This window comes from Dromaius novaehollandiae, chromosome 2, assembly GCF_036370855.1.
Source record: "Dromaius novaehollandiae isolate bDroNov1 chromosome 2, bDroNov1.hap1, whole genome shotgun sequence".
Classification (NCBI taxonomy): Eukaryota; Metazoa; Chordata; class Aves; order Casuariiformes; family Dromaiidae; genus Dromaius; species Dromaius novaehollandiae.
In genome coordinates this window covers 101,248,507-101,320,595 of record NC_088099.1, presented here as the reverse complement: position 1 = coordinate 101,320,595, position 72,089 = coordinate 101,248,507, and the positions used below count along the sequence as shown (strand labels likewise).

Genomic DNA, 72,089 nt, shown 5'->3' with positions numbered 1-72,089 from the left:
TCTAACGTTAAGGTTACTTGTTTCAAGAAATCCTGTTCGTTTATGCTGGATTAGTTACACATTAGTTAGCACACCAAGCACAGCTTGAAATGGAAACGCGTCCTACCAGCAATGGGTTCCTTCCTGCTAGAAATTCATTCCTTCAGCTACAAATTGACAGAGTGAATACAACACATGATGGGAAGGAAGAAACTGGCCAAGAGAGATGAACAGGAGCTCTCTGGGCTTGGGGCTTTTAAGTAAGCAGCTATTTCCATGCAGCTTAAAAGCCAAGTCAGGTGAGGTGAGTAGTGAGGAGACAAATCGGTGTGCCAAGGAGGGCATCCAAGACATGACTCCAAGCGAGCCATTATACTCTTTTTTCTGCTTCTCTGCAGAGTCCACCAGCTCTTGGAATCACTCCACTCTTCCTGCGAGTGCCTTCAAGCCCCCATTCATCCTTTGCCTTGCAAACCTTATTCTGAGACTATTGCTTCACCCACCTGGACAGAACAATTGCATGGTATCTCACCACTGAGCAGAAGATGAGTTGGCTGTGCCCATCCTGTCCAGCAGCTGTGCTTTCTTCAGTTCAAGTCTGCAGAGCCCAGAAGACCAAGAGAGCCCATGTTCATCCTGCATGCAGCAGCAGAGGTCCAGTTTGAAGCTGTCTCTCCAGCAATGTCTGAGCCTTCCTGCCTGGCCGAAGGCAGGAATTTTGCTCACTCCTGACAGGAGGTAGTGTGAAAACCAGTATGTAGCCAGTATGGGCACCCAGAGACTTTGGACTCAAGACTTAGCCCAAATTACAAGTCAGTATGACAACATGAATGGCCCGCAGCTTCCAGAATCATGATCACTGTAGCTGTTCACCAATGGTCTTGTACCTGCCAAGTATGCCTGTATTTCACAGAAGAAACTCAGAACAAGCACATGCAGCCACACGATTATGCCTGCCATAAAGACTGAGAAGCAACACATTCGTCTATTTATATTTTCCCATTCCACTAACATTATTGAAGAAACATTCCATTTTCAGCTGTGTTTGCAGAAAGCTAACAAGGGGCTCATGAATACCATCAAAGCAAAGTCAGATTATTCATTTACACAAATGTTTCTGATTACTTTTCATTTGACCACTCAGACAACGCTTTATTAAAAAGCTGGAAGAAAAACTGAGTGTTTTTCAGGACCACCTCTCAAAATCCAAGGTCCTGATCCAACCCTGCATATGCAGAACATCCACGGGAGGTGAAATGAAGCACAGGTACCAGCTCTCTGGAAACCTGGGGCCTGCCAGAAAAACCTTCTTTCAACTGAGGGAGCCATCTCCAGCAAATATAACTCAGCTATGAAAGCAACGGGAAGCACACTGCTCTACATGCAGTCTGTTGAAAGTCTGTTCCCTTAAGGGTTTCACACAAACTACACCTTTGGTTGACTTCTGAATGGAGTCCCCAGGTGGTTGAAGTGCTGATACTGCATTATTTATTGTGATTGAAATATATCTAAGTAGTGCTTAGCAATAGAATTTACACAAAGTCACTTGATGGAAAAAATAGAGGGTGGGGGGAAGAGGCTGTTTACAAAACAAGTTACAGTAATAAAGCTGCTAGGCTGAGCCAAGAGACCTCTTAGTAAATCATTTATTCCACAGTTTGACAATATTTACAAAGGTTTTTACATGAATTATTTACTCAAGCTTTTATAACTTGTAACATACTGTACACAAAATGGCAAAAACACATTAGAGTTACAAACCTGGGAACATACAGTTATGCAATGACAGATGGTGGAAAGGGCTCTGACAAAGGGAAGTTTACAACTAACACAAGCAACAGCTTTTTCTATCTGTCATCAATAAAGGGATGAGGACTAGCAGGAAAATGTGATTCAAGCAAACAAGACAATTTTTCAAAAGCTACATTCTTTGTGATTGCTGGATTTGGTTATTTAAAAATGACTCCTTTGTTTTGGGTGTCTAATTCTAAGAGTTGTCATTTCAGTGAGCTACCACCCACTAATGAAAGGCTGTATGGCACAAAAGCCAGAATTTACATGAAGGCAATCCCAAAACTCTGCTGCTTACTATATTAGCTTTAGGTCAACTCCACTGCTATTGTATATTTGTCTTATAGGCCTGCCCAGAGATGCCATGTGCATTAGTGGCCTATGCCAGGAAGTTTTGCACACAATGCTTAGAAAGAGAGATTCATTGCTCAGAATATTTCTAAGTGAAATACCAGTACAAGTAAAAGAGGAAAAAATAAATCTTTTCTATCCCCTTAATACAGATGGAGAACAGAGACAAGCACAAAACTTGGGGAACAGTGAAGACTGTTAAGTGCAGGTTCACAGAGCTTTGTGCATAAGATTGGCTCTTTCATCCCCAGCCTCCACAGACTGTCAACATCAGTCACTTTTCACACCATGGAAAGGTATTCCACAGGACTTCAGCCTGCTCTCTTCCTGTCAAAAATAACAAGTGGGAGAACCCCACAATAAGCAAGGTGCAGGGTTTTCTTGTGCCATCACAGCACATTTCAGTCATTCTTCCACAACATTCAATCCCACCAGCTTCACACTACCCCAAAGATGGAAGAGAGAGGGTATCTCATACTTGGTGTTATATCATGGGAAGACATGGAGCTATAACAGAGAATTGGCCCTAGAGATAATTTTGCAGTTTGTAGGGACAGCGCGTCATCGCATACTCCTTTACTTTCTGTCATTCAGACTAAGATGTGGCATACAAGAGATCTTTTCCTCCTTTCCAAAATCTAGTAGGTGTTTAAGAAGACAGGCCATGAGGATGAGTTGCGTACAGCCAATATTGCTGAGCCACTGGAATGAAGCCTAAAAGCTGGGGCTTGGCCAAGACACAAATGATGCCTTTAATCCATGCAGATGGGATAGCCGAAGCTGTAACTAAGTTGTAACTCAGAACAACTTTTAAGATCCTTTTCTCTCCCTTTGGAGAAAGGGGAAAAAACTGTTGAATTCAATTCATGTTTAGCAAAGTCTCTTCCCAAACCAACAGCAGTTTCGGGTTTTTTGCAGGAGGACTAGATTATTCCCTTAAAATTCTTGTTCTGAACTACTGAGCTGAGGTTTCAAAGAATAAAACACAATTTACCAAGTCCATCCAACCTCAAGGAGAGCCGATGGATCAAGGTGAAGATTTAAGATGACAGAAAACATCAAACCAAAGTTAAAACCGTAATGGAGATGCGAAAGTCTCTTTGTGTGGTAGAACTACAAAGCCTGCCTGAACACAGCATAGGTGAGTCGCCAAGCTATAGGTCACATTTTAGAGGTTACGATTAGGCAGGAATAGTCTCATTCTGCTGACACTGACTACATCTAACCAGCCCTTGATGGATAGCTAGGAGACCAAATTATCAAAACAGCTATAGTAAAATCAGAAAAAGGGCAGAAAAAGGCAAAGACAGTCAAAGATATTGAACAGTTTCTGTCTAAGAAACAATTAAGTAGTCCAGAATTTCTTGCCTGAAAAAAAGATCCATAGGGGCATATGACAGAGATCTATAGAACAGCAAACAACATGGAGAAAACTCAATTGTTCACCATTTCTTCTAATACAAGAACTATGGGGCATCAAATGAAATTAACAGGTAATAAGTTTAGAGAGAAAAAAAAAAGGAGAGTACGTCCTGCCCATCACATAGTTAAGTGCTCTCTGTCACAAGATATTATGAATGATATAAATATGCATGGATTCAAAAATGGGCAAAATATTTCCTGGAAGACATGCCCACCATAGCCTTTGACCACAAAGGTATCGCCACTTGCTCAGAGTCCCTAAAATTGGGAGAATACACTGAGGAAGTGTATTTAGAAGATTATCTTTATAGTCTTTCTTAGATATCCTCTATTGACAGCTGTTGGAGATAGATAGGTACATGGCTAGATGTATTTCATCTGATGCAGGACATCTGTCTTTATAGATTTTCTTCCCTTCTTTACACACAGCTTCCTTACAAATAGCCTGTTAGGGCCTACTAAGAAAGTGGTCAGTCCCATGCGGTACCACAGACACAGGGAGATCCCTCCAGCCGTGCTGGGATGTCCTGTGAAGGTCAGCAACTGTGGCTGTCCAAACACAGCTACAGTACAAAGCCCCTGCTCTTGCCAGTGGGTACACTGACTTGAAAGATGGTCAGAGTGAACTACCACCAATGCTCATGTCTGTATAAAATTGACTGTCTTGCTCTACAGTCCATAAGCAGCACAACATACCGCTCTGGCTGTCTGCAGCAGAGCTGGGTTTAGGACCATCATGCAGGGTTGTTTTCTTCAATCTAATTTCACAAAGGCTTCAGATGGCCGTAATTGCAACTCCATAATCTATACTTACCACAAACATGACTGCATCTTGCAAGATGTTCTCATCCTGGAAATTTTTCAGAAACCCATCACTCTTAGAACTTTTGCAACATGCAAAAGCAATGAAAAGGGTCGAACAAGCAGCTAATTTGACCTTGAATGTTCACTTCAGTCTTTAACACTTTTTTTTTTTTTTTGGAAGGTGGAATGAGTAGGAGGAGCAGGATGGTCCAAACAAGTCCAGAACAAAAAAGAGGAGAGAGTGCACTTACAAAAGTTGGCTACTTAAATAAGGAGGCTTAAGAGGGTTTCTAGAAACATGACTGGGTTTGGAGAGAGTCAAAGCAACTCAAATACACTGTAACTACAGCAAATAAGAAAAAGAATGAGGAAGCTAGAAACTGCATAAGAAAGTGTCTATTAGTCCCATTTTTATTACAAGACAAGCTGCATGTGAGAGACTGTCAGGTAAATGACAGAAAGCTCTAGTCACTAACTAAAGTTCATAAGCTTTAGTTAGCTTTCCTTCAGGTCTTAGCATGCTGCAGGTCTAATTGCAACGGATTTTTTTTTCTTTTTTTCTTTTTTTCTTTTTCTTTTTTTTTTTTTTTTTTTTTTTTTGACACTTCCAATTAGGTTTTCTTCCTGCTGCTTTCTGAAGATCATTCCTTGGAGGCAGATGCGTGTCCTTGCCCTTGTTAACCGCTTTTGAAATATTGCTACTATTGTCAGGAGCTATGCTACTGACTGAACTGCTCAGGAGTCCATTCAAGATATCTGGTGGACGTGCCCCTTACAGAAGTTACTATTCCTGGGTCCTGCTCATCTACATGAAGGAGAGAGATATTACTGTGATTTGTAGCTAGTCAAAGTGTGCAAAGCATCCACTTTGTGAGACAGCAGAAATACCAGTGACTTCAGTGGAAGCTGCAGATGTTCTTCACTGATTTCTCCTGAGTCTTGCTCCTAGAGTGAGCCATTCACATATATTCACGTATCACATAGGAACAGGTTACACAACATGATAGCTCTTTGAATGGTCACTTAACTTGAAGGTTTCAATACAAACTTCAGATCACTCCTTTTTAATTCATAAATGCTTTAGAAAATTGAGCAGATCTGGGGAAAGGGGCTATTTAAGAGTTCAGTTTAAGAAAGTGGGTGTACAGGAAACATAAGACTAACTTAATATACTAAATGATGTCAAAAATCTCTTCTGCAACTGGATTTGCTCCAAATGAAATTCTTACCCAGTGACTGTGACAAAGACTGTAAACACAGCCAGGCACCCAATAAGAAATTCATTTGATTATTTCTGTAAGTAAACATCTATTCCATATATATTTCAGATAATGTCCTGGTAGCATAATCTAACACTCCTACAAGATCAACTGATCTTGTATTATAAGGACATCCTTCATGATTGGGACTATCTCTTACCCTACAAAGGTACAGAGGCAACTTCCCTGATTTTGGCTGAAGTACCAGGAAACTTCTTTTTTCAGATAATTAGTTATCCAAAGAACAGGCCCTAAGACAATGCAGAATCAAATTAAATAATAATAGTTTAAATTATTGGCTATCCTAGATTCGACTAGGGTAAAAGGTTGCTAGGCTGTATTTTTGATCATTGACATTTTAGAGATAATTTATTTAAAGAAAATAGAGTTAAGTGTTATACCTCACATAAAGTCCTTTTTCATCCCAAGTTGGACTGCAAGTGTGTATTAATTTCAGTGCAGTCGGAAGGAAAAGAATTTGCCAAGAGATTTTAATCCTGTAAATAATGGTTTCATTAAGAACCATACAGGACTCCACAGGGAACTCTAAATATTAAGATTGGTAAAAAAATCGTTAGTTGTTCCAAGTTATTCAGCATATCATGGAACCCTAAAAAGTTAGTGACAGTTAGTTAAGAGCCAGCTACAGATGGACCAAACGTTAGACGGTTCATTTAAAATTGGGTTGGAAACAGGACTTCACTGTGGGGAACAATCCTCAACAACAAGGAAATGAGCTTGAATACTTAAAGAGCCTTTTTGATCACTAATTTCTAGTCACAGTCATAAAATCTTTTTGTGAGGTCTAAGAGCTAAGGTTTTGAATGCATAACAATGACTCACAAAAGCCTTACAACAACACTGTAGTTATTAAAAATAAAACAAATGGTTTGGCCTCCGGATTTCAACCTCTCCAGATTTCCTAGAGCTAGAGGTCCAGATAACTTGACAGTTTACAGCAAACAGTTTCCTCCTGGCAAATTTGAGACAAGATTTTACATATATGCGCATGTGTACATAAGTGCGTGCATGTGTGTACATATACATATATGCATGTATACTAAAGGTAAATCAGAACCACCTGGATCCCAGGACTTCAAACTAATATATTGATTGGTATCGGAAGTGTTATCTCAGCACACTTCAAATGCACATGTCTAAATAATCTGCTAAATTCAGCCCTTAACAGCAAACCCGTCACAGCTCTGCCCATCCTTAGAGCTGCGCAGGGTCTGCACGCACCACCTCTTCATCGTACATGTGTAGCTCTTCAGTGCCAGGCCAGGGACGGTTTTTGCTCCCCATTGACCCGTGGCAGCATCTAGCCCTATGCCTGGCTGCATGGTGCCCATGGCGCAGAGCCAGCCGGCCGAGGCCATGCCAGCCATCCCAAGGAGCAAGAGATAATGCTGCTGGGAAGGTCGGGAGGGGAGGATGGTTATCTGGAAGACTTTCCCTTTCTGAAGGCTTCTGCAACAACAACAAAAAAAAAACTACTATTTCTACGAGGGGCCTGAATTGCACCTCACGGACAAGACCACCCTCTTCCACAAAACCATGAGAGAGGCTTTTTCTCATTACTGTGCAGAACAAAGCCATTTCCAGACCCTGACTACTCTAGTGACAGTGACTTATCCTCTTTCCATCGAAGACATACCTCACTGCAATGTTACCACAGCTAACATAAACCACTACTGCAATAGGCCCATTCTATCACATACCATAAGAAACCGACACAGTAGCATCATTTACTCAGCAAAACTGCTATCAGTGTTTTATGCTGCTGGAGTCTTCCATAATTCTGAATACTTCTGATAGTTTAATAAGACAAGTAAATAGCGCACACATTTTCTGCAGCCATTTTGTACTTTTGGTTTTTTTACAGAGAACTTCTTTTGTAGGGGCATACAGGGTGCACCACTGCACAGAAGGGAAGACAGTACTCCTTTAATCCCACAGGAGCTTTCTTCCTCAAATTTTCTGACTTTCCCTCATCAAAATCACAATTTTTCACCCGGTCTTTCCAAGGCAAAATACTGATGTTGAAATACCATTCCTAGTCAAACGAAGAGAAAAAAGTCCCATTGATTTAAAGAAAATACAGATTTTGGACACTTAGATGCTAGCCTTGGACACTAAAATGTTACATTTAACAGAAAAAAGCCCACTGAAAACAGTCCCAACATTGTACAAAAGGTTTATCTCATTTCTGCAAAAATGCATTCATTGAAGAACCCCATTCCAAATACACAGATAACATTAACTTCTACTTTTGCATGCAACCATATATTTATGTATCCATCCTAACAATTAGTCTATAGGAAAAAAAATCTTCCCTCCCCACACTACTGTGTTAACAAGCTTCATAAGTGCAGTGACAGTGCTGCTAAATTAAGTATACTTCAGGCTAATTTTATGTTTTTATCACAATACTGGAGAAGTATTAGGAAGCTATTATTTTGTCAGCTTTCTCATTTAGCAAAGCAGCTTCAATTTATTAACAGTGTAGAGTGTGAATGAATCAATATGTTTCATTGGGCAATGTGTCATTTGTTAATCGGATATTGATGAGATTATTGACGCACAGCTAATTAATCTCAAACCCTGTGCTAGCCTTCATATGTTTCCTTAATTATGTTCTTCATCTTAGTCTTCCAACTTTGGCATGCAGACGCTGGCTTGTAGACAGTGAGTGAAGTAAGCTGTCAGAGGGTCTTTTCACACATTTACAATCCCTTGTAGATTGTAAATGTTGGCAGCAAAATTATTTTCCTACTCATAAATAGGTATCAAACAAATATTTAATAATATTTGCCAGAAGATTGATATTGATTTGGCAGGGAGTCACTCCAAATTAGCTTAGCAAGAGATCTTGCATCAGAAGAGACGTACTTCCAAAGATATGTCTAATCAACATTAAACAATTATGAAACTATAAACCTGTAGTCATTGGTAAGTACTAAAACTGGTTCTCTGTAGTCTTTATTATTGGAGTCCTAGCTAAAGAGACCCAATGCAACACGATTCAGTTTTTCCCTATCACTGCAAAAAGACGAATATTATTTTTGTGCTATTGTTTTGCTTTGTTTTTCATTTAGCCAAGTTTAGTAAAAGAAAAAAAAACCTTTTCAATGAGATACAAAAGACAGGAGTAATTTCATAGCGCATGACACACAAAAAACAGTGGTCTGGTTGTGGAGGAAGAGGGGCGGGTTAATTCATTTTTGAGCACCCTCTTCTGGCTGAGGATACAGCCTGTGGCAAGATGCAAAGACCTGCCAAGAGCAGTTTTGCCTGTTTGAGCTGGAGTCAGCTGAGGACACTGGAATCACAAGCACGACGGACAAAAGGAGTTGGAACAACAGAAACGAGCGGGGCTACACCCGGCTGGAAACCCTTTGTGCTACCTACTGTGGGCACAATAGCTTTAAAGAATGTATGATTTGCATCGAGCATATTACTTTTGCATTTTTTAACCCACAGAAATATAACCAATGGGACCACACAGTAAAGTAAACCCCAGTAAGGCCTCTACTGAGTAAAATTCATCAGGTCTCTCCTATCTGAACAGAAGTCCTTTCTGAAGGGCAGGAACACAGATACTGAATATGCTTTGATTTATGAAAAAAAACATGTGACTCATCTACTTCAACTCTGTACTATCTACCTTACAGCTCTATAACAACGATTTTTTTTTTTAATAAGGAATCTAGAGCACTCTAGAGTAAAACTATCGACTGTCCTACAAACAAATAAAACAGCACAGATAGTTTTTATTCCCCCTCCTCTCTTCCCTGCCTAACTTGACTTCCGGGGAGAAAGAAGAAAAGAGATTTCACAGCTAAAGACGAGGTGGACTGGTGCTCCTAAGTGCTATTAAAAACTCCAAGGTGCCCGGCATGAAAATCCTTCTCATTCATTTGGCAGCAACTGTTGGTGTATTTTTTGTCACTGCCTACAATAATCACGGGAACCTACCCTAAAAAAATCTCCTGCTATTGGTATTGATGAGAAGCTCTCCATTATACCACATATTATTGGCCTTTATAGCTTTCAAAGACTGGCACAGCACAGCACAGTGTGGCGTTTTCTGTCTCAGGACAGCATGAGCACAGGCACTTGGAAAAGATATTTTTTGTTGACTTTCTGGATTAGGCATTTGCTGTCTGCGAATACCAAGGTCTCATTTTGATAACTCAGTGGGCCCTTTTCAGTCCCCCCCTCCAGACAACCCTACCACTTTAGGCTTCCTACAGGCTATTAGCACTACAGCCATGATGAGGTTAATGGAGGGCACATCTGGTGTCCTGGGCCACAAGCCCTCCGGAATGAACAAGCTAGGATTTAGGGGTAGAAAGGGAAGGTCAGACCAGCTAACGTACTGTGGGGTAGATTGCTTTCAAAGCCAATTCAGAACTGGGCCTTTCAGACAGGAAAGGTAAATGGAAATAAATTGTGAGGTGAAAATCATCAGTAAAGAATCATGGACACATTTTGGTCCATCTCCAAAAATTCAGGCAAAGGAACTGTACCAGCTTTTAGAAACAAAATGATTTCAGCAGCATATAGTACAGCTGAGGCAATCTGCTTAACCTACACATGCATTATATGTAAGAACACTAAGACTACCATGTTTCGGCTAGTAATGTTTCAACTTATTTTAAAAAGCAGCCTTTAAAAACGTTATCACAGAACTCATATTTTGTATATATTGAAAGAAAGCCAAGAGTACAAACGCAACAACTGCAAAGCTCTCTCTTCCTTGCAAACTAATCAAATACACTTAAATATTGCTCTTATCTTAAAGTATATGGCTTCCCCCCCCCCCAAAAAAAAGGAAATCAATGCCAATTTTCTTCCATATTTATAGAGGTCCTTCTAAAGGGAATCAATGGACTTCTAAATCCTGGATAACCAGCACTGACTTTGTCGGTAACCTTCAGCATCATACCAGAATGCACAGCGGTTCTGTTTATTTTTACAAGATGTTGACCAACAGGTTTATGCTGTTGTTTATTCCACTGCTGAGAGAAAGAAAGAATGATAAAAATTTCATTTGATATGACACTGCAGCAGTAATCGTCCTAATTGGCCTTTGTTTCTGTTTGTCATCTATAATTATTCTTTGCATAAATTATCACATTTGATTACAGCATTTATGATCAGTGAGGGGTTCCTTAATAAGCCATTACCAAAATCTTAACAGCAGTACACTTACTCAGTAAATTGAAAATCCAACCTGAAAGTAACATGAAGGTATATTTTCTTAAAAGCTTTTTGAATTGATGAAAATAATTTAAAAAACGTTATTCCTAAGAATCATATCTTGGCCAATTATGATCTGTACAAAATCCTACTCACAACAGATTTCACAGCATCCCAAAACAGAATTAACTGGGCCATGCTAAATTTGGTTAGACATTCAGCACCCACCCCGAACAGAAAGCAGGAAAAAGCAAAGTTAAAACAAAGCAAAAAAATTGCCAAGTTTTAAAATTTGTTTTGATTTTTTTCAAAACACAGGTTCTGTTATCGATATCTTCTTTTCAGCTAGCAAATCAAAACTGTAAGATGATTTGCACTGCTCTGTGGGGAAATACCCTTTAGTAACAGAGCTCTAAATGGAGGTGGCATTGGAGGTGGCATGCCTGGCAGACATTCCAGCCCTAGAAATGAGACATGCCACCCAATCATCCTTCCCAACTAACTGAGCTCGCTAAAAGTTAGCGCAACAGTTCCAATGGATTGTCCCCTCAGTCCCATTGGAAGTCTAACACAGGGTTTTATTCAAATTATTATAAGCCTTGAGATATTTCTGCCACCTCTGAATGCTGCTACACTTCCAAAAATTTGCTTGCAATTTTGCACAAATATTCCATAGAGTTTCTGTTTCAGGGGCCTGGTCTCAATTTTCCATATATTTCCCCCCAGAATCCTAGGGCCTGCCTGTGTATTTAACTTTATTCTTAAAACACTACATAAACAGCAATTCTGTATAGTGTCTAAGAGGTCGTGAATCCCCATTAATGGCAAACTTCTTTTGGGGTTGCATCGGGGAGAAAATAGAGGCTTCACATTTGGATGCTGTGGCTTAGCACTGAAGTAGGAAGCCAAGTATACACACTACCTACTAAATCAATACCATTTTACACTTGATCATGGGATTTAAAAAAAATCAGAGAATCAAGAGCCAGCTTGTGTTCTCATTTTTACCCGTGCCCAACGGGTAAAAATTGTTTATTTTGCAACAGAGCTGCTCCAACAGCAGGGTAAGTGACAGAAGAATCATGTCCTATCGGCCCAGTTTTCTACAAACAAAGCTCTTCAATACTCATCCTCTGAATTTTCCGACATGCTGCAGATTCTACCCAGCAAACCCTACATTTTCCAAGCCTGCTTTACATTTTCTTAATTCTAATTAAACAAATCTTAATCTTGACTTTAATGGCTGCAATTATGATACTTCATTATGTTAAATGTTAGTTGCAACATAAGAATAAATTGTATAAACAGTTTAGCTGCAATTGCATGGAGTCTAACTGTACATTACTCATTAACAAGATGTGGGTAGCAGCAATTATAACATTTCCTCCTAATGTCCCTATTTATTGAGTCTCAGCAGCAAGCCCCCTTTTCACAACACACACTGATTGACGATAGCAGCTTTTGCACTTGTGAAGAACAGGCACAGTAACCTGCTGTGTGCCTGTAACTCAGATCGATGGAAGTACACATTAGCTCTTAGCCTCACAGGCCAGAGTTCCTGAAGGTCAAAATAGCCATCAGCATCACTGTAGGGTACAGAAATCATTTCACAAATTGTGAACAAAAACAACACAACTTGGTTTGCAGTTTGATTATTGTTTATAGATACAGCAAGCCAAGAATTAAAGCATAGCCTTGAGGCAGCATAATTATTTACAGCTGAAGACTCATATCATTATTAGCGTGCTCCTAATTGCTTGAAGTTATATCAATGTTAGCTGATTTAACACATTTTTGATAAGAGGCATGGAAATTGTTTTCTCTGCATATGGAATGTTAGATTGTTTCTTTATTTTTAAGGTTTTCCCTCCTCCCCTTCCTTTCAAACTGTCCCTTGTCTGCCATTGGAAAAAGCCCCAGACCCATAAATTCTCCTTTATTCTGGATGACTGTAACTATCACTGCAGTGCTTTGTTGTGTTTCTGTGGAACCATACATTTGAATTTAGCTGGACTAAAATGATGCCAGGTTTTGGCTTTCACTAACAACGGACTTGATAATTTCACATCAATATCAACTAACTAGAGAATAAATCACACTTTGCTTTGGGTGGCATATCCTTATCTTTCATTTTTCCCCACAGTAGCTGAGCTGAAAGCCAGCTGAAGGAAAGCAAGGCAAGTCTCCTCAAGAAAGGCAACACAGAAAATCTCCTGGACCTAAACAACACCTGGATGAGGCTTCGCATATGCCTTTTGGAAGAAGGACAAGAAGGATTATCCAGTCTATCACCACTGTATCCAGTTCCTGATCTGCAGAAAAGAGAAATTAAGATTGCTATTGACAAAGCAGAGCAACAAATGCTTTGGGAACTTCCCCTTTCACCCGACCTGTAAATTGTCACTCAATTTGCTCCTTTCATTCCAACCAGGAGAGTAGTCAAGGATGGACACAGGCAAACTCTTACCCGTTCCCAGCTGAACACCAGGAGAAGTGAGTTTATGCTGGTGAGCAAAGGGAGCAGGGACTCTCTGGGAGGCAGGGTCGAAGCTGCTGATAAAATAACAGCACAAGGCGAATTTAGTTACCGGTGCGACCTTCCCTCACCACCACAGAGCTGCGTGGGTAACTAACTTGGACATTTCTGAAGTTGGGGGCACTTGGCTTTGCTACCTTATAAATGTTACTTTTAAGAGGGCACCTAAAGCAGCAAGGGCTTATTAAGGCAAATCAAACACAAAGATGGTCTTCTTTACCTTATAACAACTTTCCTCACATCCCCAAATTAGGGTCCTGAATTTTCAAGCTCAGCACTAGATATTTCTACCTCTTGAGTCGTCCTGGCTAGCAGCAGAAAAAAAGGCTGTTATTTTATGACAGGAGCAGTGGGTATTGCCCATGAACCTATAAAGGTCTTCACGTTGCTCTACAAAGCGGGGCTGAGATCTTGTCTGAAATACTACCTTTCCGAGGAAGATGGACTCAGCTCACAGAGAAGCAGCAGCAGCAGGGAGCCAGCAGCAGGGAGCCTGCGTTATGCAAGCAGACTTCAAATTTCACGTGTTTACCTCAGCAGAGCCAAGGCTGAGGAGGACAGGGTTGTTGCCAGGGGTGAGCAGAAGGGTAGGAAACAGACCTGCTGTATTTCTACATGTATTACATGTAATTACCCTCTGCTTCTGTGCCCTCCCTCCCAAGCTTGCTGCTCTACCCTCTTAGCACCTTGCTTCCAGCTACCCCTTGCCTCTGAATCAGGCTGCCTGAAGACTCACTACTTTTAAAAAGAACACAAGTTATGTGCATGAAAATACAATATTTAAACTACGGAGAAGCATTAGAACAAGAATACATTATATAAAGCCTATGTAGGATAAAATTAGAACATTTGCGACCGCTAGAGCAGTGCGATTCGGGACCTGCCTCGTAGCAGGAGTGGGGAGAGTAAAAACCACTGTTTACTGAGGACACGACTTTGCCAGCTTACAGAAGCGATCCTACAGGGCACTTGCCAGGAATGCTGGCGATCCCAAGCATGCCTGCATGTCTCACTTAAGCATGTGATTGGTTTTATGCACTGAATTCAAAACATTTAAGCACATGCTTCACTGAATTGTGGCTCAGCTACCTGAAGAATTATTTAATTGGTCTAATTCTTTTATAGGTGTGTAACAAAGACCAGGTCAAACAATTACAGAGTGGGCGATTTTAAAATAATGGTCCAACTGCTGAAAGTTACAGCATCTGGCTACTGACAGGGGTGATGCTAGCTGAACTATATATTACAGTTTCCAGCGAGGAAAATCTTCCATTGTTGTCTGTGAATGGGGAAATAAAAAACTGCAATAGCGTGTGAAACTGTCATAACAGCTTTTCACAGTTCAGACACATTAAATTACCAGCAATCAATATCCTGAGAAAAACTTAAAAGAAATAGATTTGCTAGGAAGGAATAAAGAAGTGCGCCTAGTTTTAACTTTGAGCTTCGGTTTGCCCAGTGCTACAGAACTCCTAAGAGCTGCATAGATTGAAGCTGAAAGAAATAGGAAAAAAAAAAAAAAAAAAAAAAAAAGCCCAAGCATACAGACTTCACAAGGGACTTTGCCTGAGAACAAAAGGCTGGAGCTTTTAGGAATTAACTTTATGCTATGGCATTCATAGGTAGAAAGGAAAACTGAGGGAGAAGCTTATGTAGGCCAAATAAGAGCATGTCTTCAGGCTGCAAAAGACCAACTCTTGCTATTCCTCTCCTGTATGATTAAAAACTAAATGACAGCCTGTTGTTCCTCACTAGGTGCTTTGTAGTCTTGGCATCTTATAAATGGATCTTCTGCAACCCAGCCTGATTTTCTGAGATGACAAGTAATGGATCCTGTGATGACACACGGGTTTTCTGCTGCGCAGCTCATGTGCCTAGTACTTTTAACAGTTTCTGTTTTCTTATTCTAGCTGGAGTTGTATGGCACTGAAAGTCAAAGAAAACTAATACAGTAAATGGAAACTGCTGTCAGTATGAACCAGATTAGTCAATCCTTATAGTACAAGTGAATTTCAGATAGCAGCTCAAGCATGACCACTATGATCACAGCCTAGTGTTTATGTATACACAGAAACAATGAAGTGGCCTGGCAATTACTGGAAATACATTCCTCAAGCTTTCAGGCTATGCCAAGCTTAAAATTGTGGTCAACTCATGTGGGAGAAACTAGATCAACTTCGATTGCATTGCAGCAGTTGTAATTGAATTGTATATTTTGCCTTTCTATAAAACTTCCAGTGCTAAGTGCACAGCAGCTTAAACGACTATGACACATAGTGCTTTCCATGCCTTCGAATCTCACAGGTATACAGCTGTGCCTCCTTCTTTGGTCTCAGTAACACACTACCGACACGGTGAAACAACACGTGTCACCCTGCCTCTCTGGAACCAGGGTGCCAGATCCAAAGCCCACTGCTGTCCCTGGTAAAGTCCCTGGGACTTGCTATGAATAGCAATGGAAAAAATGCAGGTTTGGGGTGGAATCTGGCCTTGCCAAAGTCAACAGGAGCTCTGCCGTTTCCTTCAGTTGGGCTGGGGTTGCACCATGCAAGTCTGTGTAAACATCTAAGAGTTTTGTGCTTACAATATCTCTCACATTGAAGTCTGCAAAATAAAAAAAAAACCATTTTTTTCCCCTCCTTCTAATTAGCCTGGCTACTTTCTCACTCATCTTTTATTTGAACTTCTGGCAAGAAACACCATTACACCACCCCTTCCCTTTATGACAGTATTCCAAACTTAGCCAAATTTTTGAAATACACGTGTGTGTGCATATAAATATCTATTAAATCATTTCCTTGCCCTCTTGCATTACCAACAGCATCACACAAAGCTGAAGAAGAAACACATTTAAATTCCAGCACCTCTTTCACATTTGAGGAAGGCTCAAAAAAAAAAAAAAAGAAAGAAAAAAAAATCAGCCCCTGCGGAGGCCCAGAGACTCAGCTGCGTACAGAGAGCAACGATGGGCAACGTTTCTGGCCTTTAGAGCAATACGTAAGCTGCTGGAGCAACCACAGCTCCCAGCACCGCTCGGGACCATCCTGAGCCAACGCTTCTCAGCCCCCCACCCTGCCCTTGCGGATGGGGCAGCCAGGACCCCAAATGCTGCACCACCTCGCCCCTCCACTTGCTCTCAGCAATCAGCCTCAAGGTACTCTGCTACAGTCAGGCAGATAATTGCCTCATGTCTTCCCACATAATTTTTCAAAATTACTATCAATTTCTGCTGAAAATCACAGCTTTTCACTTAACTAAAATTTCCTAAACTTTTTGCTCATTTGACTTGATGAAAACCTTGTGCAGAAAATAATTTGGCAAAGGTTCAGTTCAAAACCAAGTTTTCTGTCAAAAGCTGTTTTGAAATGAAGTTTTTTACTCAGCACCAGTTTAATCAGTTAAAATACATGTCTGACTCAGCTTCCCCGCCTGTAATACCAACAGAAAAAAAAAAAAAAGGCACCTCCTTATTTCTCATGAACAGAGCAAAGACAAGATAAATGCACCAGTGTTTTTGTGATGCTTACAATACAGGAATGAGCAGCATATACTACCTTTTAAATAGAATTACACAACACTGGACTTATGTTTCTGGACATAGAAAACTCCTACCTCTTCCACTCTTATTTTTCAAAATTTCTATGCTGTAGCATCTTATGTGTTGCAGTTTACCCAATTTGGCCTATCAAAGCCGTCTACCTTGTTTTTCTTATTAGAATTCAGTTTTGCTTCCCAGTATTCATACATCATCATGAGAGTGCAATAGTTAGGCTTGAAAAACTGAAAGAGAAGCTATAATTTAAACAAAAACTGCATTGATTTAAATCTTCTACTGTATAAAACTAGTGTTACACTTAATATTCTACTAGTCTTCCTAAATACTAAAAGTGAAATTGAGAGGAGTAGAACAATATACAAGCGAAATATTCAGCTGACAGTATTTTATAGAGCCAACCTGGAGTATCCAGATTTGTTTATGCAAGAAAACAGGGCAACATTTACCCAGACATTTTAAGACACTCCAGTATGCTTTAACTGGAATAGTTTTTGGTTAAATAGTTCTTTTCTCTGAATAGACATAAATATTTCTAATTACAAGTTATGTCGGGAAGAACATTCATGTTGTTTACCAAAGTTTAGGTGACTTTTACTGGGTGAAGGGAAATGATATTTCAGAAATTGACTTTTCCTGTACTCTATCATTTTCCCCCAAAATCAGAACAAATAAAACATATTTTCACTGAAGCCGCTTCCTCCGGCCACTTTTTCTTGCAGAAATTTGTTCTAAGGCATTTCCTGTCAATGCTTCCCATCGTTCTCCAAAGTTTGCATTTTTTTAATATATATAAATTTTACTGTCCATGGCAATAAATATCACATCTGTCATCCACAGCTATCAATATGTCGCAGAGACTGCTTTTCCATCTCATGTGGTTGTGATGAGCTTTCAAATTTGGCTCTCAGCATTCATCGCTTCTTGGCTCAAGAGCAAAGTAAATCTGCAATAGCCATTAACTGTTACTTTAACCAGATCTGAGGTTCTGAATACTGTACTGTAGCCTCTTAGCTTGCTGTTGCTCAAAGAACTGCAAATGGCAAAATGATGATAACATCAAATAAAAATGATATTTGCTGAAAGGTCCAGGTGTAATTGTCAAAATCCTTTCCATGGCATTGAACATTAATCTCGCAGATAGAAGAACGTGGCTGAAGTTATAGAGTGCAACCCAGAGAGGGAACCGTATCTAATACTATAGGCGATGTCTGAGGGGACGCAGACGCGTTTCCCAGCTCCGTGTTGCAGGAATGCATCCAGCGGCACCAGCGCTCCACAATGGGGGGAGAGTTCGGCAGCCGGGGTCTGTCTGAGGAGGAAACCCGGACAGGCAGGACAGGCTTGGAGACAGAGCACAGTACAGTGGTTTGGGCAGCCAGAGTGGGGGCACATGATTTCTGTGAAACTCTTACCCCTAAAATGTAACAAAAAGACATTACCACACAGACATAGCATAGTTACTCCTTCAAGAGAAAGCTTGAGTTATAAGATTAAGCAAGCATAATTCGGAGGAAAAATACCCTACAGTTTGAACTCTCTCCTCTTGCGTGCACACAGCAATGCTTTATTATCTCTCTCCATATAACATAACGCTCTTATGTTATTCAGCCAATAGTCTGTAATTAAAGATCAAAAAGGTTTCCCACAGCCTGAGATACACACATAATATTCTGTGTGTTGCAGTACCTACAGAGATCAGTTTCTCAGCAGAAAAACAGAGAACATTTGCTAGAAATAGACTCTAATCAGCCCCAAGTTTGTAGCTAGGAAATTAGCTGCTTTTTAGTCTGCCTAGAGTAAAATTAGCTTTTATACCTGTGACACTCCATAATTCCCGTCACACTGAACTCTGGTAGAGAAGCTGGCCAGTCAAATGAATGTGCCCTTGTAGTGATATCTATACAGCCTTTAAGTCAGCCAAATATAACCAGTTTGAAAGAGAATCTCAAAAATCTCCTTTTTCCCCGACCAAAGATTTTTATGATGGGACAATTTTCTTCTTCTTGCTTCCAGAAAGCAACTTCTAGGAGGACACCTTGGCAAAATCAGTCGTCAAAGAGGTAAGTCTGTCAGCTGCCACTGCACAGCCTGCAGCAGCAGCTGCTCTATTTAAGAGCAGATAACTGCATTTTCAGTCATAAATTCTTGCAGCTTTTAAGAACTCTTGCATCAGTTAGTACAGCCATTGAAACTGGTTCCCGGGTAATTTGTAAAATGGCTGAGATATGAATAGGGAAAAGTCTAAGCGACTATACAAAATACGCATCTCAAGCCATGACCTGTCTTTGTGGACATGGATGTGTCTCAAAAAGCGCTCAGCTATATGTCGTTTAAAAAAAAGCACAACTGTGTTTCCGTATTTATCTGCTAGAGTATCACAGGTAATCTCTCCCCCACATAGCTTATTCCAACCAGATGGTCAGATTGAAAGCCTGAGTGTAGGTAGAGACTAATGTCAGCATTGTCTAAGTAATTCCCAGACGTGTTTTTTCCCACTGCAGACGTCTTGCCACTGCAGCACTGTGCCTGTCCCTGACTCTTCAAAGAGGGCCTTAGAAGCCAGCTCGGTGTGGTGTGGTGGAGACAGTATTGTTCTTATTACCACTCACAGAACTCATATTCAACCATTAAATTATACAGCTTTCATCTGTTTTTTAAGGAGACAGTGTGATCATGCTGAGAGTGTGCATACATGTGCCCATCCCTATATTCCCTAATTACTTTTGAGCATCTTGCCTGACTTTGATCAAAGCTGACAGAAGGTCAGAGACCTCAACAACATCAAGTTCCTGCAAGTCTTCATGAAAACAGGCACCTGGTCTGAGGAGAGAGTGACCTAATTACTGTCCCCAAGAAGAGAAAGCACGCAATCTCACTCTTAAATCCAACATGAGTCACAAAACCAGAAGAAACCAGGCTTCACTGGTTCTGCAGCTACTTTACATGTCAGAGCACAGCAACGAGCACCACTGTGCACCGTGGCCTCCCACGAAGCGCTCTGCTCCCCAGAGTCCACAGCTCTGCCTTTGGGGAAGGGCTTACAGCAGCCCTTGGTCACTGCAGCCCTTGGCCTTGTGCAGCTTCATAAAAGAGCAATTATTCCAAGCCAAGAGCAGGCATGGAAACATCTCTCTCCTGCATTCTCTGCAATATAGGAATCCTCTGTCAGCTGTGACATGCAAGCCTAAGTGTTGAGGGTTCACACCATACCATTCATGGCCCACAAGGAAATCCTGATCTCGCTGGAGTCAATAGGACCTTCTGTTTCAACTATGACAGAGCTTCAAGAGGCACATATTTTTAAGGAAGAACTAATACCAAAACTGAGCAAATGATTCATAACAGGCTACCTTCTTGCAGTCATCAATTTAAAAAAAAAAGGGGGGGGGGGAAATCTCATGCTTTGCTTGAAATCAATTGCAATGATAACTTCCAGGAATAACATTGCAGCTCCTCTAGATTCAAACTTCTAAATTCAAACTATGAATAGACTTTTTTTTTCCCCCCCCTCTACTGTTCTCTGAATGGATGATTTGGTGAGCTGAGGGCTCATTCTGTGCGCATGCTATGATCCCACAAACACTGCAGTCCCTTCAAGTCCATTTCCTTTTCCTGGTTTTAGAGTTGTATCCTGATTCTAATATGAATTAAGAGCATTACAATTGGCAGACCAACAGGTGTGAAAGTTGTCTCAGAGTATTTTCTTGTTATTCAGCTTCTAAGGACCTATGCATCAGAATAAATCTCAATGAATAAAATACCAGTCTGGAAATACTTTGTTTATAAACATAAATATACTTACATGTATATGCATATGTAGCATATAAACACTGTACATATACTGTCTAAACACAATAAAGATGGCCAAAAATAAGAGCAGCCATGAACTGTTTTTAGAACTTTGTACACCATGCATATTGGAATTCACAGAATTGCCACAAAAGTACCCTTTTGATCTACAAATTACAGAGGTAAACTTCAGCTATTTTTAATAAAATATAGGGAATGTTGCTTCTGGCAAATGCAGTACAAAAGCTAATGTTTAAACTACAGTGAAACAACAGTAGCAATAAAAGGTATTAGGTCTATGCTGTGGAAAAGATTTACATTAAGATAAAAAAAGCTCCTTTTTCAGAAAAAGCTGTGGTTTATGGCAATCACTCATTCAGTGGCTACCTTCTGTTTGCTGGCCTGCATGGCTACTGCTTGGGCATACGAATCTGAAAATCCTGGCACAGTCAGAAGATTTTAATCCTCCTGGGTTGCCCTAGCTCTTGCTGTGTCTTTTATCATCTGAATAACACATCAGAAAAACAAGTAAAGTATCATGGCACCCTGTGCTTCTATCATTTCATCTATAAGCTCTACTTTATTAGCACTTCGACTCCAAAACTTTCCTGACTAGGCTAAAAGCTAATTTTAAAATCATTAACCCGCACATTTTTGCTTAACTTTATTTATAAAGTATTTTAAATGTTTTAATCTGTTCAATGAAATATTAAAAGTTAAAAAAAAACTTTTAAAAATGATTTAACTCACTCTCTATACAAGACCTCAGAAAACATAATGGTTCAAGAATTGCACAGAAGGACCTTTAAGTCCCAATAAAATCCACCGACACGGTCGCTTGGCAAGCTGGGGCACCCTAGGGAATAATTCCTAGCGAGTTCCCGAATCCAGACACCAGCTGTACTTCCTACTAGAAAACTGCTGGGGTACTAATATTTCCATATGCAACTGTTGAGTCTTTCTATATAAGCTTTAGCAGCTAAAGGCCTAATCCAAAGGACCTTAAACCAACGGTGTTCTTTCCACTGGTTCCAATCAAGGGGCTTTCGAATCTTTGGTGCAAATCAAGGAGTGTATCTCAAATATCACACGTGCACCAAAGGAAATTGCTTTTGAAACTAACGCCATGCTATATCCCAGATACATCAGCAAGGCTTAGTCCTTTAGTATCAACTTATTCCTGAATTACAGTTTAAATGCTGTGCAAAGTGACAGGCTTGGATTTTTTTCTGATTTTTGTTTTTTATCTATATAATTACCCATTCTTAAAAGGCACTCATCAGCAATCACTTTGGGTTGCCTCTGCATAACTTGTATAGGAAATTACTAAAGCTCCTGAACTGCAGGGCAGTAACTAAAACCTGAAAGGTCCTTTCCAAGCACCAGTGCAATGACAGGACAAGAACAGAGATGGACTATGTGATAAGTGCAAGTTAGATACAGATCCATTTCCCCAGCAACACTGTGAGCAGGACACAAGTCTAATAGCCCACCTGGCACAACCCCCATCTCAACATGCACCACACGCTGCCAAATTACCTGTATGCAACACGAACACTGCCTCAGCTCCCAAAACCTAGCCCAGCACCTGCACCTCCTGCTGCGCAGTTTCCCCCCTCTGCATCACCTGGCACAGCAGTGTTTCAGCCTTTCTGCCTCTCCTCCTTCTTCATCTTCATGCAAGGAGGCTGAAGGCTTCCAGGCAGGGGTGGAAAAGACAGCAGCAAGCAAGTGCACGAGGCAAGACAGGACAAGTAGAAAAGGGGGGACGGGAGCAGACACAGGTTTAAATGGAAAGCACAAGGGAGGCAAGAACCATAAGTAAGTACAAGCACCTGCTAAACATCACTTAATTTGCACATATTTTACCACCAGAGCACGACAGAAAATTTAGCAGCTCTGCAGTATTTTGCACGGGCTTGTGTGCTGTCCAGAGACCGCTCTGCTCTTCCTCCTCTGTTTTCCCCTATCTGACTACCAGGTTACCACAGCTGATACAGTGTTCAGATTGCATTCTGCACTACCATTAACAAGAGAGTCGCCATAAAAATGCTGACTTCTTTGGAGATGGTCAAACGAGAGAACATATGGAGGGAAATGAACCATCTGGCATAGAATGAAAAAGAAATATAAAGGTGAAGGATGGAAACTCATTTCATCAAATAAGTTTCAACAGGCATTTTAAGACAGAAATCCATGTGATGTTATACCAGTAAGAGCAGCACATTGTCAGCTGCTTTCTTTGCCCGCTTTATTTGTGGGATGCTAAATAAGAAATAGAAAGTGTCAGTACAAATTCACATGTTCTTATTCATAAATGTGATGTACCATAAACTGAGGAAAACAAAATCTTCGCTTCCTAGGGAAACTGTGGCATGCAAGTTGTAGTCAATACACCTGACCTCACAGGTAAAATTAAATTGATTGAAGGCAGACTAAAACTGCCTTGTCACACTATTATCTCCACCTATTTAAGTTCATATGAAGCCCCATAATTAAGAACAGCTTTCAAATTCCAATAAGAAGCAAAAGGCTTTTAGATTGCCTGGAAGAAGTGAAATAACAAACAAAGAAAGTAATTCTTGGAGGATGTAAAAATTAAAACACTCTCTAAAAAAAAGGGGGCAAGTTTTGCCAAGACAAACCAGCCTGGCTGCTGCTAACATCAGAATACTCCCCACGACACGGGCTGCAGAGCAAGTGAGGCAGATTAAGACAAACATGACAGCTTGGAGAGAGACCAGAATACTTTCATTCATGGAACAGCCTCTTTTAAGAGGTTCAAAGTTAGTAATCTTGTAGCTTAGCTGACTCCTGTGGGAAAGCACATAGAATGGGTACAGCTGCTCTGTATGCCGATGCACTGCAAGATTAGATATAGAGGACTCGATAACGCAAGGTCTCACTCTTCTCTTGTCTCTGAGGACATAAGTCCTTCACATTACAGAGTCCCCACAAAGTCCAATTCATCCCAAATATGGGTGAACAGCAAAGATGATTTTATCTTACAGATTCTATTTTATTGTCATATTCTGTCTCCACACAGATACCATAGAGCTATGCCAACACACGACTTCTATTAAATTAGAAGGTGGTCTCACAGCTATGATAAACACAGTGTAAGATAAAATGCTTTATTCCCCTTCTGATGAAGATTTTCAATTTAACATTAATGGAAGCTCTGGCAGGAAAAAAAAAATGTATCCTTACAACCAGTTGCCATGAAAATTTTCCTCTCTACATTCACTCAGCGTTTCTGAATTAAATAGAACTGTAGCATTTGAGAATGAGCAACAGTCTCCCAAAATAGCGTAATTCAGTCTCATTGCAGGGAAATCATGGGTCTCCAAATTCTGCTGCGGACATGGCCTCCAACTAGGGGAGGGGGCGTTCGAGTCTCCCAGCAAGCTTTAGTCAAAACATCTTCAAATCAAGACAAAAGTAAAGCCATGAATATTCCTTATTGCATGCATTTCTGCTGAATACTTTGGTATTGCCCTATTCCCTGTGACAATGCAGTTAAGGGAATGAAACATGTTGTCTGGAAACAGCAAAAAGCTGTCAGCAGTAACCACTGTCAATACTCATGCTGGGCTAAGCTTGGTACTCCTGCTTGTCATTTATTTATTTACTTATAAAAGAATGTGTTTGATATAAAGCGCTTCTGTACGCAAGCAACAATGCCAAACTAAGAAGCCAGTGATTAATTTTGCTCTTGTCCTAGGTTTGTTTTCTTCTTAGTAATCTACACGAATACATTACAGAAAACATTCATTTGCCTAGACTTTATGTGGTATGAAGCAAACCCAGAAGCATTTTGCAAAGGCAGCTAGTTGTCACAGAAGAACTGGATGGGTGAGCAAAAAAGACAGACATGAAAATATATTTACAGAGCTGCATGCAAGCTGTAGAAAAGCACTAGAGACATTACATAAAGCACAAAAGTTGCTCAGCACTTTTAATGACGCTGCCATTCTGAGAAATGGTCTCGCAGACCTCCGTCACAGTTACCACAGATGGCAAGAAATAGCCAGATGGGGAGAAGTAAAAGAAAATCCAGTAATAATTTTAAAGAGAAGGATAAATACAAAGCTCTTAACAGAAGTCTTCACTGGTCACTGCGTAGACAGTGGTATTTAAGCTTTTTATACATTATTAACTGTATGGCTTTTCTTTAACAGCAAGCGAAAGGCCTAACTCATATAGAGCAATCTGATATTTGTCACAGCTTTTGCTCTTATTTCTGTCCTCGGTGAGGTTTGTCTGGGCTGTAGAAGAGCAGTGCTGGCTGCAGATTCTCTCAGATTGTTTTTGGTGCCACCAACTGCCTTATTCTGAAACAGAGCACAGTGCACACTTCTCCCCACAAGCACTAAGGAAAGCCAGTCACAGAATAGGAAAGACTTGCTTTTTGTCCGTTAATGCTGTACAGTGAGTCATATCATTCCAGATCTCAGGACGTTATACATATTCCTCGTGATAACTGTTTTACAGACTAAAGAGAGAACTCGTTTTGCCAAATTACATCCCCCTCATAAAAGTTGTCCAAATTACAGCAAAGCCTGGGAAACAAAGAAAAACATCACGTTCCATCTTCCTTCAGGGCAGTAGCTGCAGAGGACTCACTCCTGCTTGCTTTGCATGTCCTCAGTTATTGCCAACTCCAGTGGCAAATTAGGTCAAGCAAAGAACACAGAAACAGAAAGAGAAAATGATCATGTTCTCCATACTTGATGGTATGGGATAAACAGCCCCCTAACAAGAATTGGGAGCGATAGCATCGCTTGCGAGAGGCGCAACCCCAATACATTAGAGGGTCATTAAAAAAAAAGAAAAAAAACTATAAAACATTTATATTCTATTACACTTGTGTGCATTCTATTGCACAATAGAAAAAATATTGTGTATTTCATTTCTTGCCACATAGTATTGAAAAACTATTTTAAAAATGCTTAGAAGAACACTCCAAAATGTTGCTGGTATTGTTTTCATAACTCCAACTTAGCAGGCTACAGAGAAGAAAATGTTAATAAATTAGAGAAGCTCCTTAAAAAAAAACAATGCTCTAAAAGTAATTTTTCTGAAAATATAAACAACGCCAGCCCATCCATCCAGATGTTTATATGGCCTCCTTAGCCACATTATTGAAAATGTTCTCATTTAAGAAAACAGAAAGAGCAAGGTATCTTAAATCTTTCCTTCCAGCCTTTAAGAAAAAAAACATGGTTAGTGAGGAGCAAACTCACTGACTGTATTTTATGCTGTGCATGCGAGTTAGTGGAGGAGGTGCTGTTAAGAAAGAGAAAGCTAAATTCAAAGCCATGACCTTCACATTTAATCCTGGATGTGCAGAAAGGCATGGGGATATCTTATCCTTTTAGCAAAATGGTTTAACAGCCCAGGACCCTCTCCTGTCCTAGGAGCCTCTCTTTACTGCTGCAGTTTCTAGTTCCAGTGGAGCATGACTAGTGTTGGTAGGAAATTGTTGCCAAGGTTATCTCTAGTAACCAAACCCAGCCTTTATGTGGTTTTAGCAGACAATTTGAGATGGAGACAGACAGCTCCTTCGAGGAAGAGCCAAGTAGGTGACTTCTCAGGTGATGTAATCCTGAAGGGGTCATGGCAAAGCAAATGCATAATTGCTGCAATTTTTATTGGTTACTCTCCCTCCCCCCCAGGCATGGGAAACACGAATTTAAGCCTTTGGGCCTTATTGCCGAATTTAAGCCTTTTGGCCGACAAGCTCACAGAGACCAAAGCAAAGCCTGGTGTCTCCAGCTACACTGATACTCAAACAGTATGGGGAAAGCTAAGAATCTTCCCAAGTAACATGACATGTCTAGCTCCCACTCTTCACTGATACAGGGATGACTCCTGTTATCCCAATCCTAGTTCATAGTCCTAACGACTAATTTGGACGAGGGAATTCCAGACACAGGCGAGAGGATCTGCCATCTTGATGCCTCCACACACCCACAGTAGAGCACAGAGCACCACGGTACATAAATACAGATGAAGTGGGGTTTCAAGCCAGAATGACAAACCATTTGCCAACATCAACTCTTTCCCTGGGTTTGCGCCAAATGTATTTTGCAGTAATTTGTGTAAATAAATGAATCCAATATGCACAATAGCACTTAAAAGTTCTACAAATTCATGTTGCTCAAATATTTACCAGTTCCCATGAAACTTCCCAGACTCTATAAATAAAATTTAAAATCTTTCCTTGTTTTCTTTCTATTTTAAGTTATGATCTTTGCAGTCTGTACTAAATAATCAATACTCGTTAAAATCTTCAGTTCTCACTAGAGAATAGCGCCCTCCAGGTTTTATAATAAAATATCACGATGTTCACCAGTCTTGTATCTCATATATAAAAAAAAATAAACATCTGAGGGCAGCCATGATTGAATCTCAACTCCACCAAGTCAAGAATTTTCCACGGCTTTTTAAGAAGGCAAACAATCTTTATTCCTTCCTAAAGTTTGGGCCTGGTAAATAAGGTTTATTTTATGCATCCTTCCCTGGATTACACTGCATTGTTTGCTAGCCCTCCATGCTTCCTTATCTCAGTTTGCATGAAATGCAATCATTCAAAATAGCAAACTTAACTTAATTGCCATAGACAAGTGTTAATAGATTTTAATAATGCTTTATTAGAATTTATGCAAATTGGATTGCACTGAAAATCTGAATAAAATCCTAGCTTTAACAGCCATTTTCCCCCTACATTGTCTCCAACCACAGTGGGAAAAGGAAGCTTTAATTATTACTTTCTGATGGAATCTGCTGATGAAAATGCTATTATGAATAAACATAGGTGTCAAAGATTATCTTTAAAACTCTGGGTTTCATAATTTATTAATTAGCACTGAGGGCTTTTCTCAGGGGGTGCTTTAACAGTAATAACACTAGCATAGAGGTTTTTGTTTGTTTACATTAGGATTCCCCCTCCGCACCCCCCCCCCCAATTTATTTTTATCTTGATAAAAAGCAGTACAGTGGCCATTCCTGGTTTCCAGGACAGGATGGATGTGCAAAGAGCCATCCCTGGGCCTTGGCAACAGATGCAAATGTATCTTGATAAAAGTGTGGGTGATGTCACGGAACAGAACAGCATTATGTTGATTCTGCCTTAGAGTATTCGGTTGACCCATGTTTTAGTATATAAACAGATAAAATTACACAGTTAGAGAAAAGGAGGAAAAACAATGCAAGAATGGAGATTTTTGAATGATTGAAACAAAAATAATCTATCCTAGTAAGCAAGTTAGAGTTAAAATGATAAAATAAAAGCAATTGAAGCCTAACTGATGCTTTATGCTTTGTTCGCTTTTGTTGTTGCTTTTCCCTCAGAACAAAATCTCACCTAGTAAGGAAGGTTTCTGTCCACAGGATAACTTGTTGATGTCAATGGGAGATGCACCCAAATCAAAAACTGCAAGTGACCCTTATATATTACTCATAAACCAGTATTTGCTATACCTAGATAATAAAAAGGAGAGCAATGATGGAACTGCTTTTAGCTTTACTGTTATTAAGACCCCATAGCAAATATTTTAGGCCAATTCTTCCTTTTTTGCAGACCCATCTTCACAGTTGCTATAATTTGCATATCCAGGAATATATAAATGCACCAAAGTTAGAGAGAGAATCCTGCCAGGGTAGAGGTCCTTCGGACAAAAATGCCTTTTCACGTTACTGACAAAGCTTTACTAGTTATTTCCCTCTGAAACCATAAGTAACAGAACAAATCTCCACTGTCATAAAGAGCAAAAATAATATAGCATTACTTCAGGTCTTAGAAAGAGCCAACCAAAATATTTTCTGTTGACAAGCCTCACTGAATACCACAGGGGCCAAGCATTACATCACATATGCGAGATAACACGCTTCCTGTTGTACTCCATGGGCTTAGAAAGATCTGCCAGCAGAGCATTAATAGCGTCCCCCTTTAAGGATGAGGAGATCAGGTTACAAAAATCTTAGTGATCTGCTCAAAAGGAGTGAAAGCCTGCCTATATTTAAGTCAGTGGCAAAACTTCAGTAGAAGTAGCATTTTACCCACATTTTTACCTTATTACTCACCATAAAGCAATTACAAGTCATAAAACCAGGCCTTCTCTATTAACACAATGCAAATCAATGAAACTTTTCACATTCACACACAAGATAAAGAAACATCATTTGTGGCAGATATACACTGCTGTGACATGAAGTGGCTGTAATTCAGAATGTAAGGTTTTTCAAAAAATAAAAATAAACAAAACTAGAAACCCTTCCTGGCACATGCACCAAACAAGCTTGATTTTTAAGTTAAAATGGGTTTAGTACAGCTTTAAGAGAACACTAATTTTCATCATTTAAGGGGAGATAATGAAAAAGCACAAAGGAATATTAGCTTTGCAGTTCAAGCTATGTGGATACCTAGCATTTCTCTTTGCTTTTGAAAGTCTCCACCCACATACCTCAACTAAGATTTATGGCCTATTCCTGAGCCACCTGAAGTCAGAGCAAAGACTGTAGTAGTACTGCCACTGTAGCCAGATAGTCTGCAGGGTGCGAGGGAGGCACACAGCTTGGAGGGACAGCTGATCTCTTTTATTAGTGCAAACCGATAGGCTGCCACTGAATTTGAGGCACATTGAGTCCAGGACACTGGGGGTCCGAGACAAACAGAGGCTGCTGTCTTGAAGTCAGTAAGTTGTACCAGGTATACATGTGATTGAGTTGTTTTGAGGGTTCTTTAATTGCATGTAAGCTGACAACACATAGCACTAAAAATAAAAAATATAGGTTTTCCAAATGGAAATAATGACTAACCCTTAATGATAATTAATACCAGACATTCTAAAAGACCTTTTTTCACCTACAAATGAAACTAATTACTAGGATTTCTTGCTCATAGTTTGCTGTGTTGCAGAACAGCAGCAGCTGGGCTGTCTTTTTTATTTACTCTTGAAGGGCTTTTAATAAATCTGTTTCAAATTCTGTTAACCCTACTCAACCTCCTCACCCTCCCCTTTCCACTCCCTTACAACCCCCTCCCAAAAAAGAAAGAGTACTCATTCATGAGTTACAGCTGAGTAGAGTGATTTATAATAGCGCAATGAAGTGCAAAACATGCTCTGGCAAAGGAGCAAATTCCTCCGCCTTTCCTCAGATATGATCAGGTGCAACTGCAAATCCTGCCATACCCTTAGTGCTGAGAGAGGAGATAAGCAAGACAGTGACTTTTCCTCCACTAACTTGCCTGCCGGAGTAGGACGCTATGGAATTACACCCTTCCCCCCCCAATACTAGCCCCGTCATGCCCAGCCATAACGCATCATGGGAGGAGATCAGGTAATCCCTGGGCTGGTTTCAAATCCTCGTGGAAGAACAGGGAGAAAGCCTCTTATCTGAAGTTCAGGTTTCATTTTGCAGCCAGAAGCACTGAGCAGAAAGTGGTCTTCAGGGCTCTCCAATTCTAAGTGTGCACCTGAAACAGAAGTGATGAATCATGGTAGCCTCAAACTGCCTTGCTTAGGTGCTTCTGGTTTATCAAAAGCCTCCCCGCTGGCCCCGATATTATTATGCAGTAATTTCCTGGACTGAAATAAAGTCATTACACAGGACCGCAACACAGCCCTCTGATTTTATTGGACATTTGATATTTCATATTTTTATTTTGTGCCTCAACTCCTGAAGCTAGATGAAATTCTCACATGTCCTCAGAACAAAATAAGCTTTGAATTCAACTAGTTTTGGAGAAAATTTTGTAAACATGAACCACAACCAGCAACTAATTGCTATTAAGCCTCTATCTCACTACTGAAATATACAGCTGTTCCTGCAGTGGACAGCACAGTCTGAATATTTTGGCCACATAGTCTTAAAAGAAATTTTAGATTTTAGAAGGAAATTGTTCAGCCTTTCTGTCTGGGAGTAAGTCAAAGACAATAACAGTATAGCTAGTGTGGTGCTACACAAAAGGGTGGGTTGGGTTAAGACATACTGATTTACTATTGGAAGTAAATTGTTTTTCTTGTTATTGTTTGCCTTTCTATACAGGGCCACAAGTCTTACTTTCTTGTAGGTCTGTGTGGGGTTGTGAAGGGGCCTTTTTGAAAATGAGTCTTAAGCTAAGTGTCAGTCAGGCTTTGGAAATTCTCCTGAAGTAGAAGGCATGGCTTTTTGAAGACTTCACGCTGCACAGATAGGTTGTACAAGAACTGAAGATGTCAACTCTAGCTTTTATCAACATTAATAAGAATGCAGAGTTTGCCTACTATTGGCAATAAGGGAGGAGGCAGAAACTGCTTCCACCAGCACATCTGAACACAAATTGTCATGTTCACTTGAAATGAAGCTGAACACATTTTTCTTTTAACTGGGTGGTCAGTCATTTGTGTATTTTATTTTATTTATCTTTAACTTGTTAAATAAAAGGGAGTCAAGAAAACCTTGCCTTGGTTCTTGATGAGACATTTTGACAACTTACAGCAAAACAGAGGAAAGTTTTGCAGAAGTGGTCAGGAAAAAACTCAGAATACTCAAGTGAAGTGACTGGAAAATGGGAAAGCCTTTTCTAAGTAACACAGAAAATAGAAGGACATTTCTATCTTGCAGACTTCTTTTAAAAAAAAAAAAAAAAAAAAAAAAAACTTTCTGACCAGCTCTTCTAAACATACTTGCTGTTCAAAGAGGTCTCTATTCAATTATCAGGGTATCCCCATGGTAACCTCAATCAAGAACAAGAAAAACAATACACAGTCAGGAAAACCTGGCAAGGCTGGCTGGGCAATCATTTTAAGTTTTCACTTCCACTTTCAGAGCTCCTGCTGTTGAAGTATATTTGCAATAGAGCTAAGCAATGACCCTTCGAGGAGTACAGAGCCCTTTTGAAAATTCTAGCCTTATTGCACTTATTCATCCTCGCAAAGCAAGCTTTAGTCCACGCTTTTTAAAGTTTTCTTACAGCTTCATCAGCTCAGTAAAATATGCCAAGAGAAAAAGTCACTGCAAAGCAGATCTTGCAACATGCTCCTGAAATGCCACCTCATGTTTTCATTGTAAGAATGGGATTTTGTATTTACAGCATGCTTTTCAGCCCAGGGGATGTCCAAGTACCTCACAAACTCAGGCTTTGACCTGGCAAGCTGCTCTGAAGGACCCTGGTTCTGCTTGGAGACAGCAGTCAGGGTCCACACATGCAAGAAATCCTGTGACCACACATGGCATCCTCAGAGCCAGACACCCACACCAAACAACAGTGGCACGACAGGATCACCTCTGCCTCACCTGAACACACAGCAAGGCAGTTCTGCAGCATCTCAGTAAAGCCCAGGTAACACCTTTTCACTGAGTATGAAGGGCAGTTTTTCTCTGAGAAGTAACTTCGTAAAAGAAATGACTACTCAACAGATCTGCTTTGTGCCTCACAGGCTTTAGCTTTTTGCTTCTTAACCTCTGCAGAGCCAACATCACCAAGAAGAAATAAGCTGGAGCGTAACCAGTTGTGCACTGTCAACACAACCTCTTCCCAACTCCCAGCCAGTTTTACCTGTGCAAACACACCGAAGGACAGGGCAACAACAACACTACAAGGGAATAGGAAGACCTTATTAAAAGCAAAGACATAAAAGATGGAGTGAACCTTGCTTGGCACTTGAAACTACACCTGGGCTTATGCAGCAAGGAACAACAGCTTGGCTTTGCCTACTTACATGAGGTTTAAAGCAGCTGTTCTATTAATTTCAATGATGTTCTTCATGATTTGCCCTAGCTTAGATTGGAGAGACTCAGAACCAAAGTCTCTTCATTAAAAAATATGAGCACACATGCGCATGAGTTGCAAATGAGGCATACACAGTAACCAGGAGTGTTTATCCTTCTTACCTTAGGGGTTACTAAAATCTAGGTGAAAAATGCCTGGAAGATACCAGTCACTCTGAGTGAATGGCCAGTCAGAAATAAACCTTCTTTTTCCTTCCTTCACATCTGAGAAAAGTGACACATGACCAACGTGTACTCCTTTAAGACAAATTTTTAAAAGCTCTGTGATCCATAACAACTACTGATGCTCTTGCCCCATCTCCCTTTCTGCAATGTATATCCACACTAGTTAAAACAGTAAGACCCCAGGAAACAAAACAATGTTTCTCAGCTTTGTAAAACAAGCAAGAAAAAAGTTTGCTGCCAGATTGAAAGAGCTGGTTGCAAGCAGCAGCATGAATGGTTTCCCCATTTGTTTACGAAGTAATATTTTACTCACTTGTGATACGGGATTCATTATGAAAAGGAAATTCAAATACTACACCCTGGAATGCAATTTAAGCATTTTATCCTGTCTTTATCTGCAAGCAAAGGAGGAACTGTGCAAGAAAACACTTACTTCCCTTCCAACTACCATGTCTACTTTGTTGTCAAACAGCCCCCAACTGACAACCTCAGGACCAAATATGTTTCCTGTACTAACACTTTGATCTGCAATTGCAACTAACCCAGAAGGGTAATAGTTACATCTGAGGTCACTAGAAGGTCTTGACCTCAGTTATATCACGCTTCTCCAAAAAAACTTCCACTTTAATCATCAACTTCCGGGTAATGTATTAGTAACTAGCATAAATCATATATGAAAATAGACTGAAGAACTGTTACAAGTGCTAGAAAGTGATCTGTTAACCCCCCTTTCTTTTCTGCCCAGATCAAACAGATGCTGGTTTCTAATTAAAAAATAAAAATAAAAACAATCAGAAGATTTAATTAAGGATGATTCTCACACTTTCAAGTCAGCCATAATTCCTGTTAGTCTTCTATCCTATATTTATTCTTCAGGAAAATATGAAGGAGAGAGGAAAGAGGGGAAGGTTAACCAAAGATGGCACTGTCCTGTAATGTTATGAATGCTGTTCAGTGTGGTAAGTCAACGTGTCAAAACACACATTTGCACCCTCTTTTTCCCATGCCTTCTCCCTACCACCATCCCAGAGATGCAGGAGCTGAAGACTGAAATAGTTCAGAAAAAAAAATGGTGAGACTTGGCACATGTAAATTCTGCTGCCTGACTTCACCGTCACTGATTACAGCTGACAGAGAGTTAATAAAAGAGCAAAGCTGGCTGTCAGAGCAGATTAGTGTGTGCAAAGGACAAGACAAAAGAATAATGCCATCATTATTATTTATGGTCATTAACTGGGTTGAATTCACTCCTACAGTACTCTACCTGAGCAGTAAAAATGATCATCTAAACATGAAATACTACATTTAGAGTTAAAACACTATAATTTTGTCTGTGTTGGCTTGATTCCTTTTATATGAGGCATTTGATTCAGGAATTAGCCAGAGTGGGTAACATATTTTGCTAATGCAAGTGAGAAGACCACCATCAGAATTTTGACCTTACATAGAATATTGCTTTTCTGAAAGAATAAAAAAGCTTCTTGTGTAATGATTTATGATTGGCCTGCTTATTCTCATCAATGAAGTTGCAGGCAACCTCTACACCAAGAGAGGAGGCTGTGGGCTGGATGTAGCCCCTCATGGTGTCCTGAGGCCCACAGTCTCACACAGACTTCTTTGCAGAGCTGGAAACCATGTTCCTCACAAATTCTCATGGAGTCAAAAGTGTCATGTGCTTACCTACCTCAGAGAAGTATGATGAGGGGCAGATAAGCTCACAGCCTCCTTGTTGGGACCTGTTGAAAGGGAGGCACTTGGGAGGGACAGGGTGAAGCTGGGGTGAAGTGCAATGGGGGTAAAAGCCTCTAACACTAGCGAGGAAAGGGCAGCTCATGGGCAATAAGAGCTGAGGGGCAGCAGGAGTCTGGGTGGGAGAATCCAACGGCAGGAATCTGAGAAAGCAAGAGACAACGCATATAACAGCAACTGGAAGAGGGGAGGAGGGGTGGTAGGTACAGGCAGACAGGCAAAGCCTGAGGAAGCACAATGGCACGTCTCACAGAAAGGAGAGGCATCACAGAAAAACATGTATTTCTGTAGCCTGCGTCAGAAGAAAGTGATACGGTCTCGAATGCTCCTAGCTGAGTGGTCATCCTGTGTGTACCTGCTCAGACAATCTGCAGGAAGCCCTGACTGTGCGTCAGAAAGCGCAGCCTCCTGACCTGGCACTCCAGGAACATTCAAAATCCTGAGGGAGCCCCAAGACAGTCCTGCTGTCTGCCCTGCTGCCCCTCATCTCATTTACTGTTTCCTGTGTCTTTCAAACTTGTTCTCTTACAAAACTTAAGCTGAAAAAAAACCAACAAATTTTTTTTTAGCATTTTTGGTAGGGTGGTTCATCTGACCATGGTTTGCTGTCAGCAGAAGGACCCAGAGACAGGTCATGGGCCAGGAAAACACTTTCCCTCCCTGACATCCTCTCATGAGAGCACCTAGAATCCCCTTCTTATCACAAGGCAGATTGGTGTCCATCATGTAACTACAATCACCGTTACCTGATTTTGGTCACATGAGACATACTTCACATGACAGGGATGGGTCAGGGCACAGCTCACTCACTGGTGACCCCTATTTTTTAGTCTAGATTTAAGTATAGTTAACCTAGAAGATGGATTTGGAGAGAGAAAGTTCTTTAGGGGATCTTAGAGTGTAGTCTATCTTTATTATAACTACCATCACTACAGCCTAATTCAGGGAATGCGTATGGATACAGAAAATGCGGGGTTTGACACTCAGCAATGCTACAGTTTGTTATACCTCAACTGCATGTTTAAACACAGAAGCTAAAGTTGCTAATAAATACAGTAGCTTCTTGACAAGATTACTGAATGCCAGGATTTCCAGATCTATGTTGGTTTGCTTCTTTATTCATTTCCTAACAGAATTATTAGTTTAGACCTATAAAGACTAGATGGCTCTGTCTGCATGAAATTCTCTTTACCTTGTGCGAATGTGGACAGCAGAACAGTAAGATTCAAACTAGACTTTTCTGGATGCTAGAGAGGGAGATGTCATCTTATTAGCTCCAGTGATAGGCTCTAGACATTGGAATTGCATCCTTCTAAGTGGATTCTGAGTAGCAGAATGAAGAGATGACTTCATTTTTTCATGCAAGTAGCTTGGGGTTTTTTTATTATTTTTTAGCTTACATGCTTGGCTTTTGGGATAAGGAAACCACATACTTCGGCAGATTTAGTTTGGGTGATATTTCTGTGCTAGTGACTAAGCAGGTTATAATCATAATGTATTTTACATTCTTAGCTAAGGTGTAAAGGGCTCAGTCAGCACATTTTCTTTCAGTATCCTTCTAAATAAAAATGATTCCTTGAATTAACATCTCTCACACTACAGCCTGAAATATGATGAAACTACAGAAGCCTAGCCAGTGGTAGAGAAATCTCAGTGGTGGTGTTCATCTTCACACCAGGAGCATAGTAGGATATCAAGATACTGTAAAATATCAATACCTACAATACTCAGTCCCACCACACTCTCTTCTCACTGAATAGCTAAGATTAGAAGACATCTGTGGAACGCTGTATAACCTTTACAAAGGCTGGGGCAAGTTCATTCCTTGTAGTGAAAACACTTCAGAGGAACAAAATATGTGACTAAATAATCCAGATATTTTAGTGAAAGATGCCCAAATTGAAACCTGGATTCTTACAGGCTTTCCTACCTATTTTCATAAGATTAAGACAAATGCAAGCATCTTGACCTACTTTGGCTGGTTTGATTCAGAATAGTACTTAAATCCTGGAAAAAATTCATTTTCATAAGAGCAATATTTACAGTGAAAATTCAGGTTTTCAGACCCAAAAATGTTACAACAGCAAGTCTTAAGATACTGCTGATATCAAGTACCAAAACTAACTCTGATCCAGGCCTGTATTTCCACACAGTGTTGGCCATAATTCCTACACTGAGCCCAAGTGATTGCCACAGTTTCCTTAGGGTAACCTGAGGGTTTCCAGGGTTTCCATCAGATACAGATGATGCCAATGGAAGAAACATTCTGGTAGATCTGTACATCTCCTCAGACAGATCATACAAACTGCATAAACAAATTGTTCCTGTCCTTAGAAACTGAGCAAAATTGTTCTGAAATTTCACATATCTAAATAGCTTTGCAAATCTCACAATAGATGATGGTACATACAAATCTGTGAGCAGAAATTTCACATTTCTTGACCTCTTACAGCTCTTAACATAATTTAGCAAGCCAAACAAAAGACTGAATGTATTAAGAGTTACTCTTTCATAATCTTACTGCACCTTTTGCTGAAATTTTTGTTGAAATTTAAACGTTTCCAATGTACAGCTGCTGTCTACTGCCATGGAAACAAACTTGAAGGGCCAAGAAATAGTACTTCTTGTATATAAAGAGTGTCCTTATAAGCTGTGACTGCACCTTATAAAAAAGCTAGGCAACACATTATTCAGAGGCAGTTAAATGCCATTGAACAAGATTTAGGCAGACCAGTGATGGCATTCTAAGATCTTTCTGAAAGAAGTTATATGCCCAGGGGACTTGCACATGCATACGGCCAAGCACATATTATAAGACACCTCTGCGGAAATAGTACACCAGGATGTGTGAATTCAGTGCTTGTCTTATGTTGGTGCAGTTCAATACACAGGCACTAAACCTTCATATATCTTCTGAGTAAAAACAAATCCAGCACTCTTTTGTTCTATGATAATAACATGTTGCTGTCTTTCCGAAGCAAAATTCTCATAACTGAGCAGCTACGAGACTGAATGGACATCAGCCGAGTCACCACAGCGCTCTTCTGTTGGTTGCTTACATTCTCCAGCCATATTTTGTGAAGTAGCTAACTTTTTTAAAACTACGACAGAGGGAAATTTAATCAATTCATAGTTTAACAAACAGATCTCCAGGCTTTTCAGTAAAATTTGGCTTCTGTGCAAGCTTTCAGAACAATGACTAGATGGAGTTCTTCTTTTGAAGTTTTGCTTAAAAAAATTCTCCCAGGCTATGACCCAGTAAGTTACAGTTTAGCCTGGAGCAAATTTTTACAACCAAGTTATAAACCCCTGAATAGGAGTTCATAATGGAAACAGCTGCTCAACCCTAACCATAGCGGGTGCAAGTATAATAAAAACTGCAGGAGTTCACATTAACAATGGCGTTCCCTTACACTCTTTCCTGTTACTCATCCATTAAATGAGCAACACTACTTAACAGAAGCAAAGGCAACAGGCTTTTCTCTTTTCCCTACCTCCCTACCACTTCCCCCCAGTAACAAGCTAAGCAATTTATAGGTGGTAAAGAGCACACTCCAAGATGCAGATCTCCTTCAGCGCTCAGGGTAGGGCTCTCTAACCCCAATGTTAAGATATCAGTGAGACACCACTGCAGTTTATTCCAGGCAAGTACTTCATACTGTATTATGCACAAATACTGCACATCATGTGCCTCTGATGGCCAGTGATACCTGGGCCATGAAGTTCCCATCAAATCTCAAGACCAGTGCGGCTCTTCCTTCCTGCCCCCCCCCCCCCCCCGACATGATACTTGCAGCATTTTCATACAAAATTTCACAAGTTGCTTGGGGGAATTAAAAATTCCAACACCTACAGTGCAGACTGTCTATATGCATGCAATGCAAGCTTTGCACTACCATTAGGTTGCTTCCTCTCCCTAAACCATCCACTGATTTTCTATATGCTTCTTTCTCTATCCCAGTCTGATTAGCTGTCTCTGATTTTCAGCAGGTTATGAAAGGACTTCCTTTCAAATACCTGTACTTTTAAGGCACACAGGTTATCCCAGCTGCAGGTTGTGGGTGTGAAAATACAGTAGATGGTTGAGGACTGGTCCCTGCAGTATGGGGGTAACATCAGGCCAATGCACAACTAAGTATAAAAACAGCAGGAGTTCACGATGATAGCAATGTTCCTTTACACATCTTTTTTCCTGCCCATTAACTGAGTGGCAAGAAGTTTTTGCATAGTAGTTACAGATAAGCAGAATATCAACACAGACTGTGGGTTGCAATGGGCATAGGGGGACTGCCCCGCACCAAGCGGTTCACACTATGCTCAAAGCACCTGTGCAGCCAATAGAGGAATCTGTGCAAAGGACATGAAGCCAAAGCTTTCTAGAGAGGCTTATTTTTTAATGCAGCTAGGTTCGGGAGGTAGATATCAATAATATAGATTTGTGACAGAAATGCTGTTAGGAAGTGAGTAACCTGAGAGAGAGAAAAGGCACTCTCCACAAAAAAGTAAGGGGGAGGGAGCAAAGCTTGGGACACTAGGCAGGGCTTAGAAAAAACAGGTCAAGTTTACCCTCATTCCCCCCTTTATGTTGTGGGTTTATGTTGTTATGTTGTGACTGTCACAGAAAAGGATGTGAACCCCACCTCGATGGCCATGGTCCATCTGCAAGTAGGCACATCATGCAGCCTAGACACTGGCAAGAACTGAGTGGCTACCAGTTTGTTAGAGTATTTCTTACTGTAAAAAAGAAATCTCATCTTTTGTGACTTCCAGCTTTGCTATCCACAGAAGGAGGTACATGTGGGGTCTGCTTTACCAGTAGTTTTTCTTTAGGCAAGTACAAGAAAACAATAAATTCTCAATTTAACACTGGCAGTACTTTCTTGTTTGCATACCACATCACCACAGCTAGAGGATTCTCTTCTCTGCATGTGATCAAGCAAGAAATAAAGTCTACATCTTAAAAATACCAGCTACTTAGTAAGGAAACAAATCCAACTTCGGTCAAGTGATTGTAGAAAAGATATTATGAAAAGTGCTTCTGATACCCCCATACTTACACAAGGGAGGGTCTGTAACATTGCTTTAGACACAGCAAGGGGAAAATCACTCAAAGAAATTCTGATTTATAAAGCTAACTGATTCACCGCTCCAGATGGTGACAAGCCACTGTTTGTTATGATCTAAATTACAGTGGAGCCTAGAGTCTCCAGCAGAGACCAGAGCAGCTCTTTCCCTGAAGAGTTAATAACCTAAGCAAGCAAACACCTTTCCATTACATAATGCAATAATTCAATTTCTCGTACTAGACTTCAGTAGTAATGTCAACATATTATACAATCTAACAATACATCAGATGCTAGCAGATCATACTGTTATTATATGCTAAAAACAAATACTGCTGTTCTTGGTAACAACTGCTCGCAATGCGGCTCACTGTGACACACCCTCTCATTTCCTTCTAATGAGCCAGAGTATCTGGGCGCCATCTTCAAAATTAAGGTTAAACAAAGACAATATTGTCCATAAGGGAATTGGGCCCGCCCTCCTCCAGCCAAAATGTGGAGGCAGGAGGTCCTCTGACTCATGCTGGGGCAAGGGAGATGAGATTTTGGTCATGATGCCCTTCCCCAAGACCATCGGTCCATCCCAGCTGGGCAGGGCAGCGAAGAGGGGAGGACTTGCCTGCCCAGCCAGGACCGCGGGTCATCCCAAGTTTTTTGTTTGGGAGCTGAGGTCGGTGCAGATATCTGACACAATGTTTACTCAGACTGACAGAGGACTGAAAGCGGAGTTTATCTGATTCATTTTGATCGGCCTGGCTTTGTCCTCTCCATTGACAACGCCTGGGCACTTGCCAAATGCAACGATCACCTGCATGAAGGACAGGAGGCAGATATCATCAGCTCCTTTCCTTCCTAGCCATTGCCTACAACACATTTAAGGGATGAAGGACCTTGCCATTGCTGCCCAATTTTGGCCTTGTGCAACACGCCAGCCTTCCCCTCGGCCAGTCAGCGAGCCAGTGCAGCCAGCACGCGCAGAAGGCCATGCACGCAGCATCAGCTCCACCAAACGGTACGGTAGTAAGAGCTGTACTCCTGGCAGGCAACCCAGGCTGTGGGATTTGAAAAGGCAGACTAAACATGCATGCCTAAATAAGCAGCAACTCTGGAGAGAAGTGACTTCTGATTTGCCTTGAAGTTAATTGAACATTGAAGTTGATACTTGGAAAAAAAAAATGAATACCTGCAAAGGAACAGCTGAAATAAGCATACAGCACCACGTTAACAGCAGTGCATATTAGTAGGAAAAACTTCACATAGCTCTTAAGGCAATCAGTCTCACAACGGGCAAAATGCTATCCAAGCTAGCATAGAAAGTGCTTGCTTTTTATAGATGGCTGATGGTTCTCTGGGTAAATTACACTGAAATCTACCAGAGCAAATTACAGACTGTCATCATTAATGGTAAAGTATTCATCAGCAAAAGACTTTATCACCTTGGATTAATGCTATGAGTCAATATTTTTAAATGTAGTATATTTCATACATAGATGTGATAATTTTCCCTAGATAGACACCTATGATGGAAATGCTGTGATCCTTCTACAGTTAAAATGAGCCCCTATTATAAAGGCTGCTGTAAGTCCTATTTTTGAGTCTGCATCTAGTCTAGAAGTCTCACAGGAACCTCATTTTGACAGGGATGATGATTTTTAGGCAAGAGCCCATGGGGCCCAGAAAGAAAAAAAGCTAAAATTCTCCCAAGCTGAGATTTTACAGGAGGTAAAACTAAGCCATTCACATCAGCTCTCTATAAATTTGCTACTATATGTTCCTGACTCAAGGAAATTGTCTTTTAAACAGTAAACTTTTTTTCTACTAATATAAGGAGCAATGAAAGTAATAGGCAAATAAACAAACACAACCACCCTTCTAATTAGACTCACAATTCATAAGAGACAGGGGCTCCTGCATTTCCAACAGATAAAGGAAAACAAAAAATCTAAGGAAACAGATAAGATCTGCCAGCTAAGTGGCAAATTAACCTCAAAATGCCCCCAAACCCTGCCAGATAAATAATTTTGCAACTTATTCAGAAAGATCATAAGGCTCCTGTTTATTTCCATCCCCTCTCTCCCCAAGACCCCAAACCCTGATGATCCCTCAAGTTGTCTTGCTGGCTAGTAACAGTTGCTTTTCGCCAGTCAGGAGGAATGCCAGGCAATTTATCTGATCAAACCCCATGCAGCAGCACAACCTAACCGTCAAAGACTGAACACTTAAAGTAAACCACCCATAATTAACTCACTGAATACAGCAAAATTTAAGCACTGTAAATTCCAGCAATACACATACAGGAGAAAATCATAACCTCATCACAGATGCTCTATTAGCCAGTAAGGACCCTGCATTTGCCCAAGTGTGTTATTCAATCAGTCTACTGCTTTAAATAATAATGAGCTATTTTCTATTATAATGTAATAAATCTCAAGAGGACTTGATCTGGAGTGATGTTGAGGACTTGCATCCCAACTGCTCTCATTGGAAGCTTGATGAATGCAGTATCTCTGGATTTGGCTAGTAAAATGGACCTAAGATATAAGCGACGAGACAAGGTAAGCAATAAATCATTTTTCTAAAGTACTTAAAAGAAAAAAGATTCGGGGCGGGGGGAGGGAGGTTGATCACTAACAGGGGTCCAGTTGGGCTGATTTTTTAAATGCTGCCATAGATATTTTGATACATCAGAGTGCACTACAATACTCTAAACCCTATATAGGCATCTTTCTCATATTGTTATTTAAAATACAACTGAACACAAGGGTACATGTACACTTTCTCTAAATAAATACTTACTGCAGAATCATTCCATCTACAAGACCAAATCTGAAGAGTCATTCCAGGCATTAACAGTTTTTCTAAGTTTTACTTCTTAACCTGAAATGCCAACTACCTAATTTTTAACAAGAAAGTAGAGTTGCTCCAAAAGTCTGAACTAAACAGCATAAGAATGCAAAACATACTTTTATATCCTTTTCCCATATATAACACAGGGATTACTGGGACAATCCCCAGTGTAGAACTTTATATTCTGGGATTCATTTAAGGAAATTCTCCAGAGGAAAATTTTCAGTCATTTAACAGTTTGGCGAACCACATCCACAACCATACTTTCTGCAAATAATTTTGAAAACCTGAATTAGTAGTTTACGTATTACCAAATCCAGATAATTAGAAACAACATATAGCAGTTTTGATAATTCCCCTCAGTTCAAAATAAAATGGATGAATTGATATGATTTGCTACTTGATTTTTGCCCTCAAATGGAAGATATTCCACAGAAAACTGGAGAGGCATTAAAAACCCCCAAGAAGATTGTCAGGTGACAATTCAGAGTCAGAATATCTGCCATTAGCCTAAACCTGTACAACCATAACTCTTCCCTTTAGTATACAAAATACACACAAACACATGCATGTTTAAAGACACCATTTTCCCCAAAGTGTTATTTCAAACAAAAACAAACAAACAAAAACAAACAAAAACAAACACCCCCAGCCACAAGCCTCAGTGACAGCGATTTGGGAGCTTATGTCTCACTAAAGGACAACAGCACTTAAGCTGTATAAGTACCATATTTTTAAGTGTTTATTTACAGTTTACAGTTATCTGAAAATTCTCTTTGGTATTTTGTTCCATACTTTGTCCTGGCAAACTCTGAGCATTTTTTAGCTTCTTAGCAAAGTAAAGTATTGCTAAGTTTGACATCAATGGGCTTCTGCTATGAGTAAAGCAAATACATACAACCCTTGGTACCAATTTCATTGGTATATAAAAATTCTCAATTCATGTAAATTGTATATTATGGGTGCTTAACTCAATGCATTACTTTAAAAACTCATCATACTATTTCTTCTTAGCATCCCACTCTTCGGAGCAAAACCCTTTGAATTTCTCCTTACCAATCACATCATTATCATAATGAGTTCATGTCCTAAAGACATCACATTAAAGCAGAAGCTCTTGCTGAATTCACAGATTTTACACAATACTAATCCACTCATAAGTCTTAGCCTTACATTCAAAATATTCTTTTAAATGAAGCCTCAGGGAGAGGTGTTATTTCCTGGGCTCAAACCACTGTTTCTCCTGCTTCCTCCTGCTCACCAGAGGAAACCATGAGATGTCCTGGGTTTCAGGCTTGCCTGCTCAGTTTCATCAAACTGAAGGCTGCAAGTCATCCTCGGTGCAATTTCATTCTCTAAAATCTAACCCTTTTGCCCTGCCTGGGCACAGTTTGTTAGAGGTAATGGCGCAAGTGGCACACAAGGAATTCCTTACAGTGAACTTATTGTCAAGCCCTGAAAGAGAAACACAACCTTACAGGGTCATGCGCTAATGTGGATGCCTGCATCCAAATCACAGGCTGTACACATGCATCTCCATATCTAAATCTCTTCACATATTAAATGTTCTTCCTGGCGAAATCATGTCTGACACACACCTATAATATGCTCCAAAACGGGTGCTGAAACTCTACAGAAGCCCTGGGTGTTTCAAACACTGGCTGAGTAAAAATATTGCCCAGAAGAACCTGCTTACTACGAGATTTATACACTAATGAGCATGAATATACATAGGAAGGCATTCCAAACATTTATTTTTCCAGTTTTAAAGTAAGATGGTATGTTCTTTCAAATCTTTTCTTGGGCAACTGCACATGCTCAGATTTCCTTACTGAGTGCAATTCCATCCACCTCTTTGGTTCAACAGCTGCTGTGGGGCATCTATGCAGTAGTACACACTGCGCTATCATCAGTGCGCTGATGAGACCCAGCTCCATCTCTTTTCCTGACCCAGACACGGCTGCTGCCAGCCTCAATGTCTGGCAGAAATTGGTTGCTGGAAGAAGGCCAGCTGGCTGCCGCTCAACCTGGACAAGACAGAAATGATGCTAATCAGCAGGGGGAAATGCTTTGAGGACCTGGTGAAATTTGTAACTGCTCCATCAGCTGAGGGCATATGTCTGGCCAGCATCCTAGGAGGCGTGCAATGGAAGCACTGCATTAGGATTCAACCTCCCCCCAGACTTAGTTTCTGCACCAGCCTCACAAATTCTCATCTGTATTCACCAGAGAAAGCTTATGCACTTTTTGTTAGATACCTGCTTAGTTTTGGATGCCCACATCACTTTTCCTTTGAGCTTGTCTGTGAAAACTGCATAGGGAGCCTAGACAGCTGAGAAAGCCACTTGTGACCCTCCTTTCCATGGTGAACCAAAATGAATACAAGTCTGTTCTCTGGTGCCTGTAATATCCATCATTATATGGGATTTGATCATCTGGAAAAATAGTCACTTCTAAAAATGACATTTACTAATGCATTAGGTAGAACTTTACAGGAAAACAATTTATACCTTGTCTGTGAAAGCTAGTACCTTCGCTACTTTAAAATGGAGCAATGAGACAAGATCTATTTTCCTGGGCCATGTCCAAAGATGTTAGTTAAATGGTCAGGTACATGCACTGGGAGACAGGGTCTTTCACCTACGGAGAAATTTCAGATTTCTCAGTTCTAGTCTTATAAGGAACAAATGACGAACAACCCCCATTAAAATTCATAGTGCTTTGCAAGGGGTAATAACTCAATGACTTTAAATTTACTCTTTCAGTATGAAGAGATGACAATTCTGGAACCCAAGATGCAGGAACAGATCCAACAGCTAAGTCTGCTACACGCCTACCCCCCCTCCCCCCCAAGAAAAGAAGGGAACTGACAATGCTGTATATTATCTTAGAATTATATTTATGAATCAGGCTTCAGGATTGTCTTCTAAAGCTATGTTGATCACTCAAGAGGAATTAGAAATTGTTCTTTCCTGTTATGTTTTTAGAGCTTTAAATGCATGCCTACACACTCTTCTACCACCTCATACTGAACCTGAATTCCAAAGACCTACATGTTATTCCTGGCATGACCACTGACTTCATGCATACAGTACGTCTTTCCACTGTTACTCAATTTCCTTCCAGTAAAATGGGAATCCTGATAATTATCTCCTTTCTAAAGCACCTACTGATAGGAAGTGCTGAGAAAACACATGAGACATAGGAGAACAGCTGTCATGGTCTCTCCACATCCATCCAGCACCCCTGGGTCAGGCTGACAACGTGAGCTCAGCTGATTTTGCAACAGCCAGAAACACCTGCAGCTTAAAGCTGGTGAACCACTATGCAGATGGCATTTGTGAGCAAAAAGATTTTCTGACCTGATACAAACAAAACTCAAGGCTTACAGCAGTGAGAAACGCAAATTAAATATGTTGCATTCAAGGGGGAAGTAGATTTTGCCCAATTTAGAGAAGCTCAGCAACTTCAGCTTTCAAATTAAAAAAAGAGAGCATTCTGAAATGTCTGACATCAAGTCCTTTGGGTGAAATTTTATTGTGGATCAGCTGAAACATTCTGAAAAGGGGTTTTGTCTACCCATAGTCAGGATTATACCTCCAGCAGTCCAGAGGCAAATATATTTATTGACACTTCTTTGCCTGATGGTTCAGTTGTCTCTGTATCAATCTCATCTTGTAACTCCCCTTATTAGAGTAGCTATACAAGCAAAAAATCTCTGCAATAGACCGAGATTATGACATGGGTTAACATTAGAGGTACCTGACTCGCAGCTTGTTCCATCTAAGCCAACTATACTTCACAATGGCCTTATTTAACCCATTTGTAGACCACAGTAAAGGCAGTGTGAAGTATTTATTTACACAGCAGTGAAATAGCAGCAGGAGTTTCTTTCCAATTAAGCAACATAAATAGATGATAAAACTGTCTAAGACAGGCGCGATTTTGGTCAATGTGAAGGAAGAAAGTATGATTTTATGGGTATTGTTTACTTTATATGCATCTCCTGCTAGACAACAAAGCAGACTTACCTGTTTTACTTGTGTTTCAAATTGCAGCACAGTAGACCAATGTTAAAGGCAGGATTTCTGTTTGTTGCTTATATTTGTTTCAAATGTCTACTTGAAATGATATTTTTTGACTTTTTTTAAGCAGTTTGGCAGAAACAACTCCTGGGTTTCATAGGAGCTTAGAGGCTGTTTTTTGGCCAAATTTGATCTGACAGAATCCCTTTAATGCTAAGCAGAGGAGATGACGTTAGTAAAAGCATACAGATTACGTGAGGCTGAGCAGATATCTTCAGCACAGTGTGTACGGGACAGCAGTTTTCCAGGGTAACAGACAATAGCTTCATTTAGAAAAAAATACAAAGGAGAAAAGCTGTGGAAACAAATTAATTTGGAATACATAAAGAGGATTATAAAAGAAAGCACAAACTTTCCTCCTCTACCAACAGAAGCAATTTACTGTGTACATCTTTGCCTTGTTACAGTTTGCTATGGAGTTGGGTAGCTGAAAGGGAACAAATTTAAATAAGGAGAGGCTAAAAAAAGGCTGGCGCATACTGTGAACACAGGGGTGAGGAGAACACGGAATAATACAAGAAAAAAGCAGCTCATTGCAACAAAGTGACTTGTTAAGCCTTCAAAGTCTGTCATCGTTGCTCCTCTAAGTAGTATAACTGATTGTATAGCACATGGTCGGGCTTCAATGGCACATATTTCTGACCTCCCTTTTCTAAAAAGAAACACTATACAGCCAAAATACAACAACCTTCCACATGCACCTACACGCTGCGAACATCAAAAAGCAAATCAAGCTGCCAAGTGCGGTACATGGCAGTATAACAAGGGGTCATGGGATGAAAGCAAGAAAGGGAACATTTTAGGCTGAACATCAGGGAAAAGACTTTTGTTCAACTGTGAAAACAGTACAGGCCCATGTTAAAAATTAGCTAGACAAACCACTAGAAATTACTTCATATACTACAACTCTGCACTGGCAGAAAGATGGACCAGAACTAACTGGCCTCTGCAAACCCTAACTTCTTATGATCCTTCACGAGAATGGTCTACAACAGCTCTTAGATTTAACAAAGGCCTACACTTAAAAGAGGAAAGGAAACAGGGAAAGCAGAACATCTCCTGCAAGCCTATTTCCACCCAGAGCAGTACAGCATGGGATGGAGTTGTTCAAGCGCACTATGTTCTGACTGTAGTCAAGAGAATCACTTATAGTGAATAAACAAAATGATAACTTTTTACCTCTTCTATCATAACTTTCCTTCACACACCATGGTTCTTGCGAAAAAATATTAGCCTGCTTTTCTAGAGGAAAAAATGAGATTGCTTTACCCATCTGCTAGGTTTTGTCTCATTCCCCCACCTATATTTGCACCCAGTCACTAGTTCCACCAAATCTGAAAGAGGAGTTAACATCTCAGAAATCATTATACTTCTACACGTTTCATGAAAAGCAACAGCTGGGTAAAAGGAAAAAGCTAATTACTGTTTCCATTGAGTCTAAATTCAGCCACAATCCACTTTTTTCGACAGCAACTGTTGATCAGTAAGCTGGTGTGTCCCAGCCAGTAGGTCAGTGTACAGGCATCACTGGACTAGCCCTCATAGCTCCCACTCGATGGGACTGGTCTGGGGTTGTTGTGGGAATGACAGGAGAGGGACTTAGGGGCAAAACAGGCCTGATCACATGCACAGCTCTCAAAGCACCTTGCTTCACAGTGCAAATACATCCACTTTTCATATTGGCAGTTTTTACTCCATGGATGCTCCCTGTAATAATCAGAGAATGAATTCTTGAATTCTATCAATTGGAATTTGTCACAAATACTGTAAGTGACTGTCGCTGTGAATAGAGGCACATGTTACATTAGGAAAAAGGCTCTGCATGTCTGTAACGGTGATCATAAATAGAACTAAAACAAGTCAAATGACATACCTTTCCCTGTTTTTGGTAAAAGCATGTGATTTCCATTAGTACTAACCACTAAAATTTACTGCAGAGCAGATGATTTTCCCTTGGTAGTCTTCTTCACTATAGATCTTCAGCATTTGTTTGCATTTTGTTTTATGCTTTCACAGAATAGCACTAAATGTCCAAGTGGCTTCAACTGTGCAGGATTGGTTCCTTTAACTCCTCATATGTGAGGATGGAGATGTGCTCCATCTTATGAAAATATTAAAGGACATCAACTTGAAATTCAGTTTTTCAGGATTATCCAAGACCACAAAACTCAGCCTGCCTAATTCTCATGCAACACAGATACAAGCACCTGCACGGAAATTTTATTCTTAACCTGAGCAGATATTCTGCCCATCTCTGTTCTTGTCAGTAGTACATGCCACTTAATTACTCCAGCAACTAAAGCTTCTAGCTGGTGCACTTCACAAGCATTTAAATAATAGAGATGAAAGCAATATGGATTATGCCCTGATAACTGCTATTTGTAAATGATAAAAGACATACTACTGGCAACATTCCCCTGAAACCTTAAACGTAATCCAAATAAAGCCCTAGAGAAATAAGTTGTGCTTCAAATTTAACATGTGCACATATGTACTTAACATTTGGTTTAAGTATCTTCCCCAGGCCAAGGCCTTGAGTGAAATATGATTTCTATTTAAAATATTAAAAAGATACAGGCTGTCCAAGTGTTTTACATTTTTTCCTTCTTGGATCCTAATTCATTTCTGACATACTGTTTCCTTTCAGTCTCTTGTCCGTATCATAAATCTAACTGTGATAATTTGGCAGAAGTTGCACACTTTGCATGGAAATTGATCTTATACCTTCTCAGCCAGAGGCTGTGGAGCACAACTTTCAGAGTAACTGTCATGTACAAACTACACTTCCAGTAACTAAAACCTCTCACTCAGGCATTTGTGACTTTACATCCTATAGTGTATACCACATGTCATATACACAGCTGGAATTAATTCTACTATTTGCACCAGGGTAAATCAGCAACCTCCATAGAATTTAAGCAGCTTAACATCAAGATTAGATGAGAACAAATTTAAGACTATGCTATATGAACCTTGCCATGTAGTAATATCAACTGTATTTAGCATCTTAGGGTCATATTGTTAACAGAGGTGGGACACCACACATTGTAATCACATATATGCATCTTATGGACAGAAAGAAAGCATTTGAAACTTATTTTCAGAATCCCACTTCAGCTTCCTTTTCCTTTTAAAACTTATGCAGAAGTAGCTGGCCTCTGTGTGAACATGATCCAAAATTAGCTGGGGAAAACGGAGATGCTTGTTGAGCTAATTAGGCCCTGGATCAGGCAATATCCCAGTAGCTGATGCACAGTTTCATAGCACTATCTTGATTTTCCTCGATTAGATATTATGCCTCTTATTAGGCATCCTGATACCAAAGGGTGAACATCTTTATTAATTTATTCAGTAGTTACATTTCAAGAAGACAGGACAGACATCTTTCAAGACTCTTCAGGTGCAGAAAATGTTTATAGTGTTACATCCAAAATGGAGTTAGTCCCTTATTTTCTTTAATGGAGACAAGAAATGATAAGTGAAACAGTAACTCCCTGTATCTGTTCTCCAGCTGTTGATCTGAAGACCCTTGGGGTACATACGGCACGCTCACTGCATGCTGCTGTACAGGGCCCTTCATATTCTCTGAAGTATGATATCGAGCTTTGACAATTCAGAAGGTACCGATGAGCAGATATCTTGACCTGTCAAAAATCAGTTTTACATACCTAAGATCACAATCCTTTCTTCACATCATTAAGAATTTCTGGGGAACATTAAAGACCCAGATTTCAAGCACAGAGCTAGACTAATTTGCACTCTTATGTCCAGATCGAGAGCTAGCACATGGCAACCACAGCTTCCCCAAGATCAATAGCACAAGGCTGATTTTTTCTAGCTTAACTGATGGTTTTTCATCTGAGAGCTGCCAGGAAATCAGAGAAAACATTCTGAATTTGTTAAATGACTGAATTAAAACTTCTGAGTCATAGTTTCTTTCATCTTGATACCCATGTTTAAACACACATTTCATTACTAGAGCTGTGAGAAATTCAATTATTTTAGATCGCAGTTGTTTGGAGAAGCTCTCCCCCTTCCAGTTATTGATTCAGAAGGACCCGAACATCTCCTGAAACTTCCCTGTGGAGTTTGCATGCAGGGTTCAAATAAACCCATTTATTCAAAGCACATTTTACTCATATAAATAAACCCTCTTCTGAGTGAGAAGATGGTAAAAATCAATTCCTTTTCCCTGGACTTTCTGGAAAACAAATAAGGAGTCAAAGCCACCAGATATGTCCTACTCTTGTCATCACTATGGAAAAGAGGCTGTGCTACAGACAGCAAGGTGAAATCTAGTTGGTTTAGAAGCCAATTAAATCAGAAAAAGTACATCAGCAAGATAGGTGCATGCACCTAAAAGCTTTCATTTAAAACACACACGGCCTTGTCTTCACCTTGAGTTAGGTGCTATGTTAGCTAATACTGAATAAGAACACACAGTACATCACGGGACTTTTTCATTTATCTAACAAAATCCCTCCATCATTATGAGTTGCATCACACTTCCCAGTCTTTCTGTATTTGTCCCAGTTTGTCTTTCAGGAGCTCCTTCTAGTTCCTTGTCAGACCACGAGATATCTGTTCCTCGGCAGTTCTCCGAGACTCTACCCTATTTATCTCCTGTCCTTTTACAGCGCTATTGGTGATCTCATCCATTCAAAGAGATTCAGTTATCATCACAAAGCCAATGACTCTCAAATTTACCTCTTCACAAGTAGCCTGTCACTCATCTCCCATTTATCAGCACTTGCTAATGACACTAGCAATGTATATATGTAACAGATGCAAATAAAAAGCCTGCAACAAAATAATATATGTAGGACAATGAAGCTTTTCTCCCTCATGGAAGTTTGTTAAAAAGTCGCATTTTCTCTGAACTAATTTTACAGAGAATACTAAACCCAGGGGTCAGAAAACCAGCAAGGACAGAGAGACACCTAAGATCTGGCAAGACTGGATCTACAGGCAGAAAAACTGCAAGAAGAAATTCAACTTGGAAGAAATATAATACATTTAAAAAAAAAAAGAAAAGAAAAAGAAATACTCCAGAACACACAAACCCAGAAAGCAGCAATGGTTAAAAGAGACTGAGGGTCAGTAGCAGATAGTAAATTAGACATGAGTCCACAATGCGGTCTGACAGCAAAAAAGGTCACCACAATTTTAGGCTGCATATGCAGAGACAGCAAGTAACAGGGAAGTAATGGTTTTTATCTATATTGATCGGGTGCAGTCTGCTATGGAAAAACATGCTCAATTGTGGGTTTTGTGTAAACAAAAACTAATGGCAATTTGGAGGGAGTTCATACAAAACAGCCACAGAATAGCTTGGAGGGCTAGCAGAACTAAGCAGAGAAGATGAAAAGCTGACAAAAGGGAAAAAAGCAAAAAAACAAAAAAAACCATAGACATTCTCTTGCAAACTAGTTAGTACAGTTTAAGAAGCTGCAGTCTCTCAGCGGAGACAGGGTAATTGATTGTTGAAGGTAGGTTAGGCTAATCTGCTTTCTTTTGCATTGGAAGCATCTAGGACTCACTTTGAGCATTATGAGTCTCACTTGGGAGGATATTAACACTAATGGGGCAATTATTTCTAAAACTATCACATAAATGTCCAGCTGCACCCTCAGAATTATTTCTGGCTAATACAATAGCTAAGAAAAACTTAACACAAACAACTGAAGAGCAGATGCATCAAAAAGGAAGATGACTTATTTAGCATGTCAAGTAGACCTGGACTAACTGTTGGAAAATGTTTCTTGAGGCTGAGATCAATGAGTCAACAGAATGATCTCATACAGCCCTGCTCCAGCAATACAACCTGACACAATGGAGTTTAAAGGCTTGAAGCTACATAATACACCTTTTACTGAGTAGAGGTAGACAACCAATTCTAACGTATTCCAATGTATTTTGGCCGAGTGACTCAAGACAGCAGATGAAAGCTCCTTTTTGTATTGTCCTTGGAGATGGGATAGTCCTAATGTTAACATCCAGAGAAAAGAGAAGGTTCTTGACACTATTAAAGGGCTTCCGATGTTGTTTCTGCTTCCTGAATTTGAGGACAGCGTGATCGGCTTATGCTCTGTGCTGGCCAGAAAGCCAGTGAAAGTTAGAGCACTTAAGAACTAATAAACTCCTGTAAGAAAGAAAGCCTATGAGCTCGGGCTCTGCATTGCACTGTCTTCACATGGCCTCCAGCTGGGTGGAGTCCACTCCTGCCTGCTTGCTAAACAGCATTTAAGCAAATCCAACTGCTGATGAAGCTGTGAGGAAGATTGTGAGGGTCCATGCAACCAAGCACAAGCATGAAGGGGGAAGGCAAAAAACAGCAAGAAATCACTGGGCATTGGTAGGGACTCACAGTATGCCATTCACAAGCAAATCCATCTTGATGTAGTATGAAATAGCTAAGGGAGGCGAAAAGTCTACTCCTTCTCCATATCCTGCCCCATTTCCAATTCTTTAAGGCAGTCAGTATATTTCAACACTCCTTTTAATTCCTAAGCTGGAAATGCTTGGCACAGAATTGGCAAGAGAAGTGGGGGAAAGGAAGCACAATAAGGAATCCCAGTTCATCTTTCCAGCGAGGTGCATTGCCCTGCTAATTTTGCTGTGGGGTGGAAAAAAAAAAAAAAGGCAAGCAGTTCTGAACAGCTGGTTAAAAGAAGCTGTTAATTTAAAATAACCTCTTTGTTAATTGCTTTCAACTCTGGTCAGTTGGTTTCTGCACTCTGAACCCTAAAGGTAGCTTGAAGTGAATGCACCTAGGGAGTGAGAAGTAATTAATGCAAGCAGGCAGGCACAGCTGGAAGACAGGGGTTGCAACAAAGGGAAGAAAGGTCGGAGACTGGTGCATGCACTCTTAGGGAACAGCCTGGTTGCTCTTTCCCCCTCTTCCCTTCTGCTGTGTCTTTGCAGGCTACAGCTGGAGCCTCCTGCACCCAAGAAGGGGAGGGTCATCCGCTGCACCGCCATGATCGGTAGCTAAAACTTTCCCGGCAGTGGCAGTGATGGCAGGAGCAGCAAAGCGAGCAAGCTGCCCACACGCGGCCTGGCAGCCGCGTTGGCTGCACTGACACCTCTCCACCTGCTGCCACCGCTGCCAGGTCCCCCAAGGCTCCTCTCGCCGCCAAGCGTTACGGTGCCTGCCTGACCCAGGGCTATGGCACTGGGCTCCTGCCAAGAAGTTTCCCAGGTGGAAAGGTGCACGAGGCCGAACTCTGCGCTTACCAGTTTGCAGGCACTGGGGGAAAAGGGCCCCCCCAAAAAAATCCCCAAAACACAACCCGTGCAGAAATTACAGCCTCGGCCAGGCCCGCACGGACAGAAGAGATCACTTCGTTTTCTCAGCTCCCCCTGCCCAACTGCAATGGGAAGCCTGCCCTGTGACCACATTCAGGGAGAATGGCACTGGGAAGAAGGAAAAAAAAATGGGAAATTAGTCACTCGTTTTACAAGCTGCTTCAGCTTGGTTTGCTGCATGCTCAGAATAGAAAAACAACTGACCTATGAGTTACTTAAACACGAGTGTAACATTCAGAGACACAAGGCAGCATGCACAGATTTTATCTGATTGATGCCTCTCTGACCCTAGCGAGTCCTCAGGTGACCCAGGTACTTTTGCCACTGATTCCCATCTGCTCTCCCCCTCACCATCTCCACCACCTCCCCGGATGCCAAACGAGGACTTGCCACCAGTTAACACTGTCTGAGGCACACAGGGAAAATCTCACCCAGAAGTACAAGCAGAGCTAACAGGAGCCAGGCTCATTTCCTTATAATAAACACGGCATCACCCTCGATAGATTTTATTCTGGCAGCCCCCTGTCGCAGTTTCCTGTGACAGCTAAGCAATCGCTCAGCCCTTTGGTGAAGCGGGGAGCTGGATCCTCAATATAGCCCTCGGAGCATGCTGTATATGCTGGGATCTGCTGTGCTTCAGACTGGCAAGGCACAGCAAAGAAAGCTGCATTCAGGTAGAAGGTGGCAACACAATCTCCTCCTTTCTTAACTCCCTCCTTTAGATTAATCGTTACCAACCAGCTCTAACCGCTATTGTTATGTTCTGGCTTTTTATCCTCATTAAAATGGGGAGCAGATACACCCCACCTATGCCAAAAATCGTGTTTGGGAAAAAGAATTCCAACAGGCGGAGATGGGGTCCTTAATGTGTTTAAGGAAATATATGCCTCTACTGCTCTCAAAACACAATTTAAGCATGATTTAATTTGGAGCTTAAATAGCCCAGCTGACTCTCTGTACAACAGTGAGCTTTACAGCACATACTTATCTTATTCCCCTAAACACTCCCACAAGTTTGGCAGCTACATAAGGTCCTTGTTTGTACCTGGGACCGCCAAGCCAGAGACTATCTTGACAGTAGATTGTATGAGACGCTGCCAAATTCTGCTCCTATTTTAACACCTCACAGAAACTTACAGTACCAGAGCTATCGATTTAAATACTGTTATGATTCCCAACCACACACTCAAGCTAGAGTGACGTAGAGGCTGAAAAGCCAAATATTCAAAGCACAGGAAAGATCGCATAAGGTAGTTCAGTCACAGTTCTGTCCCATTAGGCCAATACTTTGAAATATGATCTCTTCAAGGGATCATAATTTGTCAGCTGTAGTAATGCAGCATATAACATAGCATTGATAGAAAGATGCTATAATGAGGAATGTGCATGCATGCGCACACATATATTCTTATATAAACATCATATCCACTTCTTCTGAAGGAGTGCAAACTTTTTGCATTGTTTCTTCTAGACACAGCATAGCTCCAGGTTATCATTCCTCTAGGGGACAAACATCTTCCCTTTCTCTCCCCCGCCCCCACACTGCTGAATCCAGTAGTACCTTAAGAGGCTTTGTCTGAATAATTTCCATCACCATTATTGATAGTCGTATCGATACAGGAGGTGGGATGGTCGGTTGTAATGACTCTTTGAAGTCATTAGTTATTTATGAATGGCTGCTAATCTGCATCACTTGGATACTCCTGGTTAGATGACACGTACCACCATGTAGCATCGCCTCTGCATTGTCTAGCGGAGATGCACACCGACCCTCTTCAAGAGGGACCAGCAATATACATGTTCCCCCAGGGCATCACCTGTAATGAAATCCCAACAGTCCCTCAGTGACAGAGGCTGATGAAGAGCCAGCAGTCCACATTTGCCCCCTCACTGCTGACCCACAAGAGCACCCTTTGCAAGGCTTTCTCCAGACGCTTCTGGTCACAGCAGGACAATTTCAAAGAACTGGGAGGGGGGAAGTGTTTTTCCAATGCTGAGAATATTTTCCCAGGGGAAAAACTGCTTCTAAACAACCTAAATATAAGCCTAGAAGGAGCTTCCTGTATCTTCACATCCCATGCTGTCACAGGGCAGTCACCTCACCTAACCCTTTTCATTAGTTTCTAGGCTGAAGGGAGCAAGAACAGACTTCCTCCCTTTTGCACTGGGCTAAACACCAGTCATTGCCCATGATTTCCATGACAACTGCAAATGCTCAACACATCTTCAGATTTGGTTGGTGTTTGTCTCTTGAGCTAATGCCAAGCTAACTCTAGCAGCAAAATTATCATGCAAAGGCATGTGGTCCATTAAAAATACGAGTCACGTAGAGTTGCAGGGTGATGTCACATCAGCTGCCCCCGACGATAACTATCAAAAGTTAGCACAAGCCTCCAAATCACAAACGCCCTGGCTCCAACCCCATTTTAATGAAGCTGCTTTTATGATTAAACCATCACTATAATTGGCACTGGACAAGTGTTGGCAGTCTGCTGTGGTCGCCTTCCCTGCAAAGCCTGTTTGCAATGCTCATCTCCGAATGATGCATAGTGTCTGCCTCCCTCCTGTTAAAAAAAATGGTGTGAACAGCGGCTGGCAGGCAGACTGGTCAGCTGTGATTCATTCCCTGGCAGCCATGATGAGCAGCATGGGCTAAACTGAGCTTTGGTGGAGGTGGGTGTTTCTCCATTTCCTTTCATGGCACCGTATCTGCGTTACATCAGGTATGAAGTTTGGCCTTCTATATTTAAATAAGTATAGCAAATGCCTTTTACTTACTGCCAGCTTTTTGTAAGCATTACGTTCTAGTTTGGAGAACAGCTTGTTAGTGCAGCTGGAATTGCATTGCACGCCGCAGGACGATAGTGGGGAGCAGGCAGGGAAGGGGAAGAGACAGAGGGAACGATGCATCTTGTGTGCTTAAATAGCTGGATTGTCAGAGCAAAACAGGCAATGGCAGAAACACACTGATGCCTAGGAGCTAGGGAGAGGAATTTACACACTTTACATTTTCTAATTTCCCTCTGGGTAAGAATCATATGGTTTATCTAGCCTTTTAGACTGTGGAAGAGGGGTGTGTATGTGTATGGGTTTTTGAAGGCACTATGCTGCAGGTGCCAGTATTATAAAACCTGTCTTTTTTCTTTTTTCTCCAACCACAAATGGTGGATAATATTTTTAAAAAATTAAGCTGGCATTGAGTATTGTGGTACACAGAGTGCTAAGCATTTGGGGATTTGGTGAACTTATCAAGTAGATCATAAGTTAGCACAAGGCAAATGAAAATTTCCCCTCCTTTTAGGTAAAAGGCAGAAGGGGGGGGTAATCTTCGAGGTCTCTCCTCCCCTTTTGTTGTCCCCCTCCCCTTTCCCGATATTGATATTGGTCTGCTTTTTGATCTCTGCATTTCTTTGTTTTGGCTTCACAGGTATCAAGGGAAAATGGCTAGCAGTGAGTTCTGTAGCTTTTCCTGCTCTGCAGCCCCTCTGGCTTAGCCAGCTGGATCACACTGAATTAGTCAAGTACTTCATTATCTCCCTTCTCTGCACATTTTGCTCCAGGTAATAAAATGCCCAAACAAGAGAGCCAGTGCCTTCTGCTGCACTGTCTGTGAAGTTCCGTTGTTTTGGCCAATTCTGCATATCAGCATTGTGCTATGGGAGGGCATCACTTTTCATCCCCTGCCTGCAGTGCTTCCCAATCTCCATTTAGTCACAGCAGTTAGCTAACCATGTAGCTGTTGATAACATAGCACAGTTTTGGAGCCCCTCAGCTCTCAGGAGGTCTGGGATCTCTCTTCGCACCACAGGCCTACAGGAGGAACGGGGACTAGCTGGGAGAGCCAGACCAATTACACTGTTGGGATGGATGTAGCGCTATGTGAGAATTGCTCTTATTAGCAGCCAGTGGGATAGAAGTTGTGCAGTGGGGCATTTTCTGCAGTGGTGAGCTGCTAACCAGATACCTAGGTCAGGTAAACAAAGCTGTAGACTGAAATCGAGGATGTTGCTTTGCACACCTTTCTTTCATAAGGTATTGTTCTGCGGGGAGGGAGGAAGAGAGTTTATCATTATTACTGGTGGTGGTTTTATTTCTTTCCCTCGAATGACTCACTCGGATAAAACATCAGCTTTTTCACTGGCATTCATCAGAATGAACATTTAATAGCTATTTTTTAAAGTCTTTTTTAAATACATTGTCCCCTCCCCCTACCTCTATGGGATTTTTTCCCCCTAAGATGACCTTTAGTTAAAACCATAAACTACCTTGAGGCAATCTCTGGCAGCTCTGTCATGTGATGGGCAAAATGGGCCATATTTACGTCACATGGAAAGGAATAGGAAGAAAGAATCTAGTTCAGTTCTTCAGTATTTAACCTTAGCCAGAACGGGCAGGGCTGAAAATATGTAAAATGTTATCTGTTTGGGGGCAGGAATGTGGAAAATGCACGCCAGAAGAGAAGTCTGCCTTGCACTGAAACTGAAGTTGTAAGAAATCAGTTTCCCTTCCATGAATCAGAAACAAAAGTATCTGAAAAATGAGAGTGGATACAGCAGATTTCTTTTCCCAGTCACCTTTCCCCCATCCATGTTCCATCAAGTTTCCTGAATTTCTAGCCTGCGACATTCTGCCTAAGGGGACACAGGGAAGGAGGAATTATCTGAGCCAAATTCCACACTATGAAATACTGTGTTAAAGAAATTCAAATTCAGAAAACTGAAAGCAGAAAAGAGAGCTATATATACGTATTATCAAATTTGATTCAAAGACAGCTGAAGTCAACAGCTGACTTCTATAGATTTCAGAGATCTTTGGATCAGTCCCTACTGATAGAGAGATGGATTTCCTAATGACGAAGGTCCAGACTGCAGCATTTAGATAAAAATATTAACTGCAAAATACTGCTAAATTAATCCAACTTCTTTTGATTATTGATGTCCTACTGTTTTCTGCCTGAAACAACATACACGATGCATCAGTCATTTATAAATTATTCATTCACAGTTATTTTGGCAGCAGCTTCTTTCCATTTATCAATTGATAAACGTACAGGAGATAAAGGCAATTTTATAGCCCCTTGACATTTACCTTTGACATGATTTCCATATTTAATAAGGTAAAATACTAATGACATTTTTGGGATTCCAGAGTCCATATTATAAAGCTTTACAATAACTTCTGGATCCACACGCTATGAGAAGGATGATGGGAGTACGTACATACCCTCATGCACACACACGTCCCTCTGAGCTCATTTCCCAATTCTGTTTTCAGCAGCTCTGAAACGTTCCTGTTGTGCCACCAAACTGCAGAACCTTTTCACAGCTGTGTGGGAAAGATGATGGTTGACTTCAGAGGCTTGGATAACATCCAAGGAGCCACAGCTCTTGGAGCTGCTGAAACCATGAGACATAGCCAGGTCAAGAATTTACTATTGCTTGGACTAATTTCTAGAGATCTCATTTGTATTCCCATCTGCTCAGCTCTTTGACATTTGAGATCTTTAGCCAGTATAGTCAAGATAGTAATTTCACTGAGTTTATGGAATTACTGTTTATATGCTCTGGGGGTTAAAGGTGAGGAAAATCAGGTAGCAGATTTTCAAAGTACACATCAGTCTCTGTACATATTCATCTGTTCTCTCATCCGGTTTGTGACCCACCATGCTACAGTACCTTAGCACCTTACATGCAGCTGACACATACACAGAACTGTAAGCCACTGCAAGCACATAAGAAGCAAGTGGGAAAACTTCCACCCAGGCAAAGAACGACAGAGCCTTAAAAGGGCACTTGTGCTATTTTTTTTTTCCTCTCAACTAGGAGACAGTGAAAGAAAGACTTGTTAAAAAAAAAGAGAGAGAGAGAGAAAGAGAAAATTCATGCTATTTTAAAATAGCAGAGCAGGAATAAATTATAGCAATACCATTAATCCCAAAATCTACAGAGGCTACCAAAATCCTCCACACCTGATAGAGTACCAGGAGACCACTATGAAATTTGTATGCCACTTCTACAAGTCCTATAACCATAGCACATTATACATTTAGAAGTAATTACAGAACAGCCAATTAACTGTTGACTTACTCTTGTCCTGTAATCCTAGACAGTATTCTTTGAGGAGTTGTACTTCTAGGAGTAATATTATAGAAGAGACATTAGCCATTGGTACCTGCACATACTTGAACAGATCGCACTACCACTCATTTGCGAGACATGAAGCTCTGCTTAACATTTGAAAGGACACAAGCATTTTCTGCCGACTGCCCATCATGCTGTTAAAGCATCATTTTGCTAATGATCTCTGTTATCCCTCTAGGAAGAAGGAAAAGTCTCTGTTCTTTCCAGCTTCCCCAGCTGGGGAAAATTAAACAGAGATTAAATCAACTGAGCCAGATTTCAGGGGAGAATCATCTGAGAGGAAACTAGAATAAAGTTCTGGCATTCTGGGATCGCAGTATAGCGTGCTCACTCTACCTGTGTTCGTTTTAACTATTCAGTGTCAAGGAGATGAATGTAGTTTGAGCATCTGAGAGTTGCGTGAAGGGGTAATTAAGCAGCCATCCCCCGCGGCCCACTTCCCCACCACCAGGTGGTTTTCTCCCCTCTGTCCTTGAAAAGCTAAGCTGAACAGTCTCATGTTACTTGATGGATGTTAGAGTATGAAAGGTCAATTAGAAGCTGAGTTACGTGGGGGGGTTTTTGATAAGTGCCAACAGATTAATGTATTCTGCACTTAGAAAAATAGTTTAAAAAAAAAAGTTTCCCACTCCCAAGTCCCGGAGACACATACAGCTTTCACATTCCCAGCTATGATGGAGGAAGACAGGAGAGTAAAGGTGATGATATATATTTTCTGTCATCAAGCTGTTATACATACAATTACTATTATTTATTCTGAACAAAAACTAATATGAGGCAAAACTCTAGAGGTTTGAGTTAAATGTTAAGGGCTATCCAAACTCAAATTCTTACTCAAAGCTTTAAATTTGGGGAGATTTATTATTACAATTTTTGTGCTAGTGAAAGCTGCTGGTTTGACAGCTCTAGAGGCAAAGGCCTCCTGTTTCTCCAAGGATAAGGGAAATACAGGCAGAGCAGTGCAATTTTTCTGAAGAGGGCCAGTGAAAAACTGAAGTCTATAAATACAGATTCCTTTGCAGGAGTGGAAGCACCAAACTAGGACTCACCACCTGGGTCATCGGGCCAGGAGATGTAAAGGTTAGAAAGATCCCCTATAACTACCACAGCTTCCCATGCGCACACCGCACTATAAAACACCTGCAAGCCTCTCCTTCCTGCATCCTATAATAAACTTTGGAGATGACAACAAAAGACCAAATGCCTCAAAGCAAAACTACATTTTGCTACAATCTCTTCTTTTTGGGGCTTTAGCTTTAGACAGGGCTTTGCCTGCAGAGAGGTGATTTTTGATACTAGCATGCTGTGGCTGCTACTTTTGGATATGGTTGGTGCTTCCATATTTGTTGGTTTCTTAAGTAAGACTTAAGTTTTATTCCATTTATATGGCAAGCCCCAGGGCTCAATTCAGATAAGCATGCTTCTGTTCCGGTGCCAAAAAACACATCCTTTTTCTTTTTTTCTTGCAGCCATCATAAACCAGTCACCCTAGAAAAACCAGCTCTTTGTTCTTGGAGAAACAACTATTGTCAGAATATTTTACATGTAAATGAAACATGGGAGCTCATCTTCCTCTTTTATTTGTCATTGCAAGCTTTCCCCATTTACCATTCTGCTCCAATTTTCCCATTTAGCAGTGTATGGAATCAGCAATAGTGCATATTGTAATATGCAAATTGCATATAGCATTTTGGTGTCAGACACACTGAAATTAAATCAAATGGGAAAAAAAAGGAAAGAGAGTGTAATAAAGGTACCTTTATGGCCTCAAGCTGTAGATAAATTGTGGTCTGTGGTAGTTAAACAACAGCTGTTCAGATTTAAAACAAAATTATGATAAGGATCCCCAGAAGATAACACCTCTTGAGGTAACAGCATTTACCTAAATGCATCTGTTAGCAGCAAACACCGTGACTTAAGACTGTTTATGCGATTGTTTATTCCCATTTGTTTTCCTTCTTCTCCCCCCACTCGTGTTTATTACCAAGATCAAATCCTCCATAGCAATCCGAACCTCAGGGCTCCCCGCACCACCCCTCCACCTGCGCCCGGCGAGGCTGGAAGGACAAACTACCTGTTCCAGGCAGCCACAGGTGGAGGCGGGCTGCAATCCCTCTGCGCTTGTAAGTGCAAGGATTAAAGAACAGAAAACAAGCAAATTGCTACAGTTAAAGGAAGAAAACAGCAGGACTAACACATTTTAGTAGGGGTGCATACACTCAGACTCAGCAATCTTTATACTCTTTGTGAACAGCAGTTCTTTAAGAGCTTTACACCCAATAAAATTTAAACTTTTATATATTTTTTTCTTCGTTTATTGCACAGGGGGGTTTTATTGCAGACATGCAGCAAGCCACCCATATGGAATTTCAGAAAGTGGCAACCGCACTTGGCCTAAACACTGCAAACTTACCCAAACTAAACTTCAAATCAGCCGCTTTAGAAAGGGACTTTTTTTTTTTCGCTCCTTCTCCCCTTCCCACTTTCTCCTGGCTACGTTACATCAATCATCACTTAAATCGCCAGGAGTCGCAAGGTGAGGGAAAACGCGTTAGGATTTTAGCTCCGGTCCCATGCTGGGAAAATACAAGCCAACACGCTAAGGGAGCGCTGAGCGCCCTGTGGCCCCCCGGTTTTGTGCTGCGGCCCCCTCGCAGCCTTTTCCCGCAAGGCAGCTGCCCCCTGCCTCTGCTTGCCGGCGTGCCACCGGGCTGGGCCGGGCCGGGCGAGCCCTCGCTGCTGCCACCCGCCCGCGTGCAGGTGCCAGCCGGCAGAAACACCTGCGTGCCCCTTCATCTCCTCGGGAAGCACGGGTTGAGCAGCGCTCGTTCATCATTCAGAGAAACATTAATATTTTACCTTAGTTACCAAGTGCACCCGTTCAAACTTTTATCTAAAACATTCTTTATCATCTTTTCATTAAGTTCTCAAGAGCTAATGGTTTCTGAGTTCCCGGGGTAAGGATGATGTTCTGAATAATGAAAGCTCATTATTTCTCCACAGAATGCTTGTTAATTCAAATGATGATATTAAAACTATAGTAGCCTTTAGCGCTGGGGTGATTTCTAGCATACTTTATCATGTATCAATATATACTCTGTTTGTCAAAACTGCCCAGGGCTGGGGCTGACATTCTCTCTGGAGGAGTCTAGTGCTTCAAGAGGCACTGAATACACCAAGGTGACAACTTGCAGAGTTTGCGCCTCTAGGAAATGGAAAGATGAAACTTGAAGTGCCATTGTCCCCCTTGATTTCCTTATTAGTATTCATAAAGAGACAGTATCCTCCTCTTTTTCTAGTCCTCACAGGCCTGCCTTTTGAATGAAATAAAAGGCGCATGCACACAAATACATGCAGAAGTTTTTCTTTCTTATATAAAACGTACCCTTTTGTCGTGATTTAAGTAATCCAAAATGCGTTTCTGCGGGTAGAGAGAGGTATGCCTAGTGCTTAGGCATAATTAAAAAAAAAAAAAAAACTTTAAAACACATACATTTAAACAAAATTAAAGACAAATCAAAGACATTTTTACATCCTATTGTTTTCCTTGACTTGTTTTCTATGTCTCCTCTTTTACCCGCTCACCTTTCTCCGAGCTATATTCCCTAGCAGCTTCGCTACGAGCTTCCTGACATCACTGCCCTTCCTTCAGCTTTGATCACCAGAGTACTGCAGATGTTGCTAAGGCCTCACTCTCCTCGGCTCTCCCACCATCCTGTCCCCTTCAAGGGGAGACAAAAAAAAAAAAAAAAAGGGAAAAATCTCCATCCATACGGAATCCCTTGGTGAAAGCTAAAAATAGAGCCACAGCAAAAAGGCCAATTAAAACGGCTAAGAAACACGTTTCTCCAAACAACGTTACACTGCCTGCACGCCTTCTTCCCCCACCTCCTGCAGCCTGCATAAATATATATGTCCTTATCTGACTGCAAATTATATCATCACCTCCGCTCAGGTGCCTTGCGATAGCAGGCTTTAGGGTGGGGGGAGAGAAGATGCTTGGAGACTCCAAATCGGTTGTGGAGCCCACCAATGCTTCAGCAGCGCCTATTATTTCCCCCAGCACTCGACAGCGTAAAACGCAAGCGTTTTTAATTGAGCGAGCCCCTCCTGTCTCCACCCCAGTCCCGCGGCCCTTCCCTTCTGCCACTTCCCAGAAGGAAATGTAATTCTGCGCACGGTGCCGGCCCCACCGGTGCTGGGAGCAGCTGGGTCAGCATTCACGTGTGCGACAACACACACCGCTGCACCGCTGGCTCGTAATTATCTCTCTCGTGAAAGATGTGCTGGACTTTCGCCCACAGGCAAAATGATAAGAATATGGTAAACTTCTTCCATCCTCCCCTACCGGTCTATCCTTAGAGTAGCAATTAAATATTTATATGTTTTAAAACACCTAACCGGCCAATATTTTCTGCAGCTTCACACAGATGTAGGACAGAGCTGTGAGTTTATTGCACTGGGGGAAATCACTCCTGCCTGTGGAAGGCGGCACGGCCAGGAGCGCCGCACCAAACCGGCCAGCTGCAGGGTGAAAGCGCTAGGATCAGCTGGGAGTATTCGCACCACCGCCGCCTCCAGGAGCCTTCGGCCCCTTCGCCAGAGGAACAGAGCTTCCCATGCAATTTTTTTTTTTTTTTTTTGGGGGGGGGGGTAAGACTTCTTTTGAAAAATAGCAAAAGGAGAGGAACTGAAGAGGGGAAATTTCTACAAAGCCAGCATGCCTCCTCGGGGATACGCTGGCTGCTAACATAGGGTTTTTTGCAGTGCTCAAGGCCCTGCTTGTGCTGCGGTTCAAACCACACTAGCAAGAGCAGGAGTCAAGAGCGGCTCTTGCCACGGAGGTGCTAGCGCAGGTCCCCGGGCCGTGCGGGCAGCGCTGGCAGTAGTGCACAGCTGGAGGCCGCCGCGCAAAGCCCGCTCACCCTTACGTACTGCTCACAAGTGCCAAAAATCACAGCCACGGTATTCTCAAACGCAGTACTTCAACCACAGAGTTATCCCACCCCGCAGTCGTTATGCGGCACATAAGGCAAAAACGAGTACAGCCTGGAGGCTTTGGGGGTGGACTGCAAACTCTTGGGAAGTTTGCTTGCCTGGCAGAAAATTTTTTTCCCAGGGGAAAAAAAAAATGGTTTCGTGTATTCTGACATTTTAAAACAGTCCACAAATATAGGACAGGGTTTGGTTTGGGATTTTAGTACAGACACTACATATTTTCAATGAAGTGTTTACATGTCAAAAAGGCTCAGTTTTCTCCCTCTGATTTTACTCTACTTCCTGCCATCCTTATCAGGCAAAGTCCAATTGACTAGCAGAAATATGTCTGATGAGAACAGAGGTAGCAAAAGGGAATAAACCTACATATGCCTCTCAAGCTGTTCCTATAGTACTTCCCAGTTTTATATACAGAGCTGCATGAAAGTGGCAAAACAATCAGGCTAAACTATTAATTATTTAGCTCTGAGATAAAGGATGCAAACCTGCAGATACGCATTTGTGTAATTGTACTTGCATGAGCAGTGCACTCTACACTTTTCACACATACATAAACATCTACAGAATCAAGTTGTCAGATTTTCCCTTTTTTAGTGAATATCAATGAAACAGCCATTTTCTCTGGAGGGCTGGGAAATACACGGCTCAGTGTTTGCAATGCAGATTCATTTCATGTCATGAGAATGACAAAATTAAACATTTTGACATGTTCAAATTTTCCAGCCAAAAGATAGTGAATTTAAGTGAAAGGCACAGCATTCCAGCTTTTGTCCCAAAGCTGGACTGTTTCCAAAACTCCCAAAACACCTATTTCTTTTTTTTTCCCCTAACGACCTCTTTGTTCAAGATTTTCACATGTTTTTAATTTTCCCCAAAGTTCTGAACAGTCTTCAATAATAAGATGAGTGCTTTTGACAGAGTGCAACGCACTGAAACACGCTAACTACGTACCAAATTGAAGGTGGTTCCTGCCACCCCTTCAGTTTCGAGGTTGAGTCTCTACCCGTTAATTCCTTCTGGTATTGCTAGAATGCCAGGTTCACCAGCAGGGAGCGAGGGGAGGATACGGCTGGCAGCATGGTGAAGAAACTGCATCTCCAACAGGTTGCGTGGCCGGCAGTCTTAAAGAACTGAGCCCCTATCTCACTGTGATCTTTGGTTTTACGTGACTCCACTGAATTCCTGGACTTTCAAACCCTTTCTGAGGGAGCTTAGTCAAGTAAAAAACATTTGCAAGCAAAGATTTTGAAAGATTAAGGCCCCAAATTCATCACTGTTCTAAGGGAGACTTCATGTCTAAGCTTAATTTGCAGGACAGAATCCTGCACAAATTTGTGCAAGTTTTCTGCACAGTGGCATGTGCTTAACTAGTGCAAAGGAAATGTCTGCAAAAAAAGGGCCCAGTTTTACTAGGAAGTCATCATCGTTGCCCGCACAGCATCACAGTGAGGCGGTGACTACCTGACTTGTCTAGTTTCAGATGTAATAATTTTAAGAGCACTGCGCAGTGACTACTGTCACAGTGCCAATGCCAGCTATTCAACATGATCATGAGTCACTCTCTCCAAATGACCATTTGGAGAATTAAAGGATGGAGAATGGAATTTCTTTAATTCATAAGTTTTTGTGCTCCAGTAAATTTAATCTTCATCACCAGAAGTAGAACCACAGTTAGTCCAATCTTAGATTCTCACATTCAGAAGATCCCAAGGGCTTGCACTTCAAGGAAAAACAGCAAATGCTACAGGATGTGATAAAAATCAGGAAAGTTGGCAATACCACCCTTAGAAATTTGCTACAGAAGTAGGGGCATTAGTGGTCCCAAATATGACAACATAAACAGCAATGAAATAAAAGCTGCCTTTAGGAAATGGAGCTTAGCTAAGAGCTCCATATCCATAGCTTGAAACCGTGCTTGGCTAGTGACTGATAACCCCGCAATGCTGTGTGGTGACAGCCCTTTGAGAAAGGGAGATGGCTCTGCAGATGGCCGAGACTGTGCGTAAAGACTGAGCTCCCCGTCCACACCCTTCCCACAAATCAAAAGCACCAACACGCAGCTACGTCACAGCCCCTTTCATGATAGACCTTGGCTCCGCCGTGTGCCAGACCAGTGAAACTGGTTCTACACGCCCTGGGAAAAAATGACAGCTTTTCATTGCAAGCTGTTCCGATCATAAAAGGTGGAAGAAGCTTCCATGCACGCCCAAACCTGCCTCTTTCAAAACACCTGCACGCCCAACACAGCAAGGAAGTCTGCAAGGAGCACTCCTAGCTGCTCTCTAGATCGTTTCCCGGCTCAGTTCAGCATAGGGCCCCAACCAGGTCACGGGTGGGGACGCTGCCACTCCAGTGCTTGCAAGTTAGTGGCCCACGTATTCTGCAACCGTCTGCACCATCTTTCATGCTTATTCCTCCAGCCCCTCACCCTCCTCCTTTTGTAGCATTGGCCTAGCTTTGCAAATGTGAATAAAGTGTCCAAAACATGGCAACAGGCCAAAGTTGTTATGCCTTGAGGTAAAAGGAGCCAACTGTTTTTCCTGGAACGTGCTCCAAATTTCACACCCTTTTTTCCACAAATGTGGGAAAGAAGGAGAGACCACATATACAAAAGGGCATTTTCACACATGCAGATAAGGCATGCTAATGTACACTTTATTGCTCAGCATGTCCTCCCCAAACCTGGGTGTTAATCGCCTTTTGAGAGCCTGATTATGAAACTCCCCAAACATTTAATTGCTGAAAATTCCAATCTAGCACATTTTGCCCTACATAGAGGCTGTCGACCTAACTGAGCAGCCTTTCCATCACAAGATCAGCCACATCCATGTCTGCCTCATATCAAAGTGAAGTCAAAGCACATCAGTGATAAGGCACTACATGGAGAGTCAGAAAATTTAAGTCCAATCCTTGGCTATATGGGATTTTGTGCCTGACCTCCTCCCTCTCTCTCCAACAAGGGAGGGCACAAATCTTTTTGCAAGAACATGAAACTAAAAGGGTTTTTTGGGCTTTGTAACACAGAAGAGGGAAAAGTGTTCAAGCACATGACAAGGATGACTAGACAGGAATACAACATGATTTTCAAAAAAAAAAAAAAAGAAAAAAAAAAAAGGCTAGCAAGCTACCATGAGACGAACAAACAAACCTCACGGCTGAGTTAACCTTTCCAGAAGTACTAGTCCCAAATAGAAACTTTACTTGAAAGAATTATTTAAAAAGAAAATAAAGACAAACAAGCAACACAAGACGGAAGTAAACCTTGAAAGCCACAAGGCTTGGGGCCTTAGGCTATTCCTCAATATCCCTCAAAAGTTCTAGGCATTTTGCCAGCATGAGAACCTACCTTCTGGTGTATCTCAGTTTAACTTTGCTTACATTCAACCCCATACTTTTACAGTCCTCCAGGTGTTATAGTGATTCATTTAAACACTAGTCTGAGTCTCCTCCCTAAGTTTTGATAGTCATGTTTACTCTAAGGTCATTTCTCTAATTACTGATTCTATTTTTTCTGCATTAATACAGATCATTTTTACACTGAATAGAGAATTTCTTCTTTAAAAAAATCCTGAACACAGAATGAACAGGAACAGAGATAGCACAGTCTCCTGCAAGGGCAGTCAGGACACTCAAAGATTTTAACTGAAAACTGAAAGCTGTAAATATAACAGATAAAAATAATTAAGAAAAACATGTAAATGGATTTTCCCCCATCCCTTACAATATTACACATTATTGGCCTGTGGAATCTACTGCCATGAAACATCAGCAAGGTTGGACTGCTGAAGGAGCAGCCAAAGGACAAGGGATAAAGAGAATATCTAGAATTAATAAATACTGGGGGGATAAAACAGTGAGGGAGCAAGAAGGAACCCAGAGCAGCAGCTCCTCTGTCACCCTGCAGCTTGCCTCCATGCACGTGGAATGGGCCACAACTGGTTTTCCTTCAAGACCCACTTAGGGGACACCAGCATGCTCCCTTATCAACAATGAAAGGAGAAAGCAAGCAAAATTGGCCACCATCTTGTCATGTCTGCTGTCACATCGCTGCCAGATAACCTCATTGCTTCTCCTACATGTCCCAAGAGGGAGAGGCAAGCAGTCCCTCATAACAGCTGAGGGCAATCACCTATCTGCTTGCCCTCTGAGACAGAAAACCAAGGCACTTCCAAAGGATTCTGGCTGTCATCTTCAGGAAGGAAATATCATCATACAGGGTATCCCTCGTCAGTGGTGGCTTGTGAATTTGAGTTTCAGCATTTAGGGGACTGGCAGCAGGAATCATTTTAACAGCATCAGAGACAGCATTAGGATTTATTGCACATTGCGGGCACCAAAAAGCTGGATGGACAACTGATGACGAAAAGGGCCAAGGCAGAGAAGGGAGCATGACGTTTTGGCAAGTGACAAAACACTGTTACTGTGAGAATTCAAAGTTTATTTATTCAACAATAGCAGCTAACCAAACTCCAGAAGAACTCCTAGGAGCATCTGAGGCAGAAAGTAACCATTTCCAAACTGTACAATGGCAAGACTTTTTGACAATAAAAACATGTTTTGTGTAAAATTTCCACAGAGATTTCCAATAATTAGTTTTTTCAAAGGAGAAACAAACATGTTTGGCCAAAACTCAAGATCTTCATTTGAAAAAAAAATAACAAAATTTTTCCACAGAAAGATTTTTTAATACCTAGAATAAAATACATTCTTTATAGGGAAAGACTGGAAAAATCTGTTTTCCTTCTAAAAACAATTTCGACATTCTTCAGCTCTAGAATATACTAAAATGATATCTTCAAAGAAATAAGAGCAAGCATAGATTCACTTTAAAAGGAGTAAAAAGTGTTCCAATAGCAACATCAAGTAAAGTCCATCTTGTTTTGGGAAAACTATGTTCATGGCTCGTATTGGTTGAAATAAAGAGAACTGGGAAGCCAAATATTAAAGGAGCCACTGGAGAAGGCTTAGGTGAGAAAACTCTCGGGAGATGGGTAACAGAAGTAGCAGATCAAAGATGAGCAAGTGAGGTGAGAAGAGCAAGACGAAGCTGGACCCAAAAGCACAGCAGATGGGTAGTTCAAGAGCTAAGAAACTCTGTAGGAGCAAACGAAAGCAAAAGCATTTGCAAGATGGAGATGTTAACACCAGGGAAATCTAAAAGCAAATGAAATCACCTTACTCCCATCTATTTTGATACATTTCCTACAATTTATGGAAGAGACGGAAACTGCAAAAGAAATCTAAGACTCTTATAGGAATTTATTGTGCGTATGATTTATGATAAAAAGAATGATGGCATAATCTTTAATATGCATATATGTATAACCAGCACAAGAAAAGTTTCTGTTTAACAATATTGGAATATATTTAGAATGATTAGAATTGCCAGACCATGGAAGTACTTAGAAGCTAAAGATTAAAAGAGGAAGATGAGGATGTTCAAAGCTGTTTAGACATTTTTAAATGTTAGACGTCTCTTTCAAAGCACCTGAGAAGGTGAGGTCTCTAATCCTCACTGAAGTCAGTGGAGCTGGGCGCCCATCTCCAAGGCAGTTTTGTAAGTGCTTGTGGGCACTTACATGCACTGGAGGAAGCTAAATAACGTTGTAAACCTGGTGCTGTGTGCTGCAGTTAGAATCCATTGCTACGCTCTTTCCACCCATCTCCTGTGCAGCCAAAAGCCAGGGGGCAGCTCAGAGGCTTTTCCCTCGTCTGCTGGGAGGGGAAGGTGGAGCCTCCATTTCAGGACTGCAAACGTAATTGCCCCACTAGAGGTGCCAGCTCCAAGGATTGGATTCAGGTGGCATACGTGCAATCCTACGAGCCAAGTTTCTTCGGAGTTGTCAGGGCCTGAATTTTTGGGAAGGTTATGTAAGTACATGCTCAGGGAGCACCTACGCAGCACACGAGCTGGCCAACCACCCTCCTCCTCCTCCTCCCTCATCCCAGCGCAAAGTGTCAGGCCTGCATTTTGCCAGGAGAGCACATTGCCTGTCTTACACAAAGCTTGGCTTACTTTCCACACTGTTTTAAATCTCACATGGAATAAATAAAAAAAAAGACAAAAATTAAAAAAAATTTAAAAGGCAAGTACATTTGGAGAAGTACTACATAGAGACCAAGGCACATGTAACAATATCTATCAGTTATTCTTAAGTGCAAATGCTTTGAGGCATATTGATTCAGCTATGATAAACCCACTTTATATTAAATTAGCATTGCTCAGGTATTCTTAACTTTTAGATTAAGAGCTTAGTTTCCCATCTTTTCTACATTAAGTTTGCAGTCCAGCCTGTGCCAGCTGAAACAGCTGTGACTATTTGCAGAATCTAGATTTTTCACACATTCACTATATCTAGCATTATCATTTTTGCACCATCATGAATACAATAATTCAGAAGTTCCACTGCTAAAGTCTAGTTATGGTTCATTAGATCAGTCTGAAAAAATTCAATGTAATACATATCCAAAACTAGAGAAAACAGTAATTTCCCTCACGATTTTCACAGGCTATGGTGCTGTTTTGATCACAGCCTGATTTGAAGGTAAAGAGAAGCTGATCCAATAAGACTGACTACAAAGACAGCAAGCATATGGTATATATCAAGTGATTAATTCTTAACATTAATTTTTAAGCATTAATTTCAACTTCTTTGGAAGGAAGGAGGCAGCATTTGCAGCTGCCATATTTTGTTAATTTTTGTTTTCAGTAATTATAATTTTTTCTTAAATTGCTTCTCCTGTAGTAAGTAAATCACTTTGTAATCTCAATTAAAAATATAGATTTTCATCTAAAGTTGGATTAGAAACTACAGAAGTCAAAGACTCCAACTAAAGGATTTAAGTTGAAGTGTGAACCAACACCTAAACAATAAATGACAGCAACAGGAAAATTGCAGAGATAAGGTTGAAATTTTCAGTACATATCTAAACAACAGTTTTAGTTTAAGTTCCAGACAATTCCTCACAGCACGAGGGAAAAAGGCAAGTTGAAAAATGGCAAAATGCAGGTTGTCAAATGCAAAGTAAAAATTTCCCCTAGTTGCTGTATGCTGCAAGCATAAAAGTAGTATGCGATCAGGGAATGTGACAACCAAAGATGGCCTCAGAGACTGTTAGAGCTAAGAAGACATTTACTTCTGCATTTTGTTCTGAAGCGCTGCTGAGTTTACAACATGAGTTGGTGCAACCTTTTCCAAAGCGTAACAGTGTTTTCTTAAAGAATCCAATTAATTTTTCAAGCCAGTCCATTCGCATGAAACTA

The 72,089-nt window shown here is 41.0% G+C and overlaps 1 long non-coding RNA gene across 1 annotated transcript; it reads right to left on the bottom strand.

Annotated features, from left to right (window-relative positions):
- Positions 1–16,479: 16,479 nt before the first annotated feature.
- Positions 16,480–63,328, bottom strand: LOC135327334 (uncharacterized). The gene is made up of 3 exons (XR_010387446.1): positions 63,213–63,328; positions 58,911–59,012; positions 16,480–18,317 (listed from the first exon to the last, which is right to left on the bottom strand). It is a non-coding gene; the product is annotated as an uncharacterized LOC135327334 (long non-coding RNA).
- Positions 63,329–72,089: the final 8,761 nt, after the last annotated feature.